Source organism: Mustela nivalis, assembly GCF_964662115.1.
Source record: "Mustela nivalis genome assembly, chromosome: 3".
Taxonomy (NCBI): Eukaryota; Metazoa; Chordata; class Mammalia; order Carnivora; family Mustelidae; genus Mustela; species Mustela nivalis.
In genome coordinates, this window is record NC_139022.1 from 131,552,646 (window position 1) to 131,609,349 (window position 56,704).

Below are 56,704 nucleotides of genomic sequence, written 5' to 3' on the forward strand. Positions count from 1 at the left end.
TGGGTGCCTCTAGAAAGTACTTTCTATACTGTGATTGCTTTTCATTTGAGCAGTCTTCTCTACAGCCCACCCCCAGTTTTTCTCTCTGCTTTTTTCCTTTTTAGTTTGATTTGGTTACCTGCATCTGGCAACGGAGAGCTTTCCCAAAACTGGATTAGCAGCAATATAATAGCAGTAACCCTTTCATTACCAGAGTAATTGTCTTTACTTGTTTTGAACTTTAGCATTTATAGGCAGCTGCTATAAAATTCAAAGGTGAAAAAAACATGTGACTTTTTCCTGCTTTTACAAGTCCAGAGTACTTATTAGTGAGGGTTATAGGACTTTGAAGCCATTTTTTTCCTCTTTAAAAAAGTAAATGTGAGAGCTGAGGTAAACTTTTCCTCCATTTAAACAAAACATACAAATCTGGTAACCATACTAAAGGAATATTTTAAAGATTCTGCAATTTACCCTACAAGTATAAATAAATAAATCCAATTAGAATTTAAGGTTATGTAGATTTTGACTTCTTTGTAATCTGTTTCTTGCCTTACATTTTCTTGCCCGAGGCAATAGTAAAGTTGTTAAAATGAGAAGGAAACCAAGGAATAAGGCTTTGCTATCTTGGGCAGTTTTCTAGTCCAGTCATTAGTCATGTGGCCTCTGTAATTTCTTACTTACTGGGGTACATATAAAGAGACTCATAAAACTGCCCCTCTCGGCTTGATTATTCTAAAGTAGTCTAAGGCACCAGGATGGAAGGTCTCTTTAGAGAGTTATGAACACACTTCCCAGAAATTCTAAAGCTTCATTTCTATAGAGCTATCAAACTAGTGGAAGCTCCTCTGAATCTGATTGATGCCTCCAGAGTTACATTTGCTAAATGTAGAGCTTGCTTTTACAATTTTAGTAAGATACAAAGGTTGTGAAGAATTGGAAGTTTAACATTTTAAAACACAGGACAGAGACATGAATTTCCAAGGAGGGACCCCAATGCAGAAATCTAGATTAAAGTACATTAATTTCTCTAGTAACATGCAGAAGTTGAGGTTTCACAATTTCAGGATGATCCAATATAGTGGCAACCTTTTACCTACTACTGGGTGTGTATCTTCTGTGTACAGAAGTCTCTGCCAACATCAAAGGCCAGACTAGTTTCTAGTAGCGACTGGCTCTCCAGGAACTAACTGAAGACTCAGCAAGGAACAGTGTAGGGTTTTGTTTTGTTTGTTTGTTTGTTTTTTTCCGGGGAGAGGGGGTCAGGCGGGGGGTGAGGAATTTGTGGAGAGTCGGTGAGGTCCTAGAAAAATTGGGGAATAAGGAGTCCTGGCAAAGCTCAGAAGGCTAGCAACATTCTTGTTTTGTTCTGTGCACGCACAACGTGCTTCAGGGCTTTGTTTTGGGAAGTGGGGAACAGTTTCTGCCCTTAAAGATATGCTGACATTTAAATTAAGGTAGGCATGCTAGTCAGTGGGGCCCTCGGGAAGGGGTGTATACACTGATCTGTTTTGATCCTTGAAATAAAATAAATACTATTTGATTTCATACTACAGTAAATTTCTTTGAACAAATTCTTTAAACCAAGGGGCGGAAATTTAAAATTAAAGATCGTGAACATTTACAATTCATTTATTCATGCATCCACTCACTTAATTCAACAGAGGCTTATTCTGTGCTAGGCATTGCCGAGGCATCACAGACTTGGTCCCTGACGCCATGGAGCTGACAGTCTAGCCCAGTCAGTGAGGGAGTTAAAAAGAATTCTGGTATCATTGGTACTGCGGTTGCACCGAGTGAAGATCAGCCCCTCCAATTCTCCCACGTGGTCCCGGCAGGTGAGTGTGGGTGCGAGCGCGTGTGGCTGCCGGTGTTTGAGGAGTGTGAGAGCACACGTGTGTCAGAATGGCGCGTGTCACAGTGCGCGTGCAGGTGTCGGCGTGGTATGCGTCTCCATAGCTGCCTGAGCCCCGCGGCTTGGGCCACTGGAGGCGCGTGTCTCCCGCCCACGTACTGGGGGCGGCACGGGAACCACCCCGCCGGGGCGATTGTGAGTGAGCGCGGGCGCGCGCGGGTGCGCGGGCGGGCGGGGTCAGGGGGGAGGGGCGCGGTGCGCGCAGGCGCAGAGCGCGAGAGCGGGCAGCGGCCGCCGCAGAGCGCCGGGGGCGGGAGGAGCGAGCGCAGTAGGCCATGGCTGCCACCGGCTGCTGAGGGGCTCGGCCCGCGAGCGCCTGCCGCCGCGGACGATGGTGACCGCACGGGTCGGGCCGCTGCCGCCGCCGCTGCCGCCGCCTCCCAAGACGCTGCAACCAAGGCCCGGCGCGGAAGAACCGCCGCTGTGAGCCGCGCCGTCCCGGCCCCCGCCGCCCGAGGAGAACGGGAGGGCGGGCGAGAGAGCCGGGGAGTTGCGGAGCCCGCCTGCCCGCCGGCGGCGCCGCCCTGCGGGGAGGGAGGCCACAGCCCGAGGTGACCGAGCCGTCCGCCCCGGCCGGCCTCATCTCATCCCGGCGCGTCCCCGCCCCCCGCCCTTCGCACATCCTCCCTTCTCCCCTCCCCCACCCCTTTGCCGGCTCCTTCCTCTTCTCCCCCTTCGCCCCTTCCTTGGTTCACCTCCTTCTTCCCAGCTTCGGCGGCGTCCCCATCCCCTTTTCACCCGCTGCGTCCCCTCCCTCTCGTCTGTCCTCCCGCGGACCTCTCCCCCGTCCCCCGCTCTTTCCGACTTTGCCTTCCCCTCCCGGGGCCCCGCACTAGGAGCCCCCTCCCCCAGCTTTGGTCCTTGTGCGCCGCCTTCCCAGCTACCCACCCTCCTGCACACATCCCTCACCTACCGCGGCGTTCCTAAGATGCTCTCTCTCTCTGAGCTCTGCTCCGTCGCCTCCCCAGGACCCCATTTCGAGGCCTTTTCTAAGCCCCTTCCTGAGCTACCCATTTCCTAGCTGCGCCTTTCCAGTTCCTTTTCTCCAGTTCCACTCCCAACTTTACGTCTTAGGCGTCTTTGTCCACTTTGCTTCCAAGCTTCCCTCCCATTTTTCTTTAGACTTATCCTTCTTTGGTCTACTCAGCCTCCTCCTTTCTCTTTTTATGCGGTTTGAGGTTGTTTGGGAGTTCGGAAAGGCCTGCCAAGCCATTCGAATGGGGGCCCATTTGTTTTGCATCCCATCTGTCAGCCCTGTTTTACCGTGAGAGCGCTCCTTATCCTTTCCTTTTTGTCCCCATCGCTTCCTCTCGCCTGCCATCCCTTCCTTCACCTTATTCCTGTTATGCTTTTTCCACCCAAGACCCTTGCCCTCCCTTTAGGAATGAGTCCCCTCGCTACTCGGCGATGATGAACTTCGCCCGCGTCTGTGTTTGCAAGCTTTTTGATGCGTGGCGCCGCGGAGCCAGCACCCTTGGCCAGACGAAGGGAGCTCCCTGGCACGGGCCTCTCTACTGGCGGAGTTTTTGCGAACGTAATCCCCTAGCCCCGCGGCGGCAGCGGCCCTGCTGCTGCGCTGCCTGCTTTGCAGCGAGCTGGGTTGGGGTTACTATAGTTCAAACGCCGCTGAGATCAGCAGGCAGGGCGCGGGAAGGGGCGGGGGAGACGGGGGAGGAGGTTCGGGGAGAGAGGAAGGGGGCTTTGCAGTGAGAAGGCATCAAAGATTAATGGATGGCTTTGCATCGCCGTCTGCAGTAAACAGGAAACTAGTTTGAAAGGAAAGGAGAGGACTGTGTGTCTTTATTTTTTAAAATACGGACTGTGCCGTTCTACTGAATCTTGAATCGTGCCCAAAGGATGAGCTGTCGGTGCTGCAGTCGTGACCCAGGCTGAGCGCCCAATGGCAGAGATAGCAGTTTTTATTCCCTGTCTGGCCTCTTAGGAATTGAAAGATGGTCCGGTTATTCAGAGTGGACTTCATATTTTTGCCACTTTGGAGATACCGAGAAACCACAGAATTGCTAGTAGTTTATGTAGAAATCAGGTACATACAAAGTTAGCTGGCAATAGTGTGGGAGTGGGGAGGACCAGCTATATTTAACACATGTGCCAATGCTTATGTAAGACGTGGCGTTCTCCTCCCGGGTGTCTCTTTGGGGCTGAGTTTACTTATGATTTTAGCCTCTAGTTTTGCCCTCTAACATTTTCAGGGCTTACCGTCCTAACATATGGACAGCCAGAAAACCTTTCTTGAGATGGGTTTTAGCGATGGTAGAATTTTTTTTTCATTGGATGGATAAAGAAAAAATGATGATTTTTTTCTTTTGATGGGAGAATAAGGTGTAGAAACTTCCAATCTTAAATTTTCTATTGTACTGAATTTAAAATTGGATCATACAGCTTTCTTATATTTGCTTTTTTCTTTTTCTTTCTTTTTTTTTTTTTAAGGAGTTTATCTAGGAGATGTGAATATCCTCTTTTTGGTAAGATCGAATTTTCTGTTTCTTTTTCTTAACATAATTCTTCAACAGACAGGCTATGATTTTAAAAATGTACATTTTCCGAATTGTTCAGGATGATTTGTTTGATTTCTTCATATTCAAAACCCAAACGCAGTGTTTTTAGGAAAGTGTAGAATGAGACTCCTGTGTTTCTTAACCCACAGATATGAATGGTGAACTGTGCAATGTTATACTTGCACAGGACATTACTGTGTAAGTAGTGATTGCTGCTTCCAAGCCTGGGAAAGTCATTTAGGGAAATCATTGTGGTCCTGTTTTTGGTTAGCATTTGTTGAGTCTTTTTTTGCTGTTTTTGGAAAGGATTTTTTTTTTTTTTTTAAAGCTGTCCCACTGTGTAAACCATTTTTAAGTTTGAGTCACATTTAGTTTATATTATTTGCTGAGATGTTGTTTTGGCATATTACTTTCCCAGTTCTTAAAACATGTAAGGAGAAAATACAAAAATCTTTCATGGAGGAGAAAATTTGTGTGACTGTACAGGGCAGGAAATAGCTTATATATTTGGCTATAGGACTATCAGGGCTTTAAATTTTCTTTGCATTCAGTACCTTTGCTTATTTTTAAGGGTTATCTAGTATTGTTTTGATTTTAAGAGAAATTTAAGCTCCTTTTGACTTGGAATATGCTCATTAGTTCTGAGAATAAGTTTCAGAAAAAAATAAATTAGGCTTGAATCAAACATCATAGAAGTACAATTTTTTTTACCCCAGGAGAGAAATCTCCATTTTTCCTTCATGCTTCTAATAGAGTGGCTTGGCAAATGTGGATGATTTCAGTGATTTTATTTTATTTATTTATTTTTAAAAAGATTTATTTATTGAGAGAGGGATAAGGGGCAGAAGAAGAGGAAGAGAGAATCTCAAGCAGACTTCCTGCTGAGTGGGGAGCCCCAGTGGGAGGACCATGCTGGGCTGGATCTCAGAACACTGACATCATGACTTGAGCTAAAATTAAGAGTCAGACACACCAACTCGGCCACTCAAGCACCCGATTTCAGTAATTTTAAACAAGATACACGTTTCCATGTTTTGTTTAGATGTTAATTTAGTGTGGGGTGCTGGAGTGTAGTATGTGGTATTTATTTGTGATGGTGATCAACATACCATGTGGCCCTTATACTTCAGAAAGGCTCAAAATTATAAAGTTCAGAGGGGATTTTTTTATTTTAGTTTTTAATTTTTTTTTGGTCTTTCCACAGCTTTTATGGGTAGCATTTTAGATTTTTTTTTTTTTTTTTTTTAAAGTAAGTTCAACATCCTGTGCTGGGCTTGAACTCATGACCCTGGAATCAAGACCCGAGTTGACATCCTGTTGGATGCTTAACTGACTGAGCTTCCCAGGTGCCCTTATGGGTAGTGTTTTAGATTTGGTTTTCCATATATTGAATTTGTTTCTCCTGTGTCCATATACAGGGCCAGCTTGCCAATGACTTGCTAAAATGTCACTTACATACAGAAATAAATGAAATGTTTAATGAGCAGTAGAGTTGTTATTAAGTGGGCATATTTCTATCCAAGGCCCTCCTTAATTCAGACATTTGAGTCTTGGATATACTATTCAGTAGAATTTGGGGATCATTCTCCAGTATTCTTCGGTAATGAGAGCTTTAGGAATTCAAAATTTTCTTTTTATTCTATTTGTTAGGCAGGAATGGTGATAATTGAGAGGGGACTTATCCTCTGCTAATGGCCCGCTTGTGATAGAGATGATCTTGTGTAAGAATTAGGGAGCTTCCCCGCCTTGTTCAGATCTTGATTTGTGATACAGGAGTGGTTATTTTTAAATTTTTTTTTTCCTTTCCCCTTTTGAGAGCTATAGCAAATGGTGAAAGTGGGTATATTTAAAAAAATAAAAACATTTAAAAAGAGATAAGGCTCCTTGGGGCGCCTGGGTGGCTCAGTGGGTTAAGCCGCTGCCTTCGGCTCGGGTCATGATCTCTGGGTCCTGGGATCGAGTCCCGCATCGGGCTCTCTGCTCAGCAGGGAGCCTGCTTCCTTCTCTCTCTCTCTCTGCCTGCCTCTCAGTGTACTTGTAATTTCTCTCTGTCAAATAAATAAATAAAATCTTTAAAAAAAAAAAAAAAGAGATAAGGCTCCAAGACAGATGAAATAAATATAGACTACAAGTATTAACTGAGTAGTAGTCCCTACCAAAAAACAGTAGTGATTAATATTGGATTCTAGAATATGGTGGGAAGAGTTACTTTTCCGTTATAAAGCCTCTCAGTGATGTTACTATCTCAGTCTATGATGATTTTCACACATGCCTGGTGGTTTGTGAGAAATATCTGTTGTTTTTTGTACTTTGAAATAAACCTAGCTGAGTTATCTGTTTGACCACCTGAGTAAGTAGTTAGGTTCTGTGTGTTTTCTTAGTCATCTAGATAGCTTAGATATATTAACACTTTTTACAAAGGAATTTCTATTTTTGAAGCCCAGTAATGGATATTCTACAACATTTGGCAAACAGAAAAAGAAGGGAATAAAAATCACCGTAGCCCTACTATTGAAAGGATGTTAATGTGATACTTTGGTGTATTTCTTCTCAAAAAAAATTTTTTTTTTTTTTTTTTTTTTTTAGTAATATCATGAACTTTGAGAAGTTGAGGTTCCCCAATGCTGTAATTTCCAATAAATGTTGATTAGAGTTTTTATTTTTCAGTGCTTTTTTTCCTGTTAGGATACAACATTCAGTTTTGACTCTCAATATTTTTTTCTTATGTAGGAAAATTATTAAAGTGGTCTTGTTCATTTAAAGTAATCAGAGTTTAGTTTATGAAAATGTTTATTTTGCATTCTTGGATATATCACTTTTGAGTAATGGGAATGATAAATGATCACTCAGTGATCAGTACACTCAATCAGTTTTTCAGTGAATGAAGAACTTATAATGGTTTGTTGAACTTTTTTTTTTTTAATTGAGCTAGGAAGCTATGAAAATTAGGGGGTAAAATGGAAATACTGACAAATATTTAACCATGGCATAGCAAACTGTCACTGTAATTTTCTTCAGAAGTAAATATTTTCATTTGTCCTGTAATGTCTGAAATTACTGCCAAAGCCGGAAATTTTAGCTCTGTCAGCAAAATACTTAAAAGGATACTTTCAGAGCCAACAATCCAGAATTATCATTACTCTTAAAATTGTCTTTAACCCACTTCTGTTTGCCTTAGTCTCATAATTTCTTGGATTGATTTAAAGCTCTGTCTTATAAAGGAGTGTTGCACAGAATTGTCCTTTAAATAATGGATTGTCCTAGATATCTTTCATTACCTTTCTGCCTCCCCACCCCACTTTTTAAATTTTTTTAAAAATTCTACTCCTACAACTCATCAACAGCTGAGCAAAGATAGGGCTACAGACTCCAAAGCCTGACTTCTTCTATGTGCCAGCATATCTCTGAATCACAGGAAGAATTTGATGAGCATTGTTTCCCCACTTTGAAGGCAGATTATGGGAATTTCAGATGGAGATTTTAACTTTAATATTGAAGGAAACAATATTGCCAACTATGTTGTCTTTACCTATCATGAGTTCCCTGAATTATACCTATGTCATGTAAATTCAGTACTTCAGTTTTAGTTGTAATACAGCAAAGGATAGACTGTGAGATACTGCAAACTAAATATGTAATCATCAAATTTTTATTGAATCTTGGGCTTTTTCATATAATAACCACTTAAAATTTGCTCTTTTTTTTTATAGCTACATAAATCTCAGTTTTTAAAAGAGCTACATAAATCTCAGTTTTATAGGAGTGAATTTTTCCTTTCAAGTTAATTGGACAAACGCTATAGTATTATTAGGGTGTTTTATTGCTAGTGCCCAGAGTTGAAGTTAAGCTTTTTAAAAATAAATTTTGAGGCCTTAACACTTAAACAGATGGGAAGACCTAAAAGAGTCAATGTGAAAACACAATACAAGGCTTATTTTATGGATACCTGGAAGTAATAGATGTGATTAAGAGTTTTACAGGTTATATAGTATGTGACGATCCATTAGATTCGTAAGAGGTTATCTAAAAGCTATTTGAGGTGACTTATTTTTGTATATTATGTCTCCTGAATTTAGGTCTGCTCCAAGAAAAAACATGGCTGCAAAGGAAAAACTGGAAGCAGTGTTAAATGTGGCCCTGAGGGTGCCAAGCATCATGCTGTTGGATGTCCTGTACAGATGGGATGTCAGCTCTTTCTTCCAGCAGATCCAAAGAAGTAGCCTCAGTAATAATCCTCTTTTCCAGTATAAGTATTTGGCTCTTAATATGCATTATGTAGGTAAGTGTCTATATTACCTTTTCTTTTCTTTTTTATTTGTTTGCTTGTTTGTTTATTTTTTTAGAGAGAGGGAGCATGCTTGGGGTTGTGGGGAGCAGAAGGAGAAGGAGAGAGAATCTTAACTAGGCTCCATACTCAGCACAGGGCTCCATCTCACAACCCTGAGATTGTGACCTGAGCCGAAATCAGGAGTCGGACACTTAGCCGACTGAGCCACCAGGCACCCCTACATTACCTTTCCTAATATTTTAGTGAGCATTCTGATTGATGTCTATATAGGTTTTAAAATTAGAGTAAAACGAAATTTGTTTACATTGAGATGACAGTGATACAGTCATTGATGAATGATTAGGAATCTTGTTTGTAGTATAATTTGTTTTACCATTGCATATGAGTTATTAAGGGTAGAAGAAAACAAGAGAGTGTTGGATTTATTTTACTGGATGAAGCTAGAAGGCAAAAAGAAACATTTTAGATTTTAATATGATGAAATGTAAATAATGAGAACTACCTTTTAGGCATTTGGCCTGTTCTGATTTGTCTGTTTTGGGTTTTGTTCGTACTTCAGAGCTCTTTAAATATAACTTTCTTTATTGTCCCAGAACATTAACATCAGTTGAACACAAGGCATTTATTTCAGTTAAATGAAATGTTGGAAATAACATTTATAATATTTAAAAAAATACTCCTTGGAATATAATTGATGTGATTTGGAGTTAGTAGTAAAAGCAATATTGAGAGGTTAAAGAAGTTAAAGTCAAGAAAGTACAGGCAGGAGGGGCACCTGCTTGGTTAGTCAGTAGAGCATGTGACTCTTGATCTCAGGGTTGTGAGTTGGAGCTCTTCCCCCTTGGGTGCAGAGATTACTTAAAAAAAAATCTTAGAAAAAAGAAATACAGGCAGGAAACAAAAAAATTCATCTAGAATGAAAGTCCAGATTTTTAATTTTTAGGTTAATTTTTCATTTATATGTAATTGATAGCAATAATATATTTTAATTTGACATTGCTGTTGTAGAACCAAAGATGCGGTTTGAGTGATGTACTATAGTGGCTTAATAATATTTTTATTATTAGAATTGCCCATGCAGGTATATGTTTTATAAAATTGTGAAGGGTTTGTCCTGTTTCTATGAGATTTATATTTATGTATAGAAGGACTTTTAGGGTTCCAGATCTTAGTCCTGAAACTCCCTTATAGCTCTAAGAGATTTCCAAGTAAGCCATTGTGGGGAAAAAGTGTGGTATAGTAGAAAAGGCAGTGCACTAGAAGCAGAACATCTGGGTACAATAAATACTTCTCTCTTAGGTGGCACTACATTGGGAAATTCTTTGAAATGAGAAGGTTCTTTTATGCTGCAAAACACTATAATTCTCAGCCCTTTATTAAATGCTTTGTATGTTAGCCAATTTATGGAAAATAATTCCAGTCTGTTATAGAAGAACAATTGGGTACTACTTGGCTTAGATTTTTAGCTTAATCAGCAAAGTAATTCACACTGTGGTTTTAAAAAATGTGCTTATCACATACATTATTTCTGAATAGATTGAAATATTTATTTTAAAAACAGCTGCCTAATAACCAGAAACATTAATTTTAGCAATTGAATGGGTTATCGTACATTAAAGTTCATACTCTGGCTTATAACTTTGGGAACTCAACTGAGCCTTCTTAAATACACTTATTACATGCTGTGGTAGAATAAGCTGAGTGATTACATGAGTAGACATTTTCACCTTGAACAGTTTTTTGGTTAGAGTAACTTCTGTGTCAGAGTATTTAGGTAGTTACATAATGTTCCAGTTTACTAGATTTCACCCTTAAATACATTTTTAAAATTCTTTTTCTTTTTCAAAGATTTTATTATTTATTTGACAGAGATCACAAGTAGGCAGAGAGGCAGGCAGTGAGAGAGGAAGAGAAGCGGGCCTCCTGCTGAGCAGAGAGCCTGATGCGGGACTCCATCCCAGACGCCGAGATGACTTGAGCCTAAGGCAGCGGCTTAACCCACTGAGCCACCCAGGCGCCCACATTTTTAAAATTCTTTTTTATAAAAATTAGTAATGTGCTTATACATTTATGTTAGAAAAATATCAAAACATAAAAAGTGTTGAGTGAAAATTGTGTTCCTCCTTATCTCTGGTCATCATCCACTAAGTTTTCTGAGCCCAAGCAAGTAGCTATTTTTATTTCTTTGTGAAAAATTCTAGAGATCTTTTTATGTACATATGTCAATATAAAGATATTGGTAAATATAAATATGTAGCAATAAATGTATGTATGTCTTCCTTTTTGTATAGATGACAGGATAATATACACTGTTCTTGACCCGTTGTTTAACTTAATGATGTATCACAGAACCATTACTACTGCTTATATTATATTTCATATTCATGAAATAAAGCTTTGTACTCTGTTTTTATGTTGACTCTTTCTATTATGCCAAATTTTAAGGTTCTGATTAAATGTTAAGGCCTCATTCTCCCCCCAGCCCTCCAGTTCTGTTTCTTAGTGGCAGAGTATCCTTGTATGGTTATATCATAATTCATTGAACTAATTATTCTTTTTTGCTTTTTCATTTAATGTTGTACTAAATAATTTTATATAGCTATAATTTTGATAGGTGCAAATATAGCCTTGAGATAAATTACTAGAAGTGAAGTTTCTGGATGAAAGAGTAGACACATTTGTAATATTGACTGATACTGCTCTCCATAGGATTTTACTGTTTTGTACCTATAACAGATAGTGGTTGAGAGTTCCTGTAGTTTTATATCCTTACCTAAACAGTGTTATCAAACTCTTACATTTGGTTACTCCAGTAGGTGAAAAATGGGTGTGTTCTAACTAGTTTTTATTTGTATTTCTCTTAGTATGAGAGAGATTATATTTATCCACATGTTTAAGAAAAATGTGTGAGTTGTCGGTTTATGCCCTTTCTTCATTTTTCTATGGGATTTTAGCCCATCCCCCCTTTTTTCACCAAAGGCACAGGCAGTGCTTTATATAGCTCAAGCTGAAAAGAGACATGGCACCAACAGAGAGTAGTTAAGCTGGCCTTCTCTGGATTTTAACTTTTTCTTGCTGATTTGTGGGAGTTTGGTATACATTAGGGAAATTAACCCTAATGTAGGGAAATTACCGGGTTGAATTTCAATTTGGGTTGAAATTATTTTTTCCAGTGTTGGTTGTCTTGATTTTTGGTTTATGATATGTATTTTTTTAATGCAGAATTTGTTTTAATGTGGTCGAATTTTTTTTTAATCTCTTTTTTTGTAACTTGGAATTTTGACTCAGTTACTAGAAAAGACTTCTTTATCATGTTCTATTCCATTATTTTTGTTTCATTATTTACATCTTCTCTTCACTTAGGATTTTATCTGCATGTATATTGTGTTACAGGTAAAATTTTTTTCCTCAGATAACTATCTGGTAGTCTCCATGTATTTATTAAGTAGTTCAGCTTTTCCTAACTGATTATTATATATTAAATTGTCATATCTATTTGGTTTCATTTTTGAATATTTTTTTCTTGTTCTTTCAGTGTGTGGTCTTACTGAATACCTAGACTATTTTATTGTCTGGACTTAGTCCCTTTGTCTTTCGGAGTTTTTCTGACACTCTTTGCTATGTGAACTTTAGAATTACTTAGTCGAAGTTAAGATGAAGAGATAGCTTAAAGATGCTAACTCTCCTCTGTATATGAACATAGAGAGCCTCCCTATGTTCCAGATTTCTTTTGAGCCTTCTGGAGTGTTTTAAAGTTTTCATAATAGAGGTCTTTGGCATTTATTGTTAAGTTCATTCCTAGATATTTTATTTTTTTTATTGCAGTTGTGACTTTTCCTTTTCCCCTTTTTATATCCTTTGTTATTAAGAGCTTAAAAATCAAGGTGGGGTGTGGTTAAAAGTTCATGTTTATGGAATATAATTGTACCTTCAAATTGAGAAGCTTTCCAGTGTGAGTTATGAGAATAGCAAAAAGAAGTGATTGTTTAAATATAATTGGTGGAATGTTAATTATTAAATTGTATTGCAAAGTGTAGGATATAAAAAGGGAAACAGAAATAATGTTGAAATGTATTGGGTATTACACTTAATTTGGTGGGTAGTGATGGTCAGCAAAGGATTTAGAGCAGGTGAACTGCATTTTAAGAAGAGTGATTAGTGTTGTACAGACTGCTGTTTTGGGGGTGGGGATGGGGGGCAAGTGGAGAAACCAGAGGTAAGAAGACCAGTTAAGGGGCGCCTGGGTTGTTCAGTGGGTTGGGCCTCTGCCTTTGCTCCGGTCATGATCCCAGACGAGTCCCGCATCGGGCTCTCTGCTCAGTGGGGGACCTGCTTCCCACTCCCCCTCTGCCTGCTTCTCTCCATACTTGTGATCTTTCTCTCTCTGTCAAATAAATAAAAATAAAATCTTAAAAAAAAAAAGAACAGTTAAGATTTTAGGCAAGAGGTAATGAGAGCCAAAATTAGCCTTGTTGAAGTTGGAAGGGAAAACGTGGGTATGAGAATAATTCCACTGAAACTGCAATCACTAATGTGATTAGTGACTAACCTAAAATGTAAAACTTGAGCTTTATTTGTGTCCTCATTCTGCAGACCCTCCCATGTTTATGAAGTTGTTGACTACTTCCTCAGAACAGTGTTTCTGTTTTCTAACTTTCTGACCATTCCTTCTGACTCTCTTGGTTTTCTCTTTAGACTTCTTAAGTGTTGATAGGGCCCAGACTTTGTGTTTAATTTTCATCTTTTGTTGTGTGTGTGATCTCACATAGTTTGGGCTGTAAATCTCTATGTCCACTTTCCATTGCTTTTTTGACCACCTAGTGTGTTAGTGTTCCTCCACTATTATCCAGTGGTACCCAGTTTGTACCTCTACTATGCTGCATTCTACAAATCCTTGTGTTATTCTACCTTCTTAACTAGATTGTGAGCTCCTTTAAGGTAGGAATGGGGTGGTTTGTTATCTCAGCATTCCTAGCACCTCGCTAGTGCCTGGTACTGAATGGATTTCTAACTACTGTTAGACATCTTCACCTAAATATTCTGTAGATGCTTGAGTTTATGGTCACTGAACTCATCATCTTTACTTCAAACCTCCTCCTCCTTCTGTGCCTCCTGTCTTAATAGCAAAGCTGCCCTCTTGATTACTACCCAAGCTAAAACATCAGAATCATCTTCACTTCCTTGTTCTAAGCCACTCACCCATAGATCTCCACTAAGACTTGTTTAAATATCTTATAGCTGACCCTACCAACTCCATACCAAAGTTGCTGATTTATTTCAGGTCCTCAGTTTTTTCCCTCACTACTAAAATCATCCATAAATAGCAGAAATTCATACATGGTGTTAAAAACATTCATTAATGTTATTTTAGGTAGGTCATCATTTTTAAGTGCTGCTGGTCTTGGGTTTTAATTGTAAATTACTGTTGCATTAGCTTCATCATTATCAGTAGAGTTTGTTGTAGTTTGTTGAAGAGTGACTAGTGATGCATATTTGTGTTAGCCGTAGTTTTGGCATTTATTTTTCAAGTAGCTAGATTACATACATGTTGTATTCAGATAACTAATTCATATTGTTCTTGGTTTAGCAGAATTCATCATTGCTTAAGAAACTTCTTGTGTGGTATATTTTGTAGTTATCACAGTTATTTTCCCACTGGAATATGAAATGGGGATATAGGTGAGGCATAGCGTTTTTGTTGTTTTGGTTTTTGTCTTTTTTTTTTTTTTAAGATTTTATTTATTTATTTATTTGAAAGAGAGTGAATGAGAGAGCATGAGAGGGGGGTGGGTCAGAGGGAAAAGCAGACCCCCTGCTGATCAGGGAGTCAGATGTGGGACTGGATCCTGGGATTCCTGGATCCTGATATGAGCTGAAGGCAGTGGCTTAACCAACTGAGCCACCCAGGCGCCCTGTTTTTTGTATTCTTACCTCACCTATAGTGTATCCAAAGGATTTGAGAACTGATGGCCTAGTCTGCACTCCTTTATTATTGTGTACGTTACTGAAGTGTTTAGTCACCAGTTCTGTTAGATCATCTGCCAGTACTTTTTTATTTTATTTACATGAAACTCTAGTGTAACCTACAGAGTTAATTGTTTTCTGAAAATATCCTTTATTTTTTTAATGGTTTTCATGCCTGCTATTCTCTTATCCAAGGATGCTGCTGCTTTTTCTTACCCTGGTAAAGATCCATTCACCCTTCTAGGTCCAGGTCATACTTAATCATTTAATCAACCACAGCCCTTCTAATATTTGTTTATTGTAACACACTTTTGTTCATGTTTATTTTTGCACTAGACTATGATTACTTTATTCTTTGATCTTCCATGTCTAGGAATGCATATGGGTCATACTTTACATGTAATAATTGGTTGAGTGACTGGATAATTGAAAGATTGAATAAATCATTATGTTCAGTCTATAGGATCTTTTTTTTTCTTTTAAGATCTTATTTATTTATTTGACAGAGATCACAAGTAGGCAGAGAGGCAGTCAGAGAGAGAGGAGAGGGGGAAGCAGGCTCCCTGTTCAGCAGAGAGCCTGATGCGGGGCTTGATCCCAGGACCCTGGGATTATGACATGAGCAGGAGGCAGAGGCTTTAACCCACTGAGCCCCCAAGCGTCCCATCTCCAGAGGATTTTTTATGAGATGTGCGTGAGAAGGGAAAGATAAGAATATCTGGAAACGAAAATGATAGTTCGTTAAAAGAAAATTTAAGGACAGATTTCATGCAGTAGATTGAATCCTTCAGCTACAACCACTGAACATGCTTGCTTAATGTAAGAAACATCCTTTTAAATACCTCTGAAGTCCTTTGAGATGGGGATTAACAAAATAAATTGGAAAAATTATTTTAGAAAATTAAAAGCAAATAGGAATACCTATCTCTAATTTCTGTTGGATTGTTCTTAAAGTTTGGATGTGCAAGAAATCTGAATTCTACCTGTTTAGTCTCCAGCATATTGCTCCTGTTTCCGTAGCTTTAAGCATGATTGATTTCTTAGCTTTAAGTATGAGAGGAGCACTGGGTACTGAGAAGAGATAACCATGCCCTAATAAAGACTCATTAATAAGTAGAAAACAGAGAAGATTAGACTGGAACCAGATGTCCTAAGACCTAAAGTGTCAGACTGAAAAGTTAAGCATTTTTGAAGGTTTTTAGAACAAGAGAGTTGTCTAGACAAAAGGGTTGGTTTTGTACTTAAGTGCAGGATGAATGAGGATGGAAAGAGATTGCAAGAAGAATGGCAGTTGGTACACTGCCTATTACAGAGTGCACTGGGTAGGGCATAGGGACTGGAAAGGATGGGTGACACGAGAGACTTATGGGGAAGACTTGGTGGTGACAGAAAAGATAACTTGGGTTTGAGTCTGCGTGAATGGGATTTAGGAGAAAAAGAGGCTGAGCTAGCCTGTTGAGGGAGGAGGGGGGGAACTCAGTTTGTACATGTATGTGAGATCATTTAAGCGGTATGTCTGGCATCATGAGACATGAGATGTCTTAGAATAAGAAATGATGCCTTTTGTGTGTGTGTACTAGGTAGGTTCTCAGTAACTGTTGATAACATACCTTTGGAACAGGCTATTTGAAGGAACAACATAAATTCTTTGAGTTAGATACTTTTTGGAGAGAAAAGCAATTGTTCAGGGACTAAATTTTCTGTGTTCATTTGGGGGATTAAAAAGAAAGTGGAGGGGAGAATTTGGAAGTTTAAAGAAAATCCAAGGAGCCAGTTTTGAGGGTGGCTGCTTGAGGTGCTGGGACAAGGATAAGCAGGATGTTTTAGATTTGACAAGTAAGCAGTTGACTGCTGAGGTTTTTTAGAGTGGACGTTAGTAAGCAGGGCTCTGTAGAGTTTGTAGGTTGTAGAGAATAAAGAGGGAATAGTGGATGGCTAGAAAATGGAAGCACTAGTAGAGATAGTTTATAACATTGTCTGTGGAATGAGAAAAATAGGTAATAGAAAAAGGAAAAATCAGCACGAAGAGAACTTTTTCTTCAAGATTGTAGGAAGAGCATTATACATCCATTGAAAAGAGAGGTGAGCATTGGTGTCAGGGAGAAGGAAGATGTAGGGGATAGGGGTGTTTAGGAGTTGTAAAAGTAAGACCTTGAGTCAAGTGGAAGAGGCAGCGTCAGGGACATTAAGGACAGTTTTTCCTCTGGACTAGAGAATAAGAGAATTGATACAGAACAAATAAGCAGACATCAAGGAAGGGTAGATCATGAGAGGAGTCCTTTTGTACCTTTTGTGTTGTTTTGATTATAAAGTAGAATAATCTACAAAAAAGTGAAAAATGCTTTATTTTCAACAGATAATCCATAGCGGTTTTTACTGTATTAAACTTACTTTGGTACTGAAGTAAAAAACTCAAAGTTGTGAAACCTAATTGTAAAATAATTTACTTTAAGCTCTTTTTTTAGTGTGATTAATTGGGAGACTAAATTAGCATCATATTTTATTTATAATCTCTTTTTATTTCTATTCCAGGATATATTTTAAGTGTTGTGCTATTAACCTTGCCCAGGCAGCATCTGGTTCAGCTTTACCTATATTTTTTGACTGCCCTGCTCCTCTATGCTGGGCATCAAATCTCCAGGTAAGAATGTGATCTCATTTTTGAAATGTATGACTGAATTTAAAGTTTTTCATTACTGAAAACATAGGTTTCATGAACACTGTTAAGAAGCTATGGCTTTGCTAAGTATCCCAAACTTTTTTTAGTATTTGTTTCCTAAATAAATATTTTTGTATTGAATTAATAGCTGGGGTTATGCTTCAAATTTTATTTCTGCTTTTAAAAAAACGATCTTAACATGAAGTAAGCTTTGAGATTATGTTTACAGAGATACTTATGAGCTTTTCTAAATTACCTAAGAAAAGAATTTATAAAGACAAGCTGTAGAACATTTGAGCAATTATGGACTTGATTACTTTCACCATTTTAGGAAGGCAGTTTATGCTGCTTGAGAATCGGTGCAACCATGTATATAGTGGATTTATATAAATTATTTGGTGAGGTTCATGGTATAGCCCAGATGTTCTGCAACTTTTAATACTGTGTTAGCTTAGGTCTGCGAGTCTTAATTTTTAAGACTGTGGTCTGCTAGGGAAAATGAGCTTCCTCCTTTGGAACAGAGTGTTAAAATACAGGGAAACTAAAAGCCATACAGTAAATGTAATGGGCAGAAATAAATTTGCTGGGTATAATTTCTTTTCTTTTCTTTTCTTTTTTTTTTTTTAAGAGAGTGCATGTGTAAAATGTGGGGGGAGGGGACAGGGAGAGAATCTTAAGCACACTCCACAGCCAGTGCAGTGTCCCATGCAGAACTTGATCTCACAATCCTGAGATCATAACCTGAGTCAAAATCAAGAGTCAAAACACTCAACTGACTCAGCCATCCAGGCACCTCTAATTTTTTTAATCTTGTTTGAAATGTATAACCATAATGAAATATATTCCCAGTCCTAAAAAGAATGATGGTTACTTTGCATATTTAACAAGATGTAGCTATCTGGTCTGAAAAACAGATTTTGGTGTGGGCTTGAAAATCTTAAAATAGCACTTTTATATTACTAGAATTGAATGGTAGAAACTTTATTTACTCTCTGATTATAAAATAACACTGTTCACTATAGGTGACTTGGGAAATACAGAAATTTAAAGGCAGTAATAGTCAACTGAAATTACACCACCCAGAGACAGACCTGTTAAAATTTTGGCATTTCCTTCAAATTATTTTTAATATCTTCCAGTTTTCACCACTTTCATGGATATGAAAGAGTGAAAGTAATAAAAGTCACTGACTCTCGTCTCTTGTTGTTCAAGTAGGCCCTTCATCCTCCTTAATACTTACCCAGTTATTTCTCAGAAGCGCCAAAGTGCTCTGTAGAAACTCAGTCTTCTCACATTCCATTCCTCTTTTCCTGTCTGGCCAATTTCCTCTACTCAAAATGGTACTTGGAAGGTGGTGTTTTGCTCACTGACATCTGCTGTTTTGCCCAGGGTATGTCCTTAGGTGTCAAAGTTGCAAAATCTGGAGCTACCAGGGTAGTTCTACATTTCTTACAATCCTAACAGTGCTTCAACTGAGCTGCATTTTACCCTAAAGTGAAGACATGAGTTTTCTAATTTTGTGTCACACGAGTATGTCTTTGTGTCTTGGACTCCTTCATGGGAACATGAAGTAGATTTGTAGCATCTTTTTCCACATAGCTTAGAGTAGGAGTCCAGGGGCTAGTACTAACACAGACAACATGATGTCCTTCCCACTGCAGCACCACCAGCCCCAAACCCTACATAGTCTCTTCCTGTGGCCTTTCCCAGGACACCTCTGAATGTGAGCTCAAGCTCCAGAGGTAGAGATACTTCTCTATCTTTATTCATTTTTAAGCAAAAATTGTGTCTGTAGAGTATAATACAGTAGAGTATATATGCTTTTGATTCATCATTTTTTGTGTGTAGATGAGTGCCTGGCCACTTATAAGTGCCATATCTTTTGGATAAGTGGATGGGTGACTGGAGAGTTTCAAATACCATGTTCCTTATTTATTACTTTATAACCTCAGTGTCACTTACTAGAAAGATAGTTCTCAATTTCCTTACCTGTAAAATAGTGGTAATATCTTAAGGGGCTATTATAAAGATTCAGTAAGATAAAGCATATAAAGCTCTTAGCATAATTTTTGACATGTAAGTACTCAGTGAATCTTTTTCCTTTTTTTGAAAAGTTTTTTAATTCCAATACAATTTTAATATATGGTGTTATATTAGTTTCAGGTGTATAGTACAGTGATTCAACAGTTCTATACAGTACTCAGTGCTTATGATAAGTGTACTCTGTAATCCCCATCACCTGTTTCACCTGTTCTCCCTCCCTCTGCCCACATCCCCTCTGGTAACTTTCAGTTTGTTCTCTATAGTCTGTTTCTTGGTTTGTCTCTCACTCTCTTTTTTCCCTTTTGTTTTGTTTCTTGAATGCCACATATGTTTTTTAAATGTCTTTCTCTGTTTTGCTTAGCATCATACTCTCTAGCTCTATCCATATTGCAGACGGCAAGATTTCATTCTTTTTTTATGGCTGGATAATATTCCTGTGTATGTGTGTGTGCTCACCACATCTCCTTTATCCATTCATCCATCAGTAGACACTTGGGCTGCTTCTGCAATTTGGCTTTTGTAAATAATGCTGTAGTAAATACTGTAGGGGTGCATATATCCTTTTGAATTAGTGTCTTTGTAGCCTACTGTGAATACCCAGTAGTGTGATTACTGGATTGTAGGGTAGTTCTATTTTTAAATTTTATTTTTTTAAAGATTTTATTTGACAGAGAGACACAGCGAGAGAGGGAACACAAGCAGGGAGAGTGGGAGAGGGAGAAGCAGGCTTCCCGCCAAGGAGGGAGCCTGATGCTGTGCTCGATCCCAGGACCCTGGGATCATGAGCTGGAGGCAGATGTCTAATGACTGAGCCACCCTGGCTCCCCTATTTTTAAATTTTAGAGGAACCTCTATACCGTCTTCCGCATTGGCTGCACCAGTTTGCATTCCCACCAGCAGTGCAAGAGGGTTCCTTTTTCTCTACATTCTTGACAACCCTTGTTGTTTCTTGTGTTTTTGATTTCAGCCATTCTGAAATGGTATGATGGGATATCTAGCAGTTTTGATTTTTTTTTCCCCCTGCTGATGAGTGAAGCTGAGCATTTTTTCATGTGTCTATTGGCTATCTGTATGTTGTCTTTGAGAAATGACTGTTTGTGTCTTTTGCCCATTTTTTTAGTTGGACTACTTGTTTTTTGGGGTGTAGTGCTCAGTCATTTTTTTTTTTTAGAGAGCAAGAGCTCGAGTGAGCAAACGGGTGGAGGAGCAGAAGGGGAAGGAAAGGGACAAGCAGACTGGGCACAGAGCACGGAGCCTGCCATGGGGCTTGATCCTGCGGCCCCTGACCACGACCCAGGCGAAAATCAAGAGTGCTCCCTCTGTGCTCAGTGAATTTTAACTAACATTCTTATGTTTTGTTTTTATTGAGCAGCAGTGTTTTATGAGCATTCTTTTAAAAATGACTTTAAATCAGAGTATTTCATGGTATCACTATAGAATGATAGCCCTTTAGAGTTGATATGGTTTCTTTGATTAATCTTCAAAATCCTAAACTTGAAGATAGAGGTATGAAAATTGTTGCTTTTATTATAATTCTGGATGAGAAAACAATGATCCTACCCTCTCCCTCATGCTTTTTTGGTTTCCATGTGGTTTAATGGTGTAGTGATGACTGAAAAACATGTAGCTTTGTTTTTATATATAGTATTACCATACAGACTTTTTTAGAGGTCAAACTTCTGTTATGTAAGGATAAAGAGAACCCTGACAATGTCACAAATGAAGACCAGCCTCTTTCTGACCATTCTTCTGGTGGAAGTTTTAACTTTTTATTTTTAATTTATAGGAATGTTTCTTCTAATGTTTAAAGTTTATTTTTATTAGAAAATCAAACTTATTTTAAGTAAAAAGAATTATAATAAAATTTTACAGTATACAAAAATATTTCCCATTTTTAATTTCATTTTGATCCTTATTAATAATCCTTTTGGATTTATAGAAGAAAAAACTGAAGTGGACAAATAGCTGGGAAGGAATAATCTCAGACTTTAACTTGAATAAGTTTTCTGATTGTTAGTGTATTCCTCATAGGGAGGCACATTGTTAAGGGAAAGAAAATGAATTTTAAATTCAGACTGGGTATGAACTAGTTTCACTACTTAGTATGTTACTTTGGTAAGTTGCTTTTTTGAAAATGTAAAGAAAGACAATGCCCATTTTATGGAGTTAGTTTTGTTATTAAACTAACAAATTTCAAGATGTTTTAGAATTTTCTAAATTCTAAGCATGTTTAGAATTTTATTATGCTGTATAGTATATGGTGCTGTCTCAAGTTTAGCAAGGATGTATTATCCTTAAATTATTCATAATATGTTACATTAATAAATATTGAGGCTTGAATGTATTACATTTATGAAATACTAAGGAAATACTAATTATGAAATTCTAAGGCTGAAGTTTTTAGTTTTAAAAAATGTAATGGTTCAGATTTCATGTGGCAACTTTATAACTATAAAGTTATAACAGCTTTTTTTTTTAAATAACAGTTTTAATGAGATAAAATTTACATACCTATTTAAAGGATACAGCTCTACAGCTCAATGGTTTTAGTATGTTCACAGAACTATGGAAACCATCACGATGATTGATTTTAGAACATTTTCATCACTCCAAAAAGAAACCCTGCACCCATCCATGGTCACACCCCATTTTCCATTAATCTTCTTCCCCTCAAGCCTAGACAACGGTCAGTCTATTTTCTGTCTCTATGGATTGGCCTATTGGGGACATTTCACAGAGACACAGTATGTGGTCTTGTAGCCTTGGCTTCTATCACTTAACATGTTTTTAAGGTTCATCCATATTGTAGCATGTATCAGTACTTTTTCTGTCCAAATCATATTCTGTTATATGAATATACCACACTTTGTTCGTCTATTTATTGATGGACACAGGTTCTTTACACTTTTTGGCTAATATGAGTAGTGCTGTGAACATTATGGGTAGGTTTTGTATACTGTTTTTTCTTGGGCATATACTTTAAGGTGAAATTGCTTGATCATATGGTATCTGTGTTTAACCTTTTGAGGAACTGCGGTACTATTTTATCTTCCTCTTTTTTTTTTTTTTTTTTTAAGATTTTATTTTTAATCTCTACACCACATGCAGCTCCAACCTACAACCCCAAGATCAAGAGTTGCATGCTCTACCTGCTAAGCCAGCCAGGTGCCCCTGCCATTCTATTTTCCAAAGTCATACTATTTTTACAACAATGTATGAAGGTTCAGTTTCTCCATATCCGTGCCAACACTTGTTAAAATCTGTCTTTGTTAGTATAGCCATCATAGTAAATGTGACATGATATTTCATCTGGTTTTGATTTGCAGTTCACTGTAGGCTAATGATATTAAGCATTTTTTCATGTGTTCATTACCATTTATAAATCTTTTTAGAGAAATGTTTATTCAGATCCTTTGCCAGTTGTTTAATTGGATTGTCTTTTTTTATTATTGGGATGTAATACATCTCAATTCTAGATAGAAGTCCTTTATCAGTTATATGATTTACAGATATTTTTCACCATTCAGTCTAGGTATATCAAGGCAGAGTGTAGTATGGTACTAAGAAGGAAAATCAGTATTTGGCTAATTTAAGTAATTAATTATTTAAGTAATTTATTTGGTACTTCAGAAACTGGCTATATAAAAAGTTATTGCAAATTGAAAATTTCATAAGCTCTTGAAAAGCTGGGTTTCTCTTTTCCCTTAAGGCATGTACTCAGATAGGGGCACCTGGGTGGCTCAGTTGGTTAAACATCTGCCTTTGGCTCAGGCCATGATCCCAGGGTCCTGGGATCCAGCCCCACATCGGGCTCCCTCCTTAGTGCACTGAGTCCGCTTCTCCTCCTTCTGCTCCTTCCTCCACTCAAATAAATATATCTAAAAAAAAAAGACATGTACTCAGATAATGAAGCTGATTACCCTTAAGTGAATAAAAACTTGTTTAGAATATGTCTAGAATGGATATTGCTTATAGTTCAGAGGAATTAAACTTTAGAAAATCTGTGACCTCAGTTGATGTAGTATGAACATTTAATATTTTATTTTCTATGTTTCAGGTTCCTTAACTCTTAAAATTACTAAACGTGATTTTCATTTTGAGTAATGTAAGGAATATATTTTCCAGGATAAATCCTACTTTAAAATCGAGACTATCCAGAACTATAGGAGAAAAAAGAAAAACTTGACAACTGACATGACCTTTCCTATGGGGGTATGGTCTTGATTTACATCACAGTTGTGTGTTTTTCTCTAAAATTTTTAAGCTCTAGTATTCTTTTTTTAAATTATTTTTTAAAGATTTTGTTTATTTATTTATTTGAGAGAGAGAATGAGAGAGAGAGAGAGAGAGAGAGCATGAGAAGGGGAAGGGTCAGAGGGAGAAGCAGACTCCCTGCCAAGCAGGGAGTCCCCTGTGGAGGACGATGTGGGACTCGACTCAAGGATCATGACCTGAGCCAAACGCAGGCGCTTAACCAGCTGAGTCATCCAGGCACCCCTAAGCTCCAATATTCTTAAATTCCTTGTTTTATTGTTAGATTTATGAACTAACATGTCTGTTTTGTATGTGTGTAAGTTGAATTAGGAGACCCTGGGTTTCATAAGATTGAAAGTGTACTCCTTTTCATCCTGGTCTCTGGTATGTAAGTAGGATTTCAAATGTAAAACTTCCCCAAAAGTTATGTGTATGTAAAATACAGATAATAAGCTCCCCATTTCACGAAAGTTTGTCTCATTTAAGGTTTCTCTGTTACAGGACTATTAGCATTTCGGGCCAAGTCATGCTTTGCTCTGGGGACAGTCTTGTGTATTATAGTATGTTCTGCTCCCTAGATCACAGAGCACACCCTCTCCAGCAGTTGTGAAACCACACAGTATCCCATTGCCAAATATGCTTACCTGAGGAACAAGATTTTCCTCTGTTGAGAACCACTGCTGTTAATAAATGATATAAATGAATTTTATCATTCTATACCCAGCTTTTAATTTTGACAGGAATAAAATTGACACATTTCAGTGTTTTATATATTTTCTTCTTTTGAACATTATCTGCTCCAGACACTAAATATTTCTGTAGGGGGTCACAAAGAAGCTAAGAAAGAACAGTGTAAGTAAATGAACAATTACTAGCACATTGTTTAGGGTATAGTAGATACTCAAATCCAGTGTTAGAACATCTCAGTATCTGGGATTCCTTAAATTGCAGTGCCCTTTGTTTGCACATATTGCATAAGAAAGCTTTTTGAGAGCTCGCGGCTTAATTCTCTGTAAAAGTAGATTAGGTTTCTCTGGAATTAACAGTGTGAAAGCATTAAAATGGCCAGAATGTACAAATTGTTCTAGGTTGTTAGGTTCCTTAAGAGATTGTTACAGGGTCAGTTGGTGAGTTTTGGTAAGCTTCTAGATTTTGTTGTTGTTACTTTTTTTTTTTTTTTTTTTTTTGTAATTTGTATGCTTCTCCTTATAGCAAGAACTTTTCTAATTGCAAGCTATCCTTGAGGCCCTTTTCATATATCTCACACATTCTTATGCCCCCAAACAGTTTTAGTCACTGGAGAATAGGCTAGCACAGGGGATCAGAGAAGTAGATTTTCAGTGTTTATTAGTGCTCGGGGTTGATTGTTGTATTGCACAAATTGCACAAATGAAAAAAGTTTAAGAAAGGAAGGATTTTTTTCAGTTATAAGTAGATGGCAGGGATTCTTGCTTCTGACCAGTCTAATATATTTTACTATTTAAATGTTCTAGATTTAAAAAAAAAAAACAACTTTTAAACAGCTTTAAAAAAATCTAAATTGAAAAATCAAATACTGCTTTTGAACGTTTCATCTGATTCAGTTTTTTTTTTTTTGACAGACAGAGACCACAAGTAGACAGAGAGGCAGGCAGATAGAGAGGAGGAAGCAGGCTCCCTGCTGAGCAGAGAGCCCGATGTGGGGCTTGATCCCCGGAGTCACCACCTGAGCCGAAGGCAGAGGTTCAACCCACTGAGCCACCCAGCTGCCCTCATCTGATTCAGTCTTAAAAGAATTGTTAAATTTTTTTAAAAATTAGAATTTCATGGCTATTGCATCAGATTAATTTTTGGCCTAAAATGACTCATGGAATTTTGCATAATACCTTCTCTGGATCCTTCTTATTTGGCTTACCGTCTTATTTACATTGTGAGTGACCCACTCTATTGAGACACTTGAGTAATCAAGTTTTCATTCTCAGTGTGGGGTGCTGTGAAGTCGTTCATAACTTAGATATAGAGATCTTTGTTCAAACATTGATCCGTGTTTTAGTTCTTCCATACAGTTTGGGATGCAGTCCAGATTCTTCTTTCAGAAGGGACAGCTCATTGTTCCTTCTGAGACCAGTAGTTCAGCCCTCACTGAAGCCACTGCCCTGGCTCTGGCAAGCCTAGCTCAGCTGGCCCAAAGAGGGATTACAGGCTTTCTGGGCCTGACCCTCTTTGCTGAGGTGGGGCTTACTGCTGAGTCAGCCAAACAGGGAGGATTTTGAAGGACTGTCTTGATAGATAGGAGTTGAAAAAAGGAGAAAGGGTCTAAGTTGTCTAGAGAAGGTGTTAATTTCTATTGGTTCAGTGGCTCAGGTCGCACATAAATAGGGGAGGTTGCAGCATTGAGGAGAGCTATTCTTAGGGTCCTAGAGGATTGCACCACAGAGAGCTAATGGGAGGAAGCTGCTTAATACCATGGTGTTGTCATTAGGGCCTGAAGGTTGGTTATTCTTCTGGAAGGCACATCTCCCTTTAGTGTCCTATAATCTTGTCAAATCACAAAGTCATGAAGTATGGATACCGAAAAAGAATTAAAATGAAAATCATTCTCTGTTTTTATAGCATTTATCACAACTGTAATTAATTATTAGATTAAATAGTATGTTTGATGTTTGTTTTTCTTTCTGGTTTGTTAAACTCCATGGCTAACAGGTTTGTGTCTCTCTTGTCTGTTGTAGTCTTCCCAGAGAGTAGCGGTGTGCTAGCAACATATTATGTATATAGTAAATTCTTTTTGAGGTTAAAAGGAAAAAGTATAGAGAATGTTAATTTTCCTTACAAATTTCATTATGTGAAGTTAGAATTTCTTAAAAGGCAAAGAAGCTGTAAAAAAAAGGTAAACTATAGTAGGAAACAATACAAAAGAGTTAAATGTTTCAACAGTAAGAAATTGTGAATAGTGTTTGCTGTGTTATATATAAAACATCACTAATATGATGACAAAAGCAAACAAGGGAGAGAGGGCATGTCAAGGAACCCAACCCTGCAATTTCTCTTCCCTCCCCCATCCCACTTGAGATTGCTCCTGGGGACTGAGCCCTTTGGGAGCAACTTTCGGCTCTTCCTGAGAGAGAGAAGTAGAGCTTTTGTAGGTACCCCTATTGCCCTTTTATTGAATTGACATAAAATTGAAGTGAACAATTCATTGGTATATCTTAAATTTGTAATGTCATGCAACCATCACCATTATCTAATTCCGGAATATTTTCATCACCCCATGGTAAAACTCAGTACCTGTTATGTGTCCTTTCCATTTTCCTATCCCCCATCCCCTGCAAGCATCAATCTGCTTTTTGTCTTTGTGGGTTTTCCCTCTTTGTAAATGGACCTATTGGAGAGGGTTCTGCTGTGGCCACAAAGAAATTATTTGGCTTTAGAGGACTCAGGTTAGAGCTCTTTCAAATATAGATTTCTTTCTTTAATAGTATTTTCAAAGACTTCATGAATGTTAAGTGATATTTTATGTGTATTTTAATATATATTTCATAATTCTCTCAATTCTTCAGTTTTCTGTCCCCAAACTTTGTAAAATATGATAAATTCACATTGATAGTTACCTAGTAATGTAGTAATCAGGTATGCATATGTAATTTGCATATATAGCATTTATGCCTCTCACAGTTTCAACCACTGACGTCTGGACTGGGTAGTCCTTTGTTGTGGGGCTGTCCTGTGCACTGTAGAATGTTGTGGCAGCACTCTTAATCTAGGCCCTCACAGCAGCCCCAGCCCTTCTAAATTGTGACAACTAAAAATGTCTCCAGACATTGCAAAATGTCTGTCAGGGTCAAAATCACCCCTGATTGACAACCACTGCATTAAAATCATTGTTCTTGAGAATTTCAGTAAAAAGAGACTATTGATTTATTATTTGCTATAAATAGTTATCAAAGAATGATAGAGAATTGCCAAATCACCCATGAATCTAGGTCCATTATTGATTTTTTATAATTGTCTCCCAAACTACTTCCATTCATAAAATATATTTTAGTTTTTAATTTTGATTTTTTTTTGTTTGTTTTTTGTTTTTTTTGTCAGTACTCTCCTTGCGGATTATGTAAGGGTCATGTCTTATTTGGCTGTGCTACCCTAAAGGATTTCAACTTTATTGCCTAATAGGAAGTAATTTCATGATAAAAGTAAATATAGCCATGGGTTTGTTCAGATATACTAGAAATATTCAAACTGTTTTAAGTACAATGAACAAAACATTCAGTAATTGAAGAAGAGAATTTTTTTACACAAATTTCCTTATCTGTTGTCAGGAACTTAAGACCATAATCTTCTAGTGTTACTACTTAGCTTACTGATAGTAAGTTAAGTTTTTCTTTCCTGTGCTTCCTGGATGTGCACTGGAAGTTCTGTTTTCTGTTTGTAAAGGCTCTTTCCTATTTATATCTTATTTCTCAGTACTCACATGTTAAATGAATTCAATTTTAAAAGAAATAGTAGATGTGATTTAAAATTTATTACAAAATGGGGCGCCTGGGTGGCTCAGAAGTTTGGGCATCTGCCTTCAGCCCGGTCATGATCTCAGGGTCTTGGGATTGAGCCCGGCATTGGGCTCCTTGCTTAGCAGGAGGCCTGCTTTCCCACTCTCTGTGCCTGCCTCTGCCTATTTGGTGATCTCTCTCTCTCTGTCAAATAAATAAATTTTAAAAAGTCTTTTAAAAAAATTTGCTTCAAAATAAATCTTAGCTTTCTTACATGTTATAAACCTAATTATAGATTCTTGAAAGAGTCAAAAGTGACAGTTTTTAAGGGTTGTTCTGCTGTGAGCCAGTTTTCTAACTAGTTTGTGATTTACTTGTAACTAAGTACAAGTGGGGATAGAACTTTGGGGAAAATAAGATAGGCAGGATGGTGGAAGGGAGCCAAAAGAGGGGAAATTTGATGTAATACTATTGATGTAGTATTATCAGTTAAGCAGTAGGGTTGAGGGATGGTGTCTCAGTGTTTTTTTTTTTTTTTTACTGGGAATAGTTATTTAATAATGCCTTGGGAAGAAAGAAAATCCCATAAAGTAGTGCTTTGGCTGTCTTTTCTGCATCATAAAATTCACTTTTTGGTAAATTCCAATCCAGTGCATAGAAGAAGGAAATGAAGTCCATCCTTACATAATTCTTTATACCTAATTTTTTTCTCAGTATATATACGGAGAGAGATGTCATTAACATAATACTATGCTTTTTATAAGAATACTGTAGTTTAGCTGCTTTTCTTTTCCGTATGTGCTTGGAGTGTATCTAAAACATTTTTACTATTTTACTTATTTAGGGACTATGTCAGGAGTGAACTGGAGTCTGCCTATGAAGGACCAATGTATTTAGAACCTCTCTCCATGAATCGGTTTACCACAGCCTTAATAGGTAAGTATTATAAAAGAATTAAAAGTATAGGTGGGGATCAGTTAGTTTTACTGTCTTCTTTACATGCTTAAAATCATACATAGTCTATAGGTACTTGTGTTTTTTAATGATATTTTAACTATTTAGAAGGTTAATAAAGCTGGTTATTATTTTGTGAGATTAAAATTAAATATATAATGTTTTAAAGTTATTTATTGTTATTGAAAGCCATCACTGTGGTCAAAAATAAATTGCCAGAAACATCAAGAACTTGAGACATGATTGAAGTATTTAGGTAGCACAATGTTAAAAATAGGCATGTTGGCTAATAACCCCAAACAATGTAGATACAGTCCAAAGTGACACTACCTATGTGACAATTGCAAAAAAGGAAGTGAGAGAAAACCTATTTTGTGACTCTTAATCTCATCCATCTAGAGGATGATAAAAGGTTGAATATTAGAAAAGGAGGATTTCTGTTGAGAGCTCTTTTCTCTGAAATACCTCCCCAACCGTTCACATGTCAAGAATTCAGCAGTAGACTATTTGGAGAGTCACATGTCTTCTGTGGCTTAGGGGGGATACTGTGAACTGGTGTCTGACCCAGTCTGTAAAATCTCAAGCTGCGCCATCTAAAATTAGCTACATGTAGCTATTGAAATGTGGCTAATCCAAATTAAGATACACTGTAAGTCTAATACACCCAATTTCTAAGACTTCGTATAAAAAAGGTTGCAAAATGTCTTGTTAATTTTTTAATGTATGTTGAATGTTTATGGGATAATATTTGGGGTATATTAGGTTTAATAAAATATATTGTTAATTCCACCTGCTTTTTTTGTTGTTGTTGTTCTTGTTTTATTTTTTTATAAAATGAGGCTACCAGAAGGTTAAAAATTAAAAATGTGGCTCATAATATAATTCTAATAAGATATCAGTGCCAGCAGTGGGCTGGCTGGCTCTTGAATTTTCTGACTGTGGATGTAGTGAAAATGTCTTGTGGAGTTCTCTTGTATCTTCTAATGTATGTGGGCAAACGGTATTAGTTTCCTGTGAACTAGAAAAGGGCCCCCAAGAGTCCATGGGATTTTTTTAGGTCCTTCTAAGAGAGCCTTTAGAAGGATAAGAAGACTTCAATGGGGATTGAATTTTCAGGAGTTAAGATAAGAACTGAAAATGGAGGGTATATAACAAGCAGTAAGGTTAGGAGAGCCACAGTGATGGGAACAATCTCAGAAGAACCCACACAAATGCACAGGAGAAAAGACAAGGAGTTAAAAAATTTTTTTAAGCCGGGGGGCTGTACGTATGGAGAGTGAGTGGAGGGTCAGAGGGAGAGAGAATCTTAATTTAAGCAGGCTCCATGATGGGTGCAGAGCCCAGCGCAGGGCTCTCGATCTCATGACCCTGAGATCATGACCTGAGTAGAAATCAGGAGTCAAAGCTTAACTGACTGAGCCACACAGGCACCCCAAGGCGATTTTTTTATGCTCCAGCTTCATGTGCACCCACACCCTATCATTGTAAGAGCATAGGCAAGTAAGAATTTCCTACTTCTCTCCTTCCCTACATGCTTCAACCCTGGATAAGTCAGGAAGAGTGGGCAATGGTGCTCTTAGAGAAAGAAGACAAAGCCTGTCATATGCTTCCCACCTCTCTCACAATTGTGGGTTTTCAGTCTTTAGCCCTGTAGGAGGCCTGAGCTGTGGAGTAAGGGAAAGGCCTCAACTTTAAATCAGTTTCAGAGTACTGGCTATTGTTCAGTTGAGACTATAACCTCAGCTAGAAGAGAAAAATTACAGGACTTGCCTTAGGGACAGGGGAACACTAGTCTTCACAGAGTGGATTTTAAAAGACAATAAGAGAAAAAAAATGCTGAGTTAGGACTGTATCCTAGGAGTTGGTATATTCAATAGTGGTAACATTCAGTGTGAAAATACAGCTGACCCTTTAACAACACAGATTTGAACACGTGGGTCATCCACTTAAAATCCAGTACTGTTAATGTATTTGCTTTTCCTTATGATTTTTTAAAATAATATTTTCTTTTCCTTAGCCTGCATTATTGTAAAAGTACAATATGTATTACATATAAAACACAAAATGTGTATTAATTGACTGTTTATGTTACTGGTAAGAATTCCAGTCAACAATAAGCTATGTTAGCAGTTAAGTTTTTGGGGAGCCAAAAGTTATGCAGGTGTTTTCAACTGTGCAGCTTGTTGGCCCCCCAACCCTTGCATTGTTTAGATGTCAGCTATATTTGCTAGGTCAGAAAGCTTGTCAAATATTATTTTTTATTCTGTGATGGATGCAATATAGTATAAATTTGAAACATCTCCTTAAATTTTCCTATCAGTGGCTATGATCCTCTGTTTAACCAATTAAGATTCAGTTAATTGGAAATAAAATCCATAAGTAAGTACTTTCTACTCATTTTTTCCACTTCATTAATGAACTTTTAATGAAAAACTGAGTAATATTGATATGCCATCATTTCTTAGAGTTGTAGACTTCTTGGAGCTATTTCTAATAGTGGAATTTTGACATTAAGAGCTTACTTTGTGATTTTGATTTATTCAGAATTGCTGATTGGAATAGGCACATCAACTTAAACAGCTTCCAGTTCTTCTGTTGCTGCAGGAAAGATTTCCACTCCTTTTTTTCCACCTAAATAGGAGGAGAAGTGGTCTTCTCTTATAGAGGATCCTAGCCTATGAGTCATATTCTTCTATGAAAGAAGATAAATGAAGGCTGTAACCCCAGAGTTGAGTACTGAATGTGCTGGCTTAGACTTGGGGGAATTTTCGGAGTGTAAAGGAAGTTTACATCATGCTGAACAAGGAAATTTAAATATCAGCTATGAGTACAGTGAGAGAAATAAGATATGCCAGGGTAAAAATTCCTAATCATTCCTAATGTTAAAAGCATTTCCTCCAAGTACGTTCTTTTAGAGTTTTTGCTAATTTTTTTTTAAAGATTTTATTTATTTATTTGACAGAGATCACAAGTAGGCGGAGAGGCAGGCGGTGGGGTGGGGTGGGGGGTACAACAGGCTCCCTCCTCAGCAGAGAGTCCAATGTGGGGCTTGATTCCAGTACCCTGAGATCATGACCTGAGCCGAAGGCAGAGACTTAACCCATTGAGTCACCCAGGCGCCTCGAGTTTTTGCTAATTTTTTAATCAAAGAAATACACTTATTTTTAAAAGCCAAGGCCTACCACAATTTTATGATGAAAATTCGCTCTCTCCTGCACCACACCTCTCTACAGTCCTGTATCAATTCTCCAGAGGCCTTTCTCTTTTCTAAGTCACAATCATATCTTCCCTGCTATTACCTCTTTTGTTCTCTGGAAAATCTGTCAACTCCTCCTACATTGACTCCCTAATTTCCTTACTGTTCTGTTTTCCTTCCTCTCTCTCTGTCTTTTGTTTTACTTTCCGAGGTTTCCCAACTTTATCTTCCATCCCTTTTGTTGTACCTTTTTTGTTTTATATTTTTAATATCCAGGAACTTGTTTTCGTTGAATGCTTCTTTTTACTAGGACAGCCTTTTTATTTCTTCGATATATCATTTATCTATTTGAAGCTCTCTTTGATTCCTTGAATTATCCATTTCCCCTGAGATCTTTCTTCTCTTTGTTTTGGTCATTGTGTGTCATGGGATAGTAGTGTTTCTCAAACCTGGATTTGAAACACCTGGTTATATTAAACAAGGATTTATAAATCTTGATGCCTAGGCCTCACTGAGGCTGATTAAAGCATAAGTTTTACTTAAATACCTAGGAGTCCTTGACTGATCATTTGTATTAAAGTAAGTTAAGTTGTTGATTGGAATCTTTAGATTTACCAACTGGCATGTTTCACAGTTGATGTTCAAGTGGAATTGGCTGGTTTTGAGTATTTTGTATGTGTTTTTACTTGGACTTGATCATCTTCCCGGAAAAGGAATCTTTCTGTCTGTCCCTTGTAGGGAGGCTGTTGTTAGAGACTAGAATGTGTGACAATAAACATGGCAGCAGTGCTTGGATATCTAGAGAGATCTTATCTCTCAGGGTGCAGGCTTTTGTTTTAATCCCCTTTTTTCATATGGGCATCTCACTTCTGCTTTGGTGTCCAGGAACCTGTTCTTGTTCTCTTCAAGGTGTAGGCTTTGGTCTTCCTTCTAGGGTATGGGAAAGAGTAGTGGCTGGTAAAGTTAATTGCCTGCTATCTCTTCATTCTCTGTTTTTTAAAATGTTCTCCTAATTCAATTGATGGCCTCTCCTCTGCTTTTTGTTTTTTGTTTGTTTTTAGTAATATGGGTTTTCCTCCTTTTATGCCTTTATGGCTATTTTTCACATTATTTAAATATCAGCTCTTTAAAGGTGAAGATTAATACTTTGTGGAAGAAAATACTACATGTTACAACATGGTCTTTTTTTTTTTTTTTTTTTTTACAATGCGGTAGATTTTTAATAAATGTTCAGCTTTGTGTAAAAATGAATGCCATTTTTGTATTTTTTTTTTTAAGATTTTATTTATTTATTTGACACAGAGAGATCACACGTAGGCAGAGAGACAGGCAGAGTGAGGGGGAGTAGGCAGGCTCGCTGCTGAGCAGAGAGCCTGATGTGAGGCTCGATCCCAGGACCTGATCATGACCTGAGCCAAAGGCAGAGGCTTTAACCCACTGAGCCAGCCAGGCGCCCCCATTTTTGTATTCTTTTAATAGTAATATAGACTGAACACAAAACTAAAATCTCAGAGCATTGTTTTGCTTTTCATTGGCAAGAAGGAAGAGAAATTGACTCAATGATTCTCAAGTTAATCTGGCAGATAACAGGTTCAGGGATTTTCACAAAATTCTAAAGGGATCTATGGAGGTTTGTCTAGTGAGTGAAATGGAACAAACAGTATGGTACTGTCATCAGAGTAGATCATTGAAAAGAATAACAAGGGGCAATCAACAGCCATATGTTAATACTGTGTCATATGGATTTAGTGTAATAAATCATACAACTAAAGACAACCATGTATGTATACTTCCTGGTATAGAGAGAGACATAAATGCATTATGTGTATTACCTGAAAAAAACTGATTGTAAAATCGTACATACACTGTAATCTCTTAGAAAACATTTTTGTATGTTCACATGCATAGAATAAATCTGAAAAGAGTAACAGTATGAATAACTGATTTTTTAAAAATATTTATTTATTTGAGAGGGTGAGCGAGCAAACTTACATGAGCAGGAGGGGCAGATGGAGAGGGAGAGCCAATTTCAAGCCAGCTCCGCACTGAGCGTGGAGCCAGATGCCGGAGCTTGATCTCACAACCCTGAGATTGTGACCTGATCTGAAACCAAGAGTCAGACACTCAACCACCTCTGCCACCCAGGTGCCCCCAAATACTAATTTTTATTGAGCATACCTAGGTTTCAGATACAATGCTAAGGCTCTCTATGCAGTGCTTCGTTTAATGGACCAAAGGTATTAACAAGCTATTTTTGTGTGATAGGATTATAAGAGATTGAACATTTTTCCTGTTTTTATTTCTCTGTATTTTCTAACTCTTCTATAATGATCATACATAATCCTCTGGGAAGAATTTGTTGCTTGAATTTTTTAGTGTTGACTTTCACTATTGAGTCATTTAGAAAGAGGGCTTGCATAGTCCTGTAAAAGCAATTAAAGCTTGAAAATCTCAGAATGAGTTTTGTTGGAGGGTGATCTTAGAGAAGTAACTGTATCTCTGGAATTTTATGCTATCACCAGGACAGTTAAATATTGAGGACCCTTGTAAAAAGAGCTGTATATAAACAGTAGTAACTGAATAACTATAATATTTAGTTAGATGTTAAAAAAGCCTTTTTCTATATTATATATGTCATCCAAAATGTGGTGAAGACCAGTGGATATTTTTGCTGCTTTTTTCATATCAGTACCTAGCTAGGGAGTTGATGCTCAAAAGTGACAGAACCTGTGAACATGTGATTTTGGTCAGGTGAGTTAAAAATTTGATTTAAGTTATTAACTAAGAGATCTTAATTAGACTTCTTCAACAGCTGTGTCATCATTTTCTTAGCAGTGTCTTTTGTTTTTATTTTGTGGATACCAAATCTTAAATATGTTCTCCCCATTTTAGGTCAGTTGGTGGTGTGTACTTTATGCTCCTGTGTCATGAAAACGAAGCAGATTTGGCTCTTTTCAGCTCACATGCTTCCCCTGCTAGCACGACTCTGCCTTGTCCCTCTGGAGACAATTGTTATCATCAACAAATTTGCTATGATTTTTACTGGATTGGAAGTTCTCTACTTTCTTGGGTCTAATCTTTTAGTACCTTATAACCTTGCTAAGTCTGCATACAGAGAATTGGTTCAGGTAAGACTGACAACCACAGACAGCTAGATAAAATTCTACATAAAAATTAGTTCTATTAAAGATTTAGTTCATTTCACAGTGGTGGTCATGGTAACGTTCTGTTAGACAGTTTCTAAGTAGCAACTGTTTTCAACCTAATCAGGAGTATCTGCGATTATGAAGAAGTGTTCTGCAGAGAGGCAGTGAAGTAAAGTGAATTTGTGGAAGCAGAGTGTCTGGGTTTTTATTCTGGCTCTACTGTTTACTAGCTGTGTAGCCTGGGGATGACGGGTAATCATTTAAGTTGGCTTATTCAGTAAAATGGAACTAATAGTAAGAGTCCTACTTAACTTGTAGGGCTGCTGTGAGATTTAAATGAGTTCAGTGCAGCAGACAGTATTCAGTCTGTATTAACCATTACAGTGAAGATGAAAATAATACAGAATTGAAAACCTAGAGGTAAAAATCTATATTTTTCTTCTGTTTAAAGTCCTACTGTGATTACAAGTTTTTTTCCTTGTATTTGCCAGTTTATGTAAACTGAGAAGTTAAGTAGTTCTGGGCTATCATGTGATGGATTTTGTTTAGATATACTGATTTTGCCAACAGGATATGCATCTGCCTTTCCTACTTCTTTAGCCTTTGCTCTAAAACAGATTATTCCCAGATAGAAACAATAGATAAGTATTTCTATTTGACTTAATGTTAAGTATAAGTATGTAAAATAGATATTAAAGCTGACATTGATATATAAAGAGTGCTAAAAGGGACATTCTTTTCTACATTTTGACTGTGTGTATATGGCCTTAAAGTACAGAAGGCTCTCAGATTGATAAACAAACTACTGAGAGAAGTGGGTTTTTTTGTTGTTGTGCTCCAGGGCAGATTTCCCAGAAAAATTTCCCTGAACTCTTGGCTTTAGGCTGATTCTGCCTTCTTTGTTCATCTTATGTAATGATTATCTTGAGCAATTTTCTTGAAAGTAGGTCTTTCAGAGAAGAGGAAGTTATTTTCATACTCCATGAAGAGTTTTTTTATGAGGAATGGTTATAGTTGTATTCAAAGTAAGAATGACTAAAATATGTATTTTTTCTTTGAAATCAATCTACCCTAGTTTGTGGGAAACAGAAGACAATCAGTAATCATTAATTGTATACTGTTTATTTAATCACTATAAGGACAGAGCCCTCATTTCTCAGTGTCCTGTTTACCTTTTTGTTGCCTTAAGATTCATGCATCAGTAGATGTCATGGTTGAAAATAAATTCTAGGTTATGAAATCCACAACTTGGAAAGGATTGGATAGGTAAAGAATAGAAACTATCAGGCTTTTTAGTCCTCTTTTCCTTGAATGGAAAGGAGAATAAGTGCCCTCTAACTCTCAGTGATCAATTTGCTGCTAATAATGATTTTGCAACTAGTTGGACAACTTGCTTTTTCTTTCAATATTTTTTAGTAGGGAAAAAATAGAAGTTAATCTTGACTGGATTTTAGAGAAAGCATTTGATTTATAGATCAAAAATTTAAATTTGGATTAACTGTAGGTCATTGCATTTTAACTTAATAAAAAGATCTAGATCTACCTAGAAATAGGTGTTAATTAGAAATCAGAAAAACCTGAAGTCCATGTATTTTAATTTAATATAGTTGTATTTTATTGAAACATTGTGCTATCCTGTTGAGAGTTCTGGCAAGATGATTTGGCTGTGTAGGTTAGAATTTGTAACCTGCCTTGCAGAACCCTGTTGTGTTACCAGGGTCTAGTCCCTGGCATAGTAACTCTAGAAACTTGGTTACATGTATGCTCTTAGGCTTAATCAGATTATGAGAACTAATTTCTCCTAATTAATCGCATAAGAGATTGTTTTACAAACTGGAAAGCTAATTTACTGATTAGTAGATTAATAAACCTTTTTTTAGTTGTACCTTTTTTCTTGGTGTTAATGCACTAAGCAAATCAAATAAATTGAGAAGTGTTTGATAAATACACAGGAGTAGCAAGGGGAATTGATCTGTCTGGGGGAAAAGACTTGCTAACTATCTCCAGTGGAGTAAACTCCAATGTTTATTCTGTCTTCTGTCGATCAGTTTCTCCCCTGTGACATTTCTTGAATACACCCGGAAAAATTCTTCCTTTTACATTGCCCCTTTTTCTGGCCATTCACACACTATTGCTTCATTTATGGTAGTCTGGATCATTTTGATTTAGAGATGAGTAAGCTTACAAAGTCTACTCAACCTACCTTTGATGTAGTTTTACTTTGAAAGTAACTTTACTCTGAACTGTAAGGGCAGTTTATGGTTGTCATTTGATGAGTGTGTGCAAGTGTTAATAAGAACGCAAAATCAGTGAATTTTAGAGAATGTACTAACTGTATGTACAGAGCTAACTTTAAAGGAATTTAATTGAAACAATCTTAAAGTGAAAGAAAAGCAATTTAACTTCTCTCTTTAAGTACTTTAAACTCTTTTGTGTTTAAAAGTGTTTATTGAAATGATAGAAGATGTTTTCCTATCTCATTTTCTTATTCAGGTAGTAGAGGTATATGGCCTTCTAGCTTTGGGAATGTCCCTGTGGAATCAGCTCGTAGTTCCTGTACTCTTCATGGTTTTCTGGCTCGTCTTATTTGCTCTTCAGATTTACTCCTATTTCAGTACTCGAGATCAACCTGCATCCCGGGAGAGGCTTCTTTTCCTTTTCCTGACAAGGTAATTAATGGGAACATGTGATACTATACATAACCTTAGGAAGAGAAGACTTTGATCTAGGAATAGCTAGTTTTGCAAATTTCTAGTTACATTAGAGTGTACCCTATATTTAATTAAGACGGGATTTTCACTTGGTGGATGCCTGGGTCTGGCAGTGCAGGCAGGTGCTAAGGTAATGGTGGTATAGGTGGCTTTAGCAAATGATTTGTGGAAAGGTACATAGCAAATTTTAAAAATATTTTTCTAATTTCAAGTTAAATTATTGGTTGGGTAAATAAAGCATATGTTACTAAAAATAATTGTCAATTATGGAGTATTTAATATGTGCCAGCCACACTCGTAAACACTTACCTTCACACATAATCTTGACAATCCTGAGAGATAAGTGCCTTTATTATCATTTACCATTTTCATAGCTGAAGAGACTGTCCTGAGAGTACTTTGCCCCAGGTGTCAGAACCCTTCTGAGTTCATACCCTATGACTTAATCTTGCAGCTAACGCTCTGTTTAATGTTTTGCTTCATTCGATATCGTCAAATAATTGGAGAAGTGAGTATATCATAATGCTTTGCTGTTTGCCCCAAAGGAATTCCAAGACTTGGTTTTTAAGATTTAGTTTAAAAAAAAAATAGCCTTAAGTCATCGGAGTCCTTTTTTTTACTGAAGTATCTTAGTTGGGAACTATATCCACATTTGTCATTTTTTCCTCTCTTTGACTTTGAATCTCAAGCCCTCAGACTCTAGCACATGGCTGTCTATCTTCATTCCCTGACACATACAGACAAGAATAAAACTCTGTCCTTTAGGAGAGTGCAAAAGTACAAAAGCAGACAAAAGTGTTGAGTTTTAGTTAATAGAGCCATTGTTTCTCAGCCAACCAAATGGTGGAGCACTGTGCAGTAAGGGGCGTAGGAAGAATGTTACACAGTGTTAGATATCAATAAAAATGTCATAGGGCAGTACCTATTTCAGTAAATAAGCAGAATAAACTTATTGGCATCGAGGCAGATTTTGTACTTTCTAAAAATAACACTTCTGGTTGATAAGTAGCTTCTGTAAGCATGCAATAAATTGATACCCAATACATTTTAATACCCAGTTCATTATTCATGAATTGTCACTGCTATTGTTTTTTAATGTAAATAATATGGAAGTTTTGTGAAGAATTTTTAAATGATCCAAAAAGTAATTCAGTTTAAAGAGAGAAATATAATCCTTTGGTTAGGATAATAACCCAAGTGTGGGATTGGGATTGGTCATGTTTTAAACCAGATTATTACCCATTAAAAAGCACAGTCAGATCAAGTGTAGCATAGTGTAATAGGCTTCACAAATCAGTAAGCCTGTGAATGAATTTAAACTTATTTACAAAGTTTGAATGTAATACTGAGATTTTTAGATGAGGTTTAGGTGTCTTTTCAAAATGATTTTTCTCTCTATTCCTTTTTATACATAGGCTAGATTACCCCTTCTCAAAATATGAAGTTTAAATTTGGTTTTTAACAGAGAAGTTTCCTTATGGTTCTTCTGTTAATTTCCATTCCTGTAAGCGTTGTTCATTGTCCTTGATGCTCCTTCCAGGTTACAATGGTGTGTTGCCTTGCCAAAGAACAACTTATTTACCAAAGGAAGATTGCAAGTTTATCAGCATACCCTGACTAAACAAACTGACTAAAAAGCACATGTAAACAAAGGGCTTGTTTTTGCAGCCAGAAAATAGAAACTAAAATCAATAAAACATCTCACTAAAGAGAGAGAAGAAGAAAAGTTTTATCAAGTTTTCCCAATTCTTTTACTTCCCCCAAATTAGATTGAAACCTTTTACTTTCTTAAGTATGTTCTCTTTTGAAAAATATCCTCTTGAAAATATAATTAAATCATACGGTTTGGAAGTAAAAGATTTCTCCAAATATGGAGACAAGAATAGAGAAATAGTATGGAACATCAGTAAAATTTTCAGACTTCCAGTGAGAATGAAGTACAATTTTTAGTATATTTTTATTTATGATTATCACTTTTTAGTTACTAGACAATTTGTTTAAAATCCTATATAGGGATTTCTTTGAGAAGAGGTCACATCTTGGGAAATTAGATTTGTAAGAATGCCATACAGTCATTCTTTTAGCTATCAACCACCATAATTTATAGATATTTTGACTCCTAAAAGAAAACAGGACATTTTTTTCTCATCGTAATGTACATCGGTCTTTGGAAAAGTTGATATTTTCATTTAAGAACTTACTTATAAAGCAATTAATTGTGTAGGAAGCATAATTATGTAGCAGAAGCACAGAGCTACATAGTAAAAGATAGGTATTGATTTGTCTGAATGAATTCCTCATCTCCTGAATGAAGTTCTTAACTGAAATTCTAAAACTTATTTGAACATTTGTTAAATGCTGTATAAATGCTAAATCTAAATTATTAGTACATAATACTACATATGTTTGTAATATACTTAATAAGTTAGTATCTAAAATGTTCAGTGAAAATATTGAATGTATTGCCATAAAGTGTGAAAGTATTTACAAGCTTTAGGTAGTGTAAGGTTTTCCAATTCTTCTTGTAAGTGGTATTCATAGCAAACTTTTATGTTAAAAAACGATATTAAAATTATTTTTAAGTGGTCTTAGGCTATATTCATGGATATGCTTTTGAAATAACCCAGAAAAGAATGCAATTATGTAAACCTAAATTAAATTAAAATTTAAAGTATCAATAATATGGAAAGTACAGTTATACTGAGAGGAGTTGGGAGCTGCAAAGTCAGTATGGGCCTTCCCTGATAGCAATTTGGTCATATAAGGAGTTTTGACTATTAGCACAAATTGTTTACAGTCTGAATAATTTGAATAGCTAGCATTTTTCAGAAGGAACTATGGGCAACTATACGAGTCTTTTTTGAATATTATCAGCATGTTAATTATATGTTTCTTAGGGTTTGAAGAAAATTTAAACCATTACTGCTTTTGAAAGAGATGATAGATAAATAAAAATAGATAAGACTTTGTTTCAGATATGGTGCTATGTACGGAATATTTGCCAGAGATATTTCTTTTAAAAAGTAGGTTAGGATAATATAAGAATGAATTTAAATTATTAATGGAATGGTTAGGTGATTTTTACCTCAAATTTTGGTGTGGGGTGTTTTAATTGAAGAGGATCAGATCAAGATTGGTGGTTTTGAAGGCTTAAGATGGTGTTATTTCAAGTGGAAAATTTTTATCTGTCAATATTTCCCCACCCCCCTTTCCCTAGTATTGCTGAATGCTGCAGCACTCCCTACTCGCTTTTGGGTTTGGTCTTCACGGTTTCCTTCGTTGCCTTGGGTGTCCTGACGCTCTGCAAGTTTTACTTGCAGGGTTATCGAGCTTTCATGAATGATCCTGCCATGAATCGGTAAGTTCTTGACTATGGATATCTCTAGACATTAAATATTGTATAGAACTTGAAGAAATAGTGAACTTGAATTTCAGAGGAAACGGAATTTTGAGATTTGTTTTTTCTTGAATGGTTGCAACTGTTTGGATTTAAAATACTTTGAAAATATAACTGAATTTCCATTTGTAAAAGATGGAATTTTACTGTATGTACATAACAGTATATCTTGGACACATTCCTAGATTTAAGAGATTTTGGTGGTAGGTGGGGAGTAAGGGGCAGAGGGAGAGAGAGAATCCTAAGCAGGCTCCACACTCAGCACAGAGCCTGACATGAGAGGCTCAATCTCACAACCTGAGATCATGAGTCATGAGCTAAAATCAACTGTCTTAACTGACTGAGCCACCCAGGTACCTTGAAAGATTTTTGATAGCCTGCTTTTTCCCATTGAAGTTTAAGTGTAGCCCTGTTAAAATCAAATTTCTATATTTGATACTTGAAAAAATTTTTTGTGTGTGGACATAATTTTGATACTGATTGAAGTTTCAAGGGATACATTAATGAGAATGTAGAATGGTTAATATAGTTATTAAATCACCAAGATCAGATATTGGGAAACGCTATTTCTAGAACTTATCACAATTTCTGTTAATATAGGAATTTTTAATGATTTCATTTATATAACTTTATATAAACTCTTAAAATTTTAAGTCTTTATGGAATGTTTAAGAATTAGTAGATGGGGGTACCTGGGTGGCTCAGTAGGGTAAGCCTCTGCCTTTGGTTCGGTCATGATCTCAGGGTCCTGGGATCGAGTTCTGCATCGGCTATCTGCTTGGCAGGGAACCTGCTTCCTCCTCTCTCTCTGCCTGCCTCTCTGCCTACTTGTGATCTCTCTCTGTCAAATAAATAAATAAAATCTTAAAAAAAAAAAGAATTAGTAGATGGTGAAGTACCTTGTAAATTGGAGGAAACTTTTTTTAGTGTACATTATTTTTTTTATGACAGAAGAGAAAAAAACCCTAAGCTTTATAATCTTCCTGCTAGTCCTAGCTAACACCTTTATAATGACAAAAGAGGGAGAAGGGCAGGAAAGAAAATTAATTCATGTATAAGCTCATAAAATTCACACCATTCAGAAAATGTGAAATGGGAAGTGACAACTCTTTTCCCCCTGCTTGCCATTTCCTCTCCCTAAAGGTAGCAGCTTATAATGGTTATTTTTAAATTTCTTACGGGGAAAAGTACACATATATATTTTTGCTACTCTTGTTGTTTTTATTTCATTTCCACATAGTATACACAGTTTGGCCCCTTAGTTTTTCACTTAAATATGTTTTGGATTTTTTTATATCAACACAAAGGCATCCTCATTCTTTCTGATAAAGTCATAGTATTTCAAAATACTAATGTATTTCTTTTTTTTTTAACCCTTAATTAGGAAACTTTCAAATTAACCAAGTTGAGAGAATAGTAAAGTGAACTTACATATACCTGTGACCCATCTCCAGTAATAACAGCCAGTTTTCCGTCATGCATGCCCCTATCTACTCCACTTACTTTGTCCCCTCCATAATCCGCAGCTGCCCTTGGTGCAGATCCCAGATATAATATCATTTTACCCATAAATATTTCAGTCTCATTTGAAAAAGCATAACTATAATAGCACATTCATTCCCAGTAAGAGAAGAATTCCTCGACATCGGATTCCCAGTTGTGTTCATATTCCCCCCCCCCCCATTTAAAAAAAAATTTTTTTTTTGTTTGGTCAGCTTCAGATCTAAATAAGGGTCATATTGCAGTTGGTTAATATTTTTTAAGCCTCTTTTTTAATATTTAGGTCCCTGTTGTGTCTGTATTTTTTCCCTTTCATTTTATTTGTTGAAGACACCAGATTGTCCTCTTTAATTTTTCAGAGTTTGGATTTTGCCAGTTGTATTCTTGTGATACCACATAACATGTTCTGTTATTCACTATATTTTCTCTTACATTTAAGTTTTTTGTAGTACATCCATAGGGTAAATTATTACCAGTAAGATTATTGAATTGAAGGGTATATACATTTTTAAATTTATTCGTGAGTTTTTCTCTAAAAAGGTTTTATCTGTTTTATCTCAATATTTTTTTTGTTGTTGTTGTTTTATCTCAATATTAGTCTCCCCATTTTTTTCTCATAATTCCGTGCTGGTGGTTGGGTCATCAAACTTTGATATATTTGCTCATTTGTGGTTTTGAAAAACTAGATTTAGCCTTGTTCATTTATTTGTGAGAGTTCTTTGTAAATCAAGTGATTAAGATAAAAAAGATCTCAGGATTTTGTACAAATTTTCCATATGGAAACAGAATTTCAAAAAAAGTTTATAGTCTGCTTAAAGAGACCTTTCTACTCCAAGACTATGAAGACGTTTACCTGTGTTTTTTTTTTTAATAATCAAGATATAGCTCATAACAAATATGTATAATTCAGTGAGTATCTAAGAATGGGAGAGTATCTGGCTCATTTATCTTAGAAGTTGCTTTTTAGGGGCGCCTGGGTGGCTCAGTGGGTTAAAGCCTCTGCCTTCAGCTCGGGTCATGATCTCAGGGTCCTGGGATCGAGCCCCATATCCGGGCTCTCTGCTCAGCAGGGAGCTTGCTTCCCTTCCTCTCTTTTGCCTGTCTCCCTGCCTACCTCTGATCTCTGTCTGTCAAATAAATAAATAAAATCTTTAAAAAAAAAAAAAAAGTTGCTTTTTATCTCCTCATTGTATGCTCAAATAATAGCTGTTAACGTTTTGCATGCATAAAATGGTGTATTATGACTATATATTACTATTATATTGGTATTTTATAAAAGTTAATATTCTGATGAGGTTTGTTGTCTAAGTCAGACCAGATCACAAATATGTAACAACAATGTAAGTCTTTGAATTATTTTTTCTTGGAATGAAATGAGGTTCTGACTGATTGCTTTTCTGAAAACATATGCTTTTTCTAGGGGCATGACAGAAGGAGTTACGCTGTTAATCCTGGCAGTGCAGACTGGTCTGATAGAACTACAGGTTGTTCACCGAGCATTCCTGCTCAGTATTATCCTTTTCATTGTCGTAGCTTCTATTCTGCAGTCTATGTTAGAGATTGCAGATCCTATTGTTTTGGCGCTGGGAGCATCTAGAGACAAGTAAGAAACTTCCTAAAAGAAATTTTTATAATATTCTTTATATGAGTTTGTTGTCTAAAGATTTAATGTTTAGAGACAGAAAATGAATGAATAATTGGTATTAGCTTAAGGTGACAAGTTTACCTTTTTATTTTCTCTATGTGTTTTGACTTTTCTGTTTATTTCTCTCAAAAGTCTTATAGTTAGAAATCACATCAAAGGCCAATTACAAGTCACCTTTTTCATCAGAGAAATTTAATGCTTTTTATGTTTGTTCAGTTTTAAAATGAAGAATGGAGAGGATCAAATTTAGTCCAGGAAATATAGTAAATAATAGATTTTCTGTGTAATGCTAAAGCAGAGAAAGCACTGAGAGAACAGAGAAAATCATTTGAAGGAGAGAGAAATAAAGGCTCTTGGGCAGTCATAAAGATAGGCATTTATGGAATAACGGCCTCATGGGATGGCCTTTAGACAGTTTTAACTTACTGAGGTTTTAGTGGGGATTCCTGACACCTTATGGGAACAGGCAAAATTAATATAGCTGCATTTATGTTCATGTCATATTACAGAAGTTTTCTTAAGGAATAAAAGTCATTATTTAGGTGTGTCTGGGTGGCTCAGTGGATTAAGCCTCTGCCTTCAGCTCAGTGGATTAAGCCTCTGCCTTCAGCTCAGTACCCTATGATCTCAGGGTACTGGGATCGAGTACGGCATCTGGCTTTCTGCTTGGCAGGGAGCCTGCTTCCCCTTCTCTCTCTCCCTGCCTCTCTGCCTACTTGTGATCTCTTTCTCTCTGTGTCAAGTAAATAAATCTTAAAAAAAAAAAAGTTTATTATTTAGCTCTCTAAGATAGAATTAGGCTTACTGTAGCTTCTACAAGGGCATTCTATAACGAATTACTAAAAATTCAGCACTGCTGTTTTGCATCCGTTGGTATTCCATTCTGCTGAGTTTTGAAATACCTGAATTTATTGCTTCTTCAGTAATGTTTTATGAGTAAGGGAACAGGCGATCTTTTGGGAGATAAATTTTTGACAGCAGATTTTTCAGAACACTTCAAATCAACATTTTAATTACAGTTCATCAGATTTGTCTTTTTATCCCCATATCCCACATTGCTGAGCATTCTGAAAATTTTCTCAAATGGTGGCTGCAAGAATCAATTTAATTTCAATAAGCTCAGAGATCTTTGATTTGTTTCAGATAATCTTTTTAATTATAGTTATTTGAGGTTTGGTTTTGAGGTGTAAGGCATCTCAATAGGAGCATTTCAGTTGTTGAACTCCGCTGTGAGCTCGGTTAAGTAGCCATTTAAATGGGTTGTTTTGACCTAAGTACAACACTATTTTGTCATTTCTGACAGTATCATTTAGTAGTATTACTTATACAAATTAATTTAGCATATACTGATAAGACTAATATAATACTATAGAAAATATTAGAAAAGAGAAAGACATATATAGTTCCACTACCATAAGAACCAGTAAATCGAGTTGTGATTTCCACCAGGATGTTGAAGTAGCTGCATTACTGGCTTTTTTCTTCAAGGTCAAATGGAGAGGAAGTTTAGAAAAGAAGGGAGAAGCCTGGTTATTTTGCATTGATGTCAGTGGTGTTGGTGTCCACTGCAGTGTTAGCCTAAGCCAGAGTGGCTCTTGGCTATGAAAGCATGAAAAAGGGTTGAATTGTTAGCGTTAGGTTCTTCTCTCTACCATTGCCTGCAGTAAATAAGAGAGTCCTATCAACAGCTATATGCCAGTACTTTTTTAAAACAAGTGAAATGGAAGAGTGTAAGAAAAATGTAACTTACTAGAACTGACTAAAGAATTTAAAAACTTGGATAGTTCTGTAGCTGTTAAAGAAGTGGAAGTAAATGGCAAACCTCTCAACCCAGATGGTATTACAAGCAAGTTCCAAACTTTGAAGGAACAGATTATCCCTATTTGAAATACACCCTTCCAGACAATAAAAAGAATGCTACTTAACTCAATTCTTTGAGGCTAGTATAATCCCTGTTTTGAAATCAGACAGACGACTTGAGAAAGATAAAGTTTTATTTCACTCGTAGTAGGAGGTACTATGCAAATTTTTAGTATTAGCTGGAGTATAGACGGCTTGAGCACGGGAGCAGAGAGCCCCCAAACAGACCCATATATGTTGGACTTTGATATATGACAGGGGAGGCATGTCCAATGAGTAGGACAGATGGCACTCTTCCATAATGTTGCTGGAAAAAATGGTTTCTATTTGGAAACAGATGGAATGGGTTCCTCTCTCACACTATTAAACAAAGAATCAGCCCTGGAATGTTAGAAACCTAAAATGTCAAAAACAAAAAATTAAATCTCACATAGGCTAATATATTACAGACTTTCAAGTAGGAAACAGTTTCTTAAACTGACTGCTGTGGAAGAGTGAGAGTAAGTATTAAGACGGGCCATGGTTATGAAAGGGAAGAGTGATAAATCTAATGATCACAATTAATAACTTTTTAGACCTAAAGTTAACTTCACAAACTGGGAGAAGATATTCATAGTATTTGCACTTGCCCAGGAATTGGTATCAAAATACAAACAGCTCAAATGAGCAAGAGAAATGGATGAAAAACATTTTTATCTTTAGGTTTTTAGTGAGAGAGACACCTGGAAATGAAGAAAGGTTCAGTATCATGTAAATCAAGACCACTCTGAGGTGCTGTTTTAAACCTGTGGGATTGGCAAGGAATAAAGGAAGGAAGGAAGAAAGGAGAGAGAAAGGAAAGTCAACTGATTATCTAGAGTGGAAGAAGGTCTAGATGACACAGTATCCCTGGTTTCTGGTGGGAGAATCACTTTGGAAATAGTGTGGCCATCACTCCTCCTACATATATACTCAAGACATTCTTGCACATGTTCAGTAAGGACATACAGAAGAATGCCCAGAGCACAATTCACAGTAGCAAAAATCCAGGAACAAGCCAAATGACAATAGACAGGAAAGTGGGTGAGTAAATGTGATAATAGTTACTGTGGAATGTTAGAAATACAGTGACACAGAAAACAATATGCACAAGTCATAGCATTATAAAGTTAGAAAATAAATCCCAAGAGATGACAGTGTAGCATGTTATTTTTATGTTAAAAATTTAAAATATACCCTTTAGGAATACGTACAAATTAATAAACAAAACTGTAAAAAGGAAAGCAAGCGAGAGTAAAGAACACAGATTCTAGTTAATGCTTTCAGTGGGTACAGGGAGGCAGGATGTGGAATAGGCAGGCCTGCTATATGGTTAATCGTGGTTAATTGTCCAGGCCCTCTCTTTTGTATGGAGAGACGGGTTCGTGAAGGCTTGTTACAATATTTAAGATAGCTAATTAGATTACTAGCTCAGTAGAAAGAGGGACACCCACAGACCAATGGTGACAATGCATCCTGAATCAAGGATTATGAGTAATTCAGAGTACTAGGGATTGAGAAAGGAAATGAAAAGTATCTTAATTCTCAAAATAGAGAAATAATTAAGAGATAATATTGATAGTTCATAATAACACTGCTTCTATCATTTAAGAAATAATTATTAGAGGGAAAAATGCTTCACATGTCTTTGGAATAGCTTGGACTAGATGTAATTTCCAGTGTTTAACCTAAAAAGGTGTCTCAGATTTAGCCATAGAGATAATTGTTGCCTTTATCTGTAAATTTTATTCAGTTTTTAATAAGGAATTTTAGGATAATGGTCTACTTACTCAAATTATGTAGTAGATTTTCAAATGACAAATGTTTTTAAAAAAATGGATTGGGTGAATGGAAAATTTTTTTTATTTTATAGTGCTTATTAATGGGATAAGATTTCAATGTTTTCTGCTATTCATTTTATATTTAATTTTAAATTAGATTTTAATAGAATTTTAACTGCTTAAATAAGGATATAAATATATCTGTGTATATAATATACACACTATGTGTGTGTGTGTTTGTGTATATTCATACTTATGCCAAAATTAGACATAAATTATAACTCTTGGGATAATAGGTGTTCATGCTTCTCTGTGTAATTAAAAATACACATTGTGTCTATATGTAAATATATTCCTATTTTATATAAATGGATCACCACTTAATTTTGAAAAATATATTTAAAGCTTTAAGGCAAATTAGCCTGTTAAAGAAAATGATTTATAATTTAACATCTAATGAAGTATAACTACTGTTACAGTAATTCCTGCCTGCCTGCCTTTCTTTAAAAAAATAAAATAGAACTTTTTATGTTTTGGATCTGAGAGCAGGACTACCCGCAAGTTTATGTTTGTCCCATAACTTTGGGAGGTGGAAAATGTTTGCAAGAAAAGGTGTAAAACAGTTCCAAAGTACCTAGCTTTAATTTTTACCATAATAATAATTCTTCTCTGAATTATTAATTATAGAAAGTCCCATACAGTCTAGCATTTAACTTTGTGTGTGGTTTTTTTCCTTATGCCATTTTTTAAAAAATCTCCTTCAGACTGCATAGATTTGAGATCACATATAATGATATTTAATTAAAACTTAATTTTTTTGCAGCCATGAGCTCTTAAACAATTTGGTTGAAATCTACATTTCCGCAATGATTAAATGAATAAATGTTCATGTTTTATAGGAAGTCAGTTGTAATTTTAAGTCTTTGTTACTCAGTTTACATAGATTTTAATTGCGTTTTGTGTTTTGAGAGGGAGGAAATCTGTTTTGGAAATGAGAGAGGAAATTTGTTTTTGTGAACCCCACAGTGATTTCTTTCTAGATTTGTGATCAGTGTGTTAAAAAATTACCCTACCTTTGGCTTTTATTTACCCACGAAATGGAAATATCTATTACCTTTTTTAAAAATACCTAGTGGCAGCCCTCTATCTTCATAAAGTAACGATAAGTAAACTTAAAGGGGGTGGAATTCCCCTTTTCTCTGTTGTATGGAAAGCTTTTTCAAATTTCTGCTTAAGGCACTTGTTAGGGAACAACCTAACTTGTTAGGTTTGTGTATCTTTTAAAACTTGGTATACAATCTGTCTTAAATTGCGGTGTATTTAAGGAATGATTTAGTAGAATATTTTGATATGTGAAGAGGTACACAAGAAAAATTATGTTCCTCCTTCTTTTGCCATAACTGGGGCTTCTTCTGTATATGTATTCCACCGTTGACAAGTGGGGTTCAAGTGGAATCAGAAACTGAAATCTAAGTCTGAGAAGTCTCTTGATTTGTTGGGTGTCTTAAAAGCATAAAGTTTTATTGTATGTAAAAAGTATACATATAATATATTAAGACACACACTAAGCTGTATATAAAGTATATGTATACATTAAGCTATGTATATGAAGTTATATTTCACTTACATATATAGTACTCCCCTTGATATAACCATGATCACTTTTGTCCTGCTTATATCATAGGGCTTTGCATTTGGGTGGATAGATAGGTAGGTTTAAAAAAAAAAATAGATGGCAGCAGATGGAAAATAATTTGAAAATATCAAGCAGAGAAATAAATTTTCAACTTTTCTTTGCCCCTTCAAACAAGTTGAGCTTAAAAGCTGAGTTATGTGAGGAAGGAGATATTGTTCTTTTTTTAAAAGGAGTGTAAATTTGGGTGATAAGACATTTTTATGTATATGTACATATGTATTATTTAGATAATAACTTTAGATAAAAAATAAAGTATAAATAAAAATATTTAGGCATACAAGATATAAATATCTGTATGATTGAAACAAGACTATAATTTTGGTGTATGATTGCTGGTACCAGTATTCTGAGAGGATCAGTGATTCCTGGAGAAGGGATTCATGCTACCTGATTTGTTCAGCTTGAGCTAGCTTAAGGGGTTTAGAACAAGAGAGAGTGGGACAGAGGTGTTTCTAGTGGGATGTAAGAGTGCTTGTGTTTTTCTGGGAGTACAGTTAATTAACCATCTTTGTTTATAGTGAGGAATAGGGATTGACAAGTTTGGACCAAAAAAATGGGAGTTGAGTTCAGATGCAAGGCTAGGAAGTTTAGAGAAGGCATTGACAATATTAATGCTAGTTGAGCTTTAGGAAGATTAATCAGGCAGGCAGTATCCAGGATAGATTGGAACTAGGGGAGGAAGACCAACTAGTAGGTCCTAAAACACAGTGGTTCATAGTTTTTCCGCCCCCAGCCCTGACAGATGTGAAGATTAATATAGCTGTTGGAGAACCATTCCTCTTAGTAATACTGTGCTTACGGTAGCAGAGATTTCCATCACAGTGCAACAGGTGGGAGGAAGATGTCATATGACTTAAGATCATACATTATTGTGAAGGGTTAATGCTCCAAAAGCCTGAAATCACTTTGAAATTTGTAGGAATGAAAATGGAACTGAAAGTTAACTATTAAAACTAATGGTGCTTGGGAATTTTGACTGAGTGGAGAGAAAAGGTGACTCAGGTGGCTTTGAAATACCAGGCCTATGACCCTTGTCCTGAAACCTAGTCTATAGTGACTGGCAAAGAGAAGGATGCTTAGTAAAGCATTTGGGAAATGTCAGCATGGCCCAAGACCTATCCATTGCTAACAGGATTGTTGTGGTCCTGGGTGACAGGTGCTTTAAAGGATTGTTTTTGTTTCTCTAGGAGTTTATGGAAACACTTCCGTGCTGTGAGCCTTTGTTTATTTTTGCTAGTGTTCCCTGCTTACATGGCTTACATGATTTGCCAGTTTTTCCACATGGATTTTTGGCTGCTTATCATTATTTCTAGCAGCATTCTCACCTCTCTTCAGGTAAGCCTAGGAATAATTAACTTTACATAATAATTGAATTTACTTATTTTTCCTTCCAGAAAAAGAATTAAACTTTTTCAAGATGAATGATTATAAGTGACCTGTTTAGGTGATTACTTCCTACCTTACTTATCAGAATAACATTACACTGATATGAACATAGAGTTAGATAGTAGGTTATTAAAATATCACACCTATCTGTGTCACTGTATCTTTTTTTTATCAAGGTAATTAAACTTTGCAAATGTTTAAAATGATACAGAGCTATCATGTAAAGCTTAAATTGATAAGTAACTATAAAATATTAAAAGATTTTATAGCTTGTCTGGAGCACATTTTCTTAGTAAATACCCGCTCAAGAATATTCTTAGTTTCATGATTTATGTGAATATGTGACATGTGTAATATACACATAGATACATACAACAGATAATATTGCCCTGGAAATAATAAGCTTATTGTAACTTGAAAGTGGATCTTTGCTGCCTGATCAGTAAGAAGTAAAAGAAAACATAACACTGGCAACAAAGATTTATTCATTTTTACTTTAGAGATAAAGGTTCTTTGAAAGTTGACTACAGGATTAGGAAAATTTAGAGAGAGTTTTAATGGGTTTTGGTGATCTCTGGGGAATGAAAGGAAAGGGTGAGTCAGAAAAGTGATAACTAGTCAGAATTATTTTAAGAAAGTTACATCTCAAGATACGGCTTTTTGGTATCAAATGCTTGGATCACTGAGATTACCTGCATTTTAATTATACCATGGTTTTCTCTGATATTAAATATGGCATCCTAAAACTGTTAGGAATGTTATTGCTTAAAGTCTATGAAAGGCCTTTCTTAGTGGTCATACTCTGTTTTAAAATACATGTATTTTACAGGTTTTGGGAACACTTTTTATTTATGTCTTATTTATGGTTGAGGAATTCCGAAAAGAGCCAGTGGAAAACATGGATGATGTCATCTACTATGTGAATGGCACTTACCGCCTTCTGGAGTTTCTTGTGGCCCTCTGTGTGGTGGCCTATGGTGTCTCAGAGACCATCTTTGGAGAATGGACCGTAATGGGCTCAATGATCATCTTTATCCATTCCTATTATAATGTGTGGCTTCGGGCACAGCTGGGGTGGAAGAGCTTCCTACTCCGAAGGGATGCTGTGAATAAGATTAAATCATTACCCATTGCTACAAAAGAGCAGCTGGAGAAGCACAATGATATATGTGCCATCTGTTACCAGGTAACTCATACAATAGGAATCCATTTGGGTGGGTTGGTGTATCGCTTGGGACTTTAACCACATTAACCAAATTTAAGTTAAATTTGTAGGCAGAATTATTTCCTTGGTTAAAAAAATAGGTCTCAGAAATTGTTAAAGACCTGATAGAATATTTCCATTTTATTTCTGAGTTAAGTTTTTAATTTAGTCCCTCAAGTTCTAATTTATTGTTATTTTCAACATTGCTCACCAATAAATAAAGGAAAAACAGGTCAGGTGTATTTTATATTTACTCCCAAATATACACACACACACACACACCACACACACACACACACATATCCTGTCAAATATATACAATCGTTCAGGAGTCAGCAACTTCTGAAAAGTGGTGTGCCAAGATTCTGACACTTTTCCTTCTGGTATTTCCAGGATGGGAAGAAGTATTCATTTACTTAACATAGGTAGAGAGAGTATATGTTTACCTGTAGGTTGATGACTACCTGAGATGGATACAAGCCTTTGTGTCTGGAAGTGGGAACTAGAGGGTATGAGAGTCACCTAACCCATATGCCGTTGTAGTTGGCCTTCCTGGCATCTTTGGCATGTGTGTTATGAAGAGCTGATGTCTGCCTTCTATTAAAATTGAAACGTAGTATTGAAATGAGTTTGGAAATATCACCGCAAAAAATAGGCCTACAATTTATCGTCACCACTAACTTGGGCAGGGGGGTGGTTGAGGAGCAGCTTTTTATAGCTAAATTGTGCTTTTGGAAGTATGGATAGAATAAGGGCAACAACAGAAATTGTTTAAAATCCCTCTTAAAGAGTGTAGGCTGGTGGACTAAAACGAGATAATAGTGTCATTCAGTATGAGGGAATGGTCTTTAGCCAAGGTGCTTTACAGTTTAGATGGGAGTGTGTATGTATTGGTGTGTGTTTAAGACTGCCTAGCTCAAGAATTTAGTCTTAAGAATAAGATGCAACTACCACTTTTTTATTCTTGTTAGAACATACCTTTGGGTACTCACAAAATAGTGTCTTCCGAGTTGTTTTTGTATTTGGGGGACTAAGGACTATTGTAGGTTCCCCCCAAGTGAAGTGGCCATTGTCTTAGTTCTGCTTCCTTTGTGCTTGGTAGCATCGTTGTATGTGGGAAAGAGCACGTCAAAGACAGGGCACATCAGCTTCAGCAGCCAATGTCTAAATATTCCAACTCCGGGATTTAAGAGTCTCCTTTTTGTATTTCCTGTTGCCACATCACTTTTTTTGAGGTGCTAGAACTACCTGCTGATATCACACAGAAAATGAAAGTCAAATTGCTTAACTTCCCAGCTGGCTGCTTTTCCTTGAATGGCTTTCTGCTTAAAAGTTGACTTCCAGGTGTTACCAGTTCTTGGCAAGGAATTTCTGTCACAACTACAACTCCTTGTTTTGGGACTTTAAACAAAATTAATGGTTGTGTCACTAAATGTATATTCTTAACAATTAAATCATGTCCTCAGCCTTCCCTCCCCGAATATATATTCTGCAAGGAACATTAATGCAAAGTAAACCACTTCTTAATCCGGTGGTTATCAAACTTGAGTGTGCCTAAAACTTACATGGGTGGCTTGCTGTAACTGTAGATTTGTGAATGCTGTCTTAAGCTATTCCAATTCTGTAGGTCTTGGGGGGCCCAATAATATGCCTGGTTATTAGCAAGCACTCTGGGTGATTGTGATGCAGATCGAGAAGCTGTGGCTTATACAGACCCTATCTTGAAGACTGCATTACATTCATTCTCCTTAATGAAATTGCCACTTCCTTGCCAATACCCTGGTGTTATGTGGCTGATTTTGTCTCCTTGCCAGTGATTTCATCATGGAATAATCTGTTTAGCTGTGTTGAAGCATAACTGTGGGAAGTCCTGTCTTCATCAGATTTTCTTAGGTTCTAATTACACGCGTGCCATGCGGGGGGAAACCCAGTGATCACACTGCAGTAGTTATGTGATGCTCGTGTTCCATATGAAGGCAGAAGCCAGTTAAGAAGTTTGTTGCTTTCTCATTTTTTATTTTTACTTCTTTTAAAAACTGCTTAGCCAGTGGTTCTTGCATTGTTGGTGTAAAAGTGTCTCTGAAGGCAGGAGGATTATCACTGTAACTAAAATGAGTTTTATTCTAAAATCTGTGTTATACCTTTTCTATGGGGAATTGTGGGAAAGAAATGTTGGAACTAGAACTTTTGGGATTAGCAGCAAAGATTTTAGATAATGGGCATTTATTGAGGTATCTTTCCCTCCCTTCTAGGACATGAAATCTGCTGTGATCACACCTTGCAGTCATTTCTTCCATGCAGGCTGCCTCAAGAAGTGGCTATATGTCCAGGAGACCTGCCCTCTGTGCCACTGCCACCTCAAAAACTCCTCCCAGCTTCCAGGGTTAGGAGCTGAGCTGGTTCCACAACCTCATGCTGGAGTTGAGCAAAATATGCTTCAGGAAGGAACTGAACCTGCAAATCAAGAGCATCCTCCAGGGACTGGGATGCAAGAAGGTTCCAGGGACAATAATGAGTGCATTGCCACTAGATCAGATAGCCAGGAAGGGACTTGTGATCCTAAGGAATATCCTTCTAGTGTGAAAGATGAAGCATGTCCTGTTGAGGTCAGCCTAGAAGAAAAGAAGCAGAAATAATGCTTTGATACTCTGGAGAAGTTAACTCACTATGAAATTTGAGCTCAGATTTGAGGAATGAATGTATGAGATGATGAGGCAGGAAACTTGACATTCCAAGGGTCTGATCCAGGAAGTAATCTCAGTGGAGACTGCTTGCTTTCATCCCCTTGACATTGTGGGAGAAAATTGCAATGTATGCTAATCAAAATGTATTTATATAGCCCATGCTGATATTTTGTAGAGGTCTGCCAAGAAAACTCAACCTCAACAACTTCAGAAACTGCCCCTGATTTGTAAGGGATACATAAAATCAGATTTGAGTGCTTGCAAGGGGCTAAAGAAAGGATAAAGAGCATGAAGACAGCATGGGAAGAAGCAGGCAGAAGCGGAACTGACATTTAACTTTCTATGGGACAGAATCATTCTTACTACAAAGTATGAGTAGTGACCAGCCCTTTTCACCACCCCCCTTTCCCTCAGTTAATTGGAACTCAGTCAGGTGATAATTGAGTTTTGTACAGCACTGAAATGAAATCAAAGATGTAAGAGCATTGATTGTATTCCAAGATTGAAGCACGCTCATACTTCGTATGTGCTTTAGGGGAGGGGGTGGGTGGGCACTGGGCCTTGCGGGTGCATTCATGTAATCTGAGACTCTTGAACTTTATGATGGAGTCTTCAATATTTTGATGTATATGGAACTTTTGTTAATATATTGTATACTGTGTTGGCTGTGTGACGTAAACTAAAACTCTAATGAACACTTTGGGGTCCACGTTAGTGTAGGAGACCAAAGTGGGAGGGGTTTTAGGGCACTGATAAAGGCCCGAAGTATACTTTTCAATCCTGTGTAATGTTTAATTCTTGCAACTGAATCAAAACAGTGTTAAATTATGGCAATATTTGCACTTGGGGAATGAGTACATAACTGTATGATCACACTCTGCAAATGCCACTTTTAAAGCTGTTAATAGACTTTGCACCTTTTCTTTGACAAGTTTGTGTCATATTTAAATTTTTACATTCATCATGGCTACAGGTAGAACTGGGGAGGGGGGACTGTAATTTTTTATGGGAATTTTGATATGAAAAGAAACTAGTCATTTATTTATACAATAGGCTTGGCTCAAAAAGTGTTTTTCAGACTCGATATTCCTAATGTGGGATGTGACTTTATTTTATTTTTAGTAGCAAATTTGGATGTAGACTGACAGACATAGCTGAATGTCTTAATAAATTTAAATTTGAAGATAACGGTGTTTTGTTCCCGTGATGATTATTATTGGAAAGTGAAATTCTGTTCTTAGGTGGTTTTGTTTTTATCCACCCAGGTTTCTTATATCTATTTCCCTGTCAAAATGCCCTGCAGGTGGCAAAACGTTTTGATTGAAAATGACCAGCTCTTTGAAATCTACACTAGTGGAAGCAAACCTAGCTTTGCATTAGATGCCTTTGGGGAGTTTTTTTTTTTTTAAGTACACATTTCATGGATGGACCTAGAGGGTGTTATG

At 36.7% G+C, this 56,704-nt stretch overlaps 1 protein-coding gene across 4 annotated transcripts; it reads left to right on the top strand.

The window, feature by feature from the left end:
- Positions 1 to 2,074: 2,074 nt before the first annotated feature.
- Positions 2,075 to 56,447, top strand: RNF145 (ring finger protein 145; the record flags this gene model as incomplete). Of its 4 annotated transcripts, none has more annotated exons than XM_082724993.1 (12): positions 2,075 to 2,445; positions 4,343 to 4,377; positions 8,487 to 8,689; positions 17,195 to 17,303; positions 28,926 to 29,017; positions 35,124 to 35,359; positions 37,871 to 38,046; positions 41,306 to 41,446; positions 44,406 to 44,588; positions 51,173 to 51,320; positions 52,201 to 52,557; positions 54,828 to 56,447. In XM_082724993.1, the coding sequence occupies exons 3-12, from the start codon at positions 8,506 to 8,508 to the stop codon at positions 55,209 to 55,211; spliced, it is 2,010 nt and encodes a 669-aa protein (XP_082581119.1). In that variant the 5' UTR covers positions 2,075 to 2,445; positions 4,343 to 4,377; positions 8,487 to 8,505. The 4 variants fall into 4 exon arrangements, with proteins under 4 accessions (XP_082581119.1, XP_082581121.1, XP_082581122.1 ...); XM_082724994.1 differs by lacking the exon at positions 2,075 to 2,445 and adding an exon at positions 2,545 to 3,428; XM_082724995.1 differs by lacking the exon at positions 4,343 to 4,377 and having other exon boundaries at positions 2,107 to 2,445.
- Between the last annotated feature and the right edge of the window lie 257 nt (positions 56,448 to 56,704).